Source organism: Callospermophilus lateralis, chromosome 7 (genome assembly GCF_048772815.1).
Source record: "Callospermophilus lateralis isolate mCalLat2 chromosome 7, mCalLat2.hap1, whole genome shotgun sequence".
Lineage (NCBI taxonomy): Eukaryota > Metazoa > Chordata > Mammalia > Rodentia > Sciuridae > Callospermophilus > Callospermophilus lateralis.
In genome coordinates, this window is record NC_135311.1 from 29,989,529 (window position 1) to 30,061,617 (window position 72,089).

General features: G+C 37.3%; 2 protein-coding genes across 2 annotated transcripts; one reads left to right on the top strand and one right to left on the bottom strand.

The window, feature by feature from the left end:
- Window positions 1–3,276: 3,276 nt before the first annotated feature.
- Window positions 3,277–4,224, bottom strand: LOC143404151 (vomeronasal type-1 receptor 90-like). The gene has a single exon (XM_076862464.1). The coding sequence runs from the start codon at window positions 4,222–4,224 to the stop codon at window positions 3,277–3,279; it is 948 nt and encodes a 315-aa protein (XP_076718579.1).
- Window positions 4,225–23,780: 19,556 nt separating this feature from the next.
- Window positions 23,781–38,327, top strand: LOC143404152 (vomeronasal type-1 receptor 90-like). The gene is made up of 2 exons (XM_076862465.1): window positions 23,781–24,692; window positions 37,860–38,327. Exons 1-2 carry the CDS (start codon window positions 23,781–23,783, stop codon window positions 38,325–38,327), a joined length of 1,380 nt encoding a protein of 459 aa, XP_076718580.1.
- The last annotated feature ends 33,762 nt before the right edge of the window (window positions 38,328–72,089 follow it).

The following is a 72,089-nucleotide window of genomic DNA, read 5'->3' on the forward strand; positions in this document are numbered from 1 at the left end:
TGTAATTTCTCTCTCATCTTCTATTTGTGTCTGTGTTGATCATCAATGTTGGCTTAAGTCAGGCCCAGATGTGCCTGGAGTCAGACAGAGACTTGTGCTGGGATAACCACCCACCCAGACTAGAGTTCCACTTCTAGGATCCTCTCTCCTCTGGATTCCCTTCTATAGTTTCTGGTGTCAAAGGTCCTAACACCTGTTTTGTCTGGTCAGAAGGATATGGTTTCTATTACCACTGTCAGGCCACTTCATGGGAAAGATAAAAGTGCATAGCAGGAAATAAATGGGAAATAAATCCACTCAGGATAACTCTCTCAGATTTTGACACCAGAGAGTCTTTAAAAAAGCCTAAATATTCATTATCAAACATTTAATATCTATGTTTACTACACATGTGGTTATAAAATATTTGAAATGGTATTGATTATGTTTTCTTCTCATCAACATCTACAGAACATAGGCTTTGAATGTTCTATAATGTAAAATTCTCCACCCATATATAGCTAATTAAAATCCAGGTAATTCTTGAGAGTAAATTTTCATTTCCTTTTTTCCTGCTTTTAATCAGTAACATCCGATATTTGAGTCATGTGTAAGTTAAACTTGAAATCCCAGTGAGCTTTAAGGAAAACTTTTATTGACACTGTATCCAAGCTATATCCTCTGTCACCTCTCACCCTCCCTACTCTCGTCTTTAATCTCCAGTTAAACTTGGCTGCCACTTCCCATGGACCATCTGCTGTTTATCTAATCAGCTGAAGAAAATTATGTGAACTGTCCCATTCCACCAGATATCTGTCCCAACCAAAATGTGAATATCTGGTATCTGGGCTATCATAGGGGAACACAGATTTCCATTTGCTTTATAATCTAGTTTTAAATAATTCTTTATATTTTGACTTTCAGATTATACCTATTCTTGTAAATATTTCTAAATGTTTAAATTAATATTTATCTTAACTTATCCAGAAGTTAGAACACGAGTCCTTCATACTAACTATCCTGCCCTACAATATGCAGAAAAAAATATTCACATCACTCATGTAAAGAAACAAGATTCTCAGACACATGTGACATAGATAATAGATTGTTAAAAAAGTGTTTTTGAGAAATTCTGATTTTTGTCTGTGTGCATTCTATGTTACTATTAATATTATGCTGTAAAAATAAGAATTCAAATATTATTTTATTATTTTTAGATGTAAATACCAATATTCAGCATTGAAATCTGTTAAAAAGATATAGCATGCTATTAAAAAGGTTTATGAATGATTGGAACTATAATATTCTGGTATCCAAAGCATATATAAAATAGTTAAAAAATGATTTGGGGGCATACTGGGAATTGAACACAGGCACTCAACCACTGAGCCACATCCCCAGACATTGTTATTTTTTATGTAGAGACAAGGTCTTGGTAAGTTTCTTAGCACCTTGCTTTTGCTGAGGCTGGCTTTGAACACACAATCCTCCTGCCTCAGGTTCCTGAGTCACTTGGATTGCAGGTATGCATCCCTACATCTGGATAGCTTAACTTTTTTCTTTAATATGATCTACCTGTAATTCCAGTAACTCATCAGGCTCAGGCATGAGGCTCACAAGTTGAAAGGCAGCTTCAACAAATTAATGAGGCCCTAAGGAACTCAGTAAGATCTTATCACTATAAAGAAAATAATTTTAAAAAGTTTTGGGGATGTGGCTCAATATTAAGCGCCCATTTGATCTATAGCTTTTTATAGCAGCTTATAGATTTTGCAAGAATATAGATAATTAAATTTCTTATTATGTATCATTTCATGCTACCATTATTATTAAATTATATCTAGAGTACAAAGATAGTCATAATTTTACTTTATGAAACTTTTAAGTTTTTTTTCAAAGTTTATACATTACCACAGTTTGAACATCAATTATTACAATGTTACTTACATTCTATGAACACATACAGACATACTGTATAAGTATTTAATTAGTTATTATATTCACCAAGTTATTTGTCAAGGTATTAGAATCTCTCCATTTCAATTTGTTTTGAATAGGTTTCTTGAAGTATAACTCAAATAAACTGTGCCTATTATGACATACAAATTAACAAATATATAAAACATGTAAAAGTATAATCACAATAATCCTCCAAATATTTTTGGTGAATCCTTCCAGTGCATTCTCCCTGCTCTTCTTGGCCTCTTGAGCTGTCCCCAGGACTGGTCCACATCCCAGTTATGCTAGGGTAGTAGGACAGGTTGCTGAGAAACTAAAGAAAATGTAAGACATGTGTCTATTGAAATATGCTCATGGGGATGTTCATGGGTGAAGGGCTGGATAAGCAGTGCTTCTATCCATCAGGGCACTTCACCTGCAAGTCAACTGGTGAGCACCTCATGAGCAGAATTTACCCTCCACACTAGAAAAAATAAGTATTTTATAGGTCGGTGCATTAGTCAGTGTTCTCTAGAGGAACAGAATCAACAGGAAGTATAATTATAAAAGGGGGGCTTATTAGGTTGGCTCATGCAACCAGAAACTAAGTAGTCCACAATGGCTGTCTGCAGGCTGGAGAGCTGGAGGAACCAGTAGGTGTGCAGTCTAAAAAACTGAAGCCTCAGAACAAGAGGGATCAATAGTGCTAGTATTGATCTGAGATAGTAGGGGACTTCTCTGAGACTGGAGGCTTCTGGAGAATTTGCTTTGAAAGAGTGAAGAAGGGAGAGTTTCATATCCTGTGATGATAACAGGAGCATTAAGAACCCACTCAAGAAGAATTGAGCTTGTATCTGCTACTTGTGCTGGGATCAGTTGGCCTGTTCCACTGGGACCAGTAATTCTGGTCATATGTACAAGAAAGTTGTTTCTGCAGGTAACACTAGTTTTCTCTGCCTTCCAGTATGCATGGGAGCCAGCCAGTGTCTTTCAAGATGATATTGATCTGAATATTTCACAACAGGTTCATTTTCATTATTCCCTTGACTTGGGGATGACCCTTTTTGGGGACATGGTGTTTTAATGTCTTCCTATTTTTTTCAATATGTCCATCCAAGAAAATACAGAGGTGTGCTTATTCTTTACAGTCTGATACTGGGTGAGAACATCAGTTCTTATGGGTATGATTCGAATTACAAGATTTTATTTTTTTCAGAGAGTGACAGTGTTTTAAACCTCTAATTCACTTGTCAGCTACTTACATAAAAATACATGCATAAGAGACATATGAGAACATCATAAATTTCAGTGACTTAACAGAAAGTGAAAATATTTACTAATATTGAAACAAAAAAGCCATTACTGAATAATTAAGCATCTGCCATCCTTACCCCACAGGGATGTTAAGAGCATCATCATTTGTTTCTTGGTGCTGAATAGCACCAAAGGACTCAGTGTGGCATAGCCGTTGCCCGCCAGCATCTGGACACAATAACAAACTGGATCATTGTTCCATGACATTGCAGAAGAGGAGGAGACAGCAAAGTCCAAAAAGTACATGACCACAAAAAGACCCATGAGCAGCAGGATGGTCCTGGTGGACCTCTGTTCTGGGGATGCTTTTGGAGACAGGCTGGTATTGTGAAGGTGCTGGCAATGCGTCTTGTGCCTGCACAAGAGGGTCACCATGTACCCACTGGAGAGGGCCATGAGTCCTATAAGGAAGACATCCTGGAAGGTCACAAGGGAGAAATACATATACCTGAACAAGTAATTTGTAGATAAAAGAGAGCAAGACTTAGTAACAAACATGAGACTGTGTGTGGTGACATTGGGAGTGGCAACAATAGAGACCAAGAAGCGACCACTGCTGAGCATATTAAAGACCCACAAGAAGGAAAAGCAGCAGAGGCTCTGACGTGAGGAGTTACACTTGAACTTTGTCAAGCAGCAGCTTCTGGGGCTGAGGGTGACAGCCTGGAAGACACCCAGCAGGCAGGTGGTATAAAAGGACAGGCCCCTCATCAGCCTGTACAAGAAAATAACTGACTTACATATTATGTCATCCCTTAAACCCTGAGACCCCAAAGTGTCTGCAGTTATGAACCCCACGGTCAGCATCATCACTAGGTGGACAAGAGCTAAGTGACCAATGGTCAGGTCAGTGGGCTTGGGCCTGTGCTGGAGAGGAAATGTGGGGATGTGGGAGAGAAGCAGAGCAGTGTTGGCTATGATCCCAACGCTGATTTCACAGAAAAACACGGTGCTCAGGTGAGGAAAGCTGGGAGCTTCACTGTTCCTAGTCATCCTCACGAAGAAGCAGCATTTGGTGAGAATCTGAGAGAAAAATATTTACCATGAGTGTCACCATCCTCATCAATCCTTCCTACACTATGGTCATCAGCAAAATGTGTGGGTTCATCCTGAGGCAGTCTCTCTCCCTTCAGAACCCAAGTCAATCCCACACCCTCCTGAGGCTTCAGAGCTCTCTCTCCCCTGCCCTCCAGGACAGACTCACAGCTGGATAGACACACACACTGCCGGACCCCACAGCATCTCCACACCACCATGTTAGACTTTTCAAACGTAAGCAGAATGACTCTTCCGCTCTACAAACCTGATAAAGTCCTCAGTTCAAAGTAATAGCTCTAAATATGGGATTGAATTTGAGTGACAAAATTGTATCAGCGAGGGGGCTGGGGATGTGGCTCAAGCGGTAGCAAGCTCGCCTGGCATTCCTGCGGCCCGGGTTCGATCCTCAGCACCACATGTTGTGTCTGCCAAAAACTAAAAATAAATAAATAAATATTAAAATTCTCTCTCTCTCTCTCTCTCTCTCTCTCTCTCTCTCTCTCTAAAAAAAAATTGTATTAGCATAGAAATAAGATCCTCTTGGGCAATGGCTGCCAAGAGGGTAGCCATTCAAACACTTGTATTATGTGAGGTTCTTCTTTGTTCTGGTTAATGGCTAGAATATGATTTATTGGTAGAGCACAAATGTGTCTAAGGAGCATTTGAAGTCACAAACTGTGACTTTACATAATCAATCTGATGCTATTAAATTCAGGACTTGAGGGGTCAACTAACACATCTGGACCATTAATATTATTTGAAAATATGGGTGATCACAATAATTGCTTCTTGTTGCTATTGTCTGTGTGATTGTATCAAATATCAAACAATGCCTAGGATACTAATACCAACCATTATTGTTATTATCAGATAGTCCTCCATATATGACTTGAGAGTTTTAAAATATTTCCAGCTCTTTTATAGCTTGAAAAATCAAAGAAAAATTAATATGAAAGTAGCATACTTTTAATAATCCCTAAATGTTGGACACATGCAAATTACAAAGTCATTTCTTGGAATTATCATAAGTAACTCTAAGTATTAAATATTTTAGAAACTCAAAACAGAAAAACCTAGTCTTATCAGAATGCATTTATCAATTATTGTCAGAAACACACTGTAGGCTTTTTTTCAGCAGGTCAGAGGCATATGCAATCATAGTGGTAAACACAGGCATATTTTAATGGACTGGGATGATTCTTTTCTAAGGATTTAGTTAGTGGTTTCCCATGGGAGTCCAAGCTTTCAAGTCTTTTAAAAGCAAGAAACAATATCTCTGCAGAGTTATGAAAATCTAGTGTAAAAGTTATACTAGTCATTTAGTGAGCTTTGTTCTACTGTGACTAAAAGACCTGCCTAGAACAATTTTAGAGAAGAAGATTATTTGGGGGTTCATGGGGTTTGGGGGAGTTTTTGGAGTTCTCAGTTCACAGATAGGCAGCTCCATTCTTCAAAGCCTGAGATGATACAGGAAATTATGGTGGAAGAGCGTGGCAGAGAGAAGTGGCTCACAAAATGATCAGGAAGCAAAGAGAGACTCCATTTGCCAGATACAAAATATACACCCCCAATCATGACCCACTTCCTCCAGCCACACCTCACCACCCTCAGTTTATACTCAACTAATCCCATAAAGGGATTCAAAGTGAATGCACTGATTGGATTTAGGCTCTCATAACCCAAATACTTTTTCTCTAAATTTTCTTGCCTTGCATCACACATGAGCTTTTGGAGGACACCTCAAATCCAAACTACACATTACAGAACTTGGGGGTGCCTAACATGTCGAATAATGTTCTGCACCATGCAGCTGTTTGCTTTAGCTGAAGCCTTTATTCATCCATAAGATGAGGGAGAGAACATGGGAAAATAGGTTCCTGTCATGTATTAGCACAGATTTATTTTCTGAAACTAAACATGTGAGTATACACTGTTTTCACAGCCAAACAGAGTTGCAGTTCTTCAATTACTGAGGGAAAGCTGCACTGTTCAGGCACTACAGATGTGGCTGCAAGTAAAACTTCAGAGCTGGGTGGACACTAGGTCTCAACAATTTGAAAATTTTGTTTTTTAAAATAGATACTTCATAATAACAATTAGAAAATTTTGGTTTCTAACATATTAATCAAGTAAATTTATCTATTTACACACTCAGATAATTAAGCTTCATACCTCTGATATGCCAAGTAGAGACATCAAAAATACTCATGTTATCATCCCATTCTGAGTTTTACAAGTCACAGGCTGTCATGAAGTTATAGACTGTCTTTAAGCACACAGCAGTAAATGGTCTCCTTAATCTTTCATTTATTTATAAACAATATACATCCACTCTCTACACATCTATTGCATTTAAGTTACAAAATATATCCAGATAATATTTCAAAGGAGTAGGATCAATGAATGAGCAAAACCTTTCACATCATATCCTAAAAGAATAATATGAGATAAATCCTGCTGTCAACTTGAATTCTCAAGTTATTCCCATGAAATTCAGGCTTCCCTTGAAAACTATTTTGAAAAATTGAGTCTTAAAACTATATAACCTTATAAACAGGTGAGGTGGCCTGTTTGAAAAATCCATAATCTGAGGAGATAGGACTACATAATTCTCAGATTTACTAAGGGACTGGAGTCCTACAAACATAAATGGATGAGCATAGACAGATGTATGCAGATGCTGCACAAGCTGTCATGAGGTAAGGATGTCACTGCCTGAAACCAGCAAATCTTCTTTGAGGCATAAAAGAAGATCTCCTTTCACCATGCCATGAATCCAGGAAAGTGATCCCGTCAGGTGCATCCACCAGCCACCCCTGATGTTATCTTGCAAGGAGCCTCCCCCCAAAAGACCATGAAAACTATCACCAAGCATTGCTCTCTCCAAATTTATATACCACACCTATATTAGTGAAGCCCATGCTCCAGGTATCATTGTTATACCTGTATGTAATTACTAAAATAAAGGTAGATAGATATTCTGAACATTGTATTAGACAATCTTTTTTTTCTGTAGAATATCAATATGTTATGACAACAAGCTAAAAGAAATCTGCCGTGTCTTTTCCTATCCATGCCTCTTCCCACTCACACTGGGGGAGACTGCAGAGTTCAGGGGGTCAGGGGACAGGACAGATACTCTCCACAAAGAGCAGGATAATATAGGGGCTCTTGCAAATGACAATTCCAAAATGGAGCTGACTCACCTAATGATCCAAGTACAAGAATGTTGTCTTGCACATGGGAGAAGTCCAGTTGCTTTCAGACAGACTGGAGGAAGATCAATAAGGAGATAAATCACAGGGAAAGTAACATGGAGAAAAATCTCTAAAATAGCTCACAGTTGTAAGCCCACAACAAAAAAGAAAAAGGAGAGGCCATATGAGCAGTGATGTGAAAAAACATTATGTAAATGGAATAACAAAATTCAGAGAAAAGTCTGCACATAAGCTGTCTATACTCAGGTTGAAGGACCTTGGCGTTCATGGTGAAAGCTGGCCAACCCATAGGAGAGAGAGAACACCATTCACATTCCTACTAATACCTGAATCCTTAAAGCATTCACTTCAGACATTGTTTGATTTTGCAATTACTAAGACCAGAGGCAATACTGAGGTATATGCTGTCATCAAATTGACCAGAGATAAGTGAAAAATGCTCATGTTGGTGCTCCTGAGCCAGCACTCAGGAGAAATTGGGAGTACAATGGAAGAAAGAAAGTCCTCAGCAAACCCCCCTGTGAGTGTGGGTATGTATGGTTATGTCAGTGACCTGATGACAGGATAAGGAAAGGAAGGGAGGAAGGAATTGTAATTTGGTCCATGACATGAGGATAATCTACATATTTCTCAAGATGAATGTGAGGCATGATGATTTATGACTGACCTTTAGCCAGGTGACTTAGGTACCTGAGAGAGCACAGCTTGGCTTGATATCACTACACCATAGTAGCTGACTTTACCATGATTGCCATTAATATTGTTCTTTTTTATAAACAAAGGTAAAATTAGGGGAAATTTTCCAGGAAATGAGAGTGACCACGCACACTGGAGTGAGTTAGATCTGGAGGTACACTGGTCAACACACCCCAACTTTTGGCAGAATTTGAGCTGGAAAAAAAAAACAAAGGGAACTGGGAGAGACTGATGAAACCGGGGGAAAGCAAAATCATCACCAACTCAACAGCTGGTGTTAAGGATGACACAGCCACAAGGTACCCACCAAAAAAATCCTTACCATAATTGAGGTTTCCAAAGTCCTCGTCATAATTATAACCTATAAGCTTCTCTTCTAGTCAACAAGAGCTTTACAGAGACTGTCACCAGCATCTCTGTAGAGAGCTTATTGTGGGTCAAAGATTCCTTTGTTGCAAAGGCCAGGTTTCTCCTTGTAATAACTAGGTCTGTAATCAAGCTTCTTATTGTGCAAAGGTTACTATTTTTGTTTTTCTTGGAAAAAAACATGTGAAACATCTGTCTGACCTAAAATATGAGACAAAGAGTTACTTTTTTATTGAAGTTAACTTTATTTCATTTATGTATTTTTGTGTGGTGCTCAGGATCAAAACCAGAACCTCACATGTGCTAGGCAACTGCTCTACCACTGAACTACAAGTCCAGCCCATGAAAGTAACAGTTAGGTACCCACCCACTGTCATGTATTTACCACCCTGATTAAAGAAAATTCTAAAGAATCTTCACATCATGGGTCCAGAGATTCTTAGCATTAGCTCCTCTGAACCATTGCTGCTTAACTAAAATTGCTTCCTAAAATTCCTCAGATGTCCAGACTCATGTGTTCTACATCAAGGGGACAGCATTTGTGAAATTCGTGAGGTCAGGGAGGATGAACTAGAAAATCTGAGGACTACGTGAAGGCAAGAATGGCATCCATTTTCCCCCAAACTCACTCCCCATACATGCACACACAAAAGTAAGAATTATATACTCTGTGTTGCAAATTAAAATATTTTTAAAGTATAGTTTAGATTGCTTGCTTACACATGGGTATCTACAGTGTCAATATTTTACACCTAATTTAAGAAAACTATCAAGAATGGGTAAATACTATTGCAAAGGAAAGAAGCACAAAAGACCCAGAGCTGCTTTCTCCACAACATGAACTGTCAGCACTCAGAAACACTAAGTGTCCTCTGTGGAAAGGCCTCTCTGCTCAACCCAATAATGCAACAAAGACAGCATCATGTTCTCACTAAATGACTTTCCTCTTCCTTTCCATCATATCCTTTGTGTTTTATTACCAAGAAAACTAGATTTATTCACATTTATCTTAAGTACTTATAAGTACTTATCAGGAGGTGGGCACCAACAAAAATCTAACACAAAAACATGAGTTCAGGGAAGAGGAGAACATTTTGTTGTAACTGGGCACATGTGTAATTCCAGCAACTCTGGAGGCTGAAACAGCTTAATCACAAGGTTTAGGGCAGCCTGGGCAACTTAGTGAGATTATGCCTAAAAAATAAAAAGGTCTGAGGATGTAGCACAGGTGAATAAAATTATCTTTATTTTATTTATTTTTATGCGGTACGGAGGATCAAACCCAGTGCCTTGAATGTGCTCAACAAGTGCTATATCTATGCCCAGTTCTGTCAAATACATTAATAATCAATGAATAAAATTAATACAAATTTTGTTATAAAAATTTACCCTCATGAATGGGTTTGTCATATCCACTATTAATAAAATTATAAGAGGTATTTTTAAATATATGGTCAAAAATATATGGACAGCCTTCATCCTCACCAAATTCTGATAAATTACATTCTCAGCCCTTTTCTACCAAGGCAAAGAAAATTTCTACCATCATTGGTTCTTTTATTTATGACGTAATTACAGTCCAACTTTCATTATCACTTGATAAGACATGGCCCAGTGGAGAGAGCTCATTTGATGTAGTGTCTCCACTAATGTAATGTTTGTTAAATTTTGTAGGAGTGCAAGAAAGGTTTTTGTGAGAAAATGCTGGTTCATATTTTGTATGAATGAGCATATTCAAACTCTTTCAAAGGTGATACTTTGAATGAAGAATCTCTCTTCAAACTAAATTTTTTTAAATTAACTTTATTTTATTTATTTATTTTTACGTGGTACTGATGATCAAACCCAGTTCCTTAAATGTGCTCTACCACTGAGCTACCACATGCATTTTAAAAATTCTTTTTAATAACTCAAATTACAGATCACTTATTTTTAAAAGCTTTAATAGATTACAAAGAAGCTAAAAGAAAAATTGAGTATATTTAGCAAAATCTCATAGCAAAATTCTGTAAAATGAAAGGAGAATAACATGTTCCTTGAGAAATGATATTAAGTGAACAAAAGTCATTATATTCTAGGAAAGGAATGTATAATTGAAATCAATTATAGGATTTCATATCTAAATTTATTAATAGCATTTTATATTAAAAACTACTAATTTTATGAGTCACTAAATTAAAACAATAAGAATGCTAGCAAGAAATTCTTCCATAGAGTGAAAGGAAAACAGCCCTTGAGATGCAGATGGTGATTGGAGGTGGCTGCTGATCCAAACCTAAAATCTGACTGGGAGACCCCTGGTTCAGGCCCTGCCTGCTCCCTGATATGTATCTGGAACAGAGAGGCACTTACCAGATGGTTTGCAGAGGATGCAATGACCTCGGCAAACCAGCATAGCTCATTTCTCTACAGGAAGATAATTTTAGTGCCTCTATAAGTGTGATAAGATCTCCCTGGGAGGAGAGAACCATGGTGTCCCATGTGGGACATTTACATGTTTCTTAATTTTCCTTTATTCTTTCCTGGATGCTGGTACTCAGGGGAGAGCTGTGCTCAAAACTTTCCCTAAGTTACCCTGACACAAAAGCATGTAACACCTGAAGGGTCAGATCATGTAGTCAACAGCAATTTTATTACTTGATACCAACTTTAAATTAGTGTGAACTTATTTCAGATTTTGTAATTCCTGTACTCTGGTGAGATTCCTGGCACCTGAGCCCTCCCAGTGGCTCTGAGGGTCCTCTCCCTGCAATGTATGACAGGCATTTTCTTCTTTAAGAACTGTCACATACAGCACCTGGTTTCTGAGTACTACAGGGTCCTGTGTTCCATGGTTTCCAAGTTCTCAACTTCAGGTTTCAAGATGCCAATCAAATTTCAATGATGAGCTGGGCATGGTGGTGCATACCTGTAATCCCAGCAGCTTGGATGGCTGAGACAGAAAGATTGTGAGTTCAAAGCCATCCTCAGCAAACTAAGGAGTCTGTGAACAACTCATTGAGATCCTGTCTCAAAACAGAAACAAAAACAAATACTAAAAATGGGGTGGGAATGTGGCTCAGTGGTTAAGAAGTGTCCCTTGGTTCAATCCTTGGAACCAAAAGCAAAGAAAGAAAGAAAAGAAAAGAGGATTTAATAAGAAATAAAACAGCATTATGAGTTTCTTGGTATAAACTCAACTAATCTGTATAGACATTATGCTCTCAATTTTAAAAGTTAATACAAGCTCCATACTAAAATGAATCAAACTATAGAAAATTTGAGGCAGAGCTAGTGCATGGTGGTTGAGGTAAGCCGAGGAAACATTCTTTCCTGGATAACAGTACTCAGGGGAGAGCAATGCAAACTTACCAAGCCTGATGAAGGAAATCTGAAGTCTATATAGAACAAAGAAAACCATGTCTCAGTGAAATTGGGGAAAACACTAAGGAATCAGTTTATCAGAGGCAGCATGCACTGTCCTTGGGCAAAACCAATATAAAATTCTGTTTTCAATGTAACTTATAAAATTTAAATGAAAATGAATAGATATGTGACCAAGGGAGACCCTTTGATCTCTAATCAAAATGAAGTACCATCATTATAAGGAGACCTACTGATATCCCTGATACTGGAATTAGAAGATGATCCTTTAAATTAGCTATTATCAATATGCATCAACATGCAAAACACCAAAGAATGAATATTCTCTCCCATATGTGGATGCTAACAAACAATTGGCGGGGGGCGGTATAGAAGTTCAGTGAGTTTGAAAAAGGGGAATGGAGGGGGAAAAATAAAATTGAAATAGGAAAGACAGTGGAATGAATAAGACATATGTTTTCTCTGTTTATACATGAACACATGACCAGTGAAACTCCACATCATGTACAGCCACAAGAGTGAGATCCTAATTACAATAAGATATACTCCGAGTTTGTATGAACATATAAAAATGAACTCTACTGCCATGTATAAATAAAAAGAACAAATTTTAAAAATTAAATTTCATACAGATATAATATGTAAAAAAAAATATCTTTTTTCCTGGAGAGAAATGGAACTTTCAACAGAATCTAATGAAAACATAATAACAGAAATATGTAACTTCTGCAATGTAAAAATTCATGATGGATCTGGGGGAAGACTAGACACTGCAGAATAAGTCTCCAAGATACCTCAAAACAAGTTAAAAGGTATCAAAACTCAGAGACAGTGATAATAAAATGTTTAAAAGTGAAAAGTACATAAGTGGCCTATTAATTATTCTAAAATATCTGTCATTAAAACCACAGGAAGGAACCAAAATCAGGGAATACTAGGAGAAAATAATGGACAAATTTACCAAACCTGATGATGTGAATCTGAAGAAGTCTATTTAGAACAAAGAAAACAATGTCTTAGTGCATTACTGTGAAATTGGGGGAAAACACTAAGGAATCAGTTTATCCAGAATAAAAATAAAATAGCCACAAGGTATTGATTGATGCAATGCTAACTGGGTAAGTAAGATGAATGATAGCAACACTGCAGATACTGGCAGTATTTGTAAAATAGGTGGTTATCTAAAAGTGAGCTAGGATTTGTTATAAATATATATTTCAAATTCCTGGGCAACTAGTAAAATAAGTTGAAAAAACTGTATTTGCACCAGGTGCAGTGGCACATGCCTGTAATCCCAATGACTCTGGAGGCTGAGGCAAAAGGATCACAATGTGGAGGCCAGCCTCAGCAACTTAGTGAGGGCCTAAGTAACTTGTTGAGATCCTGTGTCAAAATTTAAAAAAAAAAATCTTAAAACGGCTGGAGATGTGGTATAGTGATAAAGTGGCCCAGGGTTTAATCTCTAGTACAAAAAAATAATCCAAAAATATTTGATGAAAAATGACACATGCAATAGTGTAAATGGCTCATCTAGATTACATAAGGCAGGGAAAGTATGGAATACCAAACCAATAAAATCAAAATAGCATATGTAGAAAATATTAATTCAAGTGTTTATAAGAATTTTAGAGATATATGTTTATGTTTTCTTTGTGTGTATGTGTGTGTATGTGTGTGGTATTGGGGATTGATGACCCCTGATTTTATGCATGCTAGGTAAGTTCTTCAACACTTAGCTACATTCCCAAATCTACCAATGTTTCCCTAAAAATATTAAAATTTAGAGGCTTCCATAAGGTGTTGAAAAATGAGACCAAACTGACTATCTGTTGTTTATGATAAAATTACTTTAAATATAATAACACCTTGATCAAAAGTAAAGGGGTGGATAGGCCCATAAAATGTTCACATTAATCAAAAGAGTGGAAGTACCTATATTAATTTCAAGAAAACTTTTTTGAGCAAGGGAATTATCAGGGACCTAGGGCTCATCACATAATAACAAAGGGGTCATTCCTCAAAAGATATAAATATACAAGAGTGAAAAATGGATAAAACTGTAATGAGAAACAGTATGATGTATATCATAACTGGAGATTTCAAAACCCATTCATTGGGAATGAACAGATTCAGCAGGCAGAAAATAAGTAAAGACACAGTTACATTCACCAGTGCCACTAATCATCTGGATCTAAGTGACATTTACACACTACTTTTTCAAACAAGGTCAGGACACACATTCAAGTTTGCAAGAAACATCCAGCAAGACAGACCACATCCTAAAAGACTAGGTCATGAAACGTGCCTTACCCAAAACTTTAAACAAATCATAATGTGATACTCACTCTAGGACCCTAATTTACTTAAGATAGAAAGCAGGGAGATAATGGGCAACTCCCCCAAATACTTGGGGAGTTTATACTTCTGAATAAGTCATAAAGCAATACCAATCAAGAAAGAATGTTAACTGAAAGTAAATGGAAAAGTAATCTATCAAAATTGTGATATGCAGTAAAATCAGTAACTGAGTAAATTTTTGGAACTCAATGTATGTTTTGGAAAATGAAATCTAAACTCAATCATCTAAACCCCTACTTTAGGAAATCAGAAGATGAAAAGCAAATTAAATCCAAAGTAAGCAACAGAAAAAGAATGATACAAATTAAAACAAAATTGAACAACATTGCAATCAGAATATTAATGGAGAAAATCAAGGAGCCAAAACCTGGTTCTTGGACCACCTTCACTGACCTGTGTGGGAGCCCTGGCCCAGGTAGCCTGGATTCACCCAGCTGCCAATAGGCAGAACCACACCAGAGCTCAGTTCCAAGCTGAGGACCATCTCCTCCAACTTGTGGGGGAATCCAGGACCAGGTTAAGTACAGGTCCACACCTTGATCCACCTGGGATCCCAGGCCTAACCTACCTCCATCTGGGGACGTGGCCCTCAACACACAGTAGCCACCACCTTGTGACGAAAGACAGGGCCTAAGAGCAGCTGCATCAGAACAGGCATCCAAAGCCAGTGTAAAGCCTGCCCTTTGAGCCCCATCTCTGTAAGAGTTTGAATTCATCTTGGGACACCCCATTGCTCTCTTGAGTTATCTCCACTGTTGCCACCACCAACTTTAGTTGTAGTAGCATCCATCATGAGACACCACCAGGGTCTGGAAGCCCAACACCAAGGTGAGGTACAGATAATCTGCAAGGATCCTCATTGCAGGAAAGGAAGACACATAGACAACATGAAAAAAACAAGAAAACAAAGTGCACCAAACAAACCAGGATACTATGATAACAAAATCCAAGGACAGCACAGTCAATGAAATGTCAGAGAAGGAGTTCATAATATACATAATTAAAGTGATGGATGAATTTCAGAATGACCTAATTTTTAGAGCAAATACAGGAAAAAATTGATCACTCCAACAAAGAGATAAGGGAGCAAATACAGGTAGCAAAAGGTTACTTCAAGAAAGAGATAGCGATTCTGTAAAGAAAAAAGAAACTCAGAAATCCTTGAAATGAAGGAAACAGTAAACCAAATAAAAAAACTCCATAGAAAGCATCACCAACATACTAGATCATTTGGAAGACAGAACATCAGATAATAAAGACAAAGTATAAAATCTGGAAAATTATATACTTCACCACATAGTGAAGATCTTAATAAATCATGAACAGAACATCCAAGAATTATGGGATAGCATCAAAAGAACAAATATAAGAGTTATTGGGTTAGAGGAAGGAACAGAATTTCAAACCAGAAGAATGCACAATCTCTTCAATGAGATAATATCAGAAAATTTCTAAAACATGAAGGATGAATTGGAAAACCAAATACAAGAGGCTTACAGGATAACAAATGTAAAAAATTGAAACAGATCTATACCAAGGTACATTATAATAAAAATGCCTAGCATACAGAATAAGAATAAACTCTTAAAGGCCATGAGAGAGGAATCAGATTACATATAGAGGGAGATCAATATGGATCTCAACAGATTTTTCAACCCAGACCCTCAAAGCCAGGAGATTGTGGAACAACATATACAAAGCTCTGTAAAAAAGAAGGATTCCAACCAAGACTCATACATTCAGCAAAATTAAGCTTCAGATTTGATGATGAAATTAAAAAAAAAAAAAACCTTTCATGATGAACAAAAGTTAAAAGAATTCACAGTGAGAAAGCCCACACTAAAGAGCATGTTCAGTAAAATATTCCAGGTGGAGGAAATGAAAAACAACAATGTGGGCTGAGGATGTGGCTCAAGCGGTAGCGTGCTTGCCTGGCATGCGTGCGGCCCGGGTTCGATCCTCAGCACCACATACAAACAAAGATGTTGTGCCTGCCGATAACTAAAAAATAAATATTAAAATTCTCTCTCTCTCTCTCTCTCCTCTCTCTCTCTCTCTCCTCTCTCACTCTCTCTTAAAAAAAAAAAAAGAAAAACAACAATGAAAATTACCAAAGCAGAAACACATTAAAGTAAAGGTAAGCCAGAGAGAAACCAAGTCAAGTTAAAAAACAAAAATAAACCAAATGTCCAGGAATAAAAATCATATAATAATAATAACCCTAAATGTAAATGGTCTAAACTCATCAATTAAAATACATAGACTGTGCCTGGGGTTCTGGCTCAGTGCCTAGCATATGTGAAACTCTGGTTTGGATTCTCAGCATCACATATAAATAAATAAAATAAAGGTCTATTGACAACTAAAAAAAAAATTTAAAAAGACATAGACTGACAGATTGGATTTAAAAATCCCAACAATATGTTGCCTTCAAGATATTCATCACACAGGAAAAGAAATCCACAGATTTAAGCTGAAAGGGTTGATAAAAGCACACCACTCGCGTGCACCATGTAAATAAGCAGGGTTTTTCCATCCTCATATCAGAAAAGTGGACTTCAAACCAAAGCTAGTGAAGAGATAAAAAAGGAGATTTCATACTGCTTAAAGAATTCATACTTCAACCAGACATAACAATCATAAATATCTATGCTTCAAAAAATGGGGCATCTATGTCAAACAAACCCTTCTCAAATACAAGAACAAAAAAGACCACAACACAATAACCCTGGGTGACTTTTATACATCTCTCTTGCCACTGGATAGATCTTCCCAACAAAAACTAAACAAAGAAACTATAGAAGTCAATAATTCAATCAATATGTTGACTTACAGACATATACAGAATATCCCCTCTATCAACAAGCAAACACACACTTTCTTCTCAGCAGCACATGGATCCTTCCCCAAAATAGATCATGTGTTATGCCACAAAGCAAATAGTAGTAAATACAAAAAAAAGAAAGAAAAACAACAACAAAAAAAAAACCTAGAGATACTACCCTGCATTTTATCAGATCATAATAATGGAACAAAATTAGAAATCAAATGTAAAATAAAAATAGTACATACTCTAACACCTGGAGACTAAATAATTCACTATTGAATGACCAATGGATGACAAAAGAAATCAGAGATAAAATTTTTAAAAATACTTAGAAATGAGAATAGTGATATAACATATAAAAATTTCTCGGACACTATGAAGGCAGTTCTAAGAGAAAAGTTTATTGCATTGAACTCATTCATTAAAAGAATAGAAAATAGCCAAATAAAAAAATAAGATTGTATCTCAAAGCCCTAGAATAAATATAACAAATATACACCACTAGCAGTATGAGGCAAAATAATTAAAATCAGAGTTGAAATCAATAAAATTGAAACAAAAGAAAAATTCAACAAATTGAAAAACAAAATGTTTGTGAAAAAATTAACCAAATTGAGAAACCCTTAGCCAAGCTAACAAAAAGATAAAAAACTCAAATTACTAAAAGTTGTGATGAAAAAATATATATATATCATGACAGACTGATGGAACAAGGACTTAAGCATTAGAACAGAGACCCTGTGCCTAACAGAAAACGAAGGCACACAGAACCAACAGTACCCAGAAACAGGGGGCTCTATGTGGGAACACACAAGGGGGAAAGAGCCCATCATCACACATTGTAGAGCGAGGACCCTCAGAGCCACTGGGAAACCCTGATGGGTGCCAGGAATACCTCACCCCTAAATATAAGCATGGTCAATTGTGGAATGGTTTGAACTCATTTGACCTCAGGATCAGAATGAGTGTAACTGGGCTTGTCAATATGATGGGGACATGAACCCAATCAAGAACTCTCTCCTGAAGTGTCCAGGGAACTTAGAGAAAAGTTTGGGGCCCAGCTCTCCCAGGACTGTTGTTATCCACCAGAGAAGAAAGTAAAACTATGAGACAGGGGACATGTTCCACTGGGGAAGCCACAGTTCTGTGTTCTCCAGTGGGATCTTGTCACTTTTGCAGACATTAAAATTACATCCCCGAAGAGACAGGACTTAAAGACATCCTTTCCTAAAACCTCACATCTCTTTCGGTGCTTCTCAACTTCTCTGAGTCCTTCCCTGCCTCAGCCATCTGGGTAAGTGTCTCTGTGTCCTCAGATGCAGAATTAGTGTTTGGGTGGCCCTAGAAAAGCTATGGGATGAGGGAATCTGAGCCTTTTAGTGAAGTGCCTGGTAGCTGCAGGAGACATCAGCTCAACAGCCCTACTGAGCCCAGAGGACTGTGTTCTCATGGTGCAATGAGGATATTCTCTTCTAAGAATGTTTGCCTCTTCAATTTAGATATTCCTAAAGTTACTCAATTTCTCATAGAGAATATTAATTAATTTTAATTTTTCCATTTATTTTTGTAATTTAGTGATATCTAGTGACAACTTATCTATTCTAGAGTCTTTATATATTATTTACTGGTATATACATATTATCAGGAAAGCCATAAGTTTTAATTGGACACTTTATTATCTATACCTCTGCTTCTGTCATGTGCATAAACAAATAGAGCATCAGTAAGTGACTTACAAAGTTTGAATCATTTTACTTTTTAAAATCTTTAGAAGGAAATGAGGTATTATGCTCAAAACCTCATTTCGTCGAAGGAAAACTCACACTAATATTAAATATCTACTTAAACTTTTTCAGTATATCTTTGCATTCAATTTAATTTCACAAATTAAAAATTCCCCTATGCTGTACTCTATCAGTTAGGAAAGGGCAATGATGATAAGTTTTGAATATACATTAAATATTTTTTAAAAATCAAATGAACATGCTGGTCGTTTCCCATTACTGGCAAAAAAAAAAAAAAAAAAAAAAAAAAAAACAAAAAAAAACACCCAGGAATATAATTCAGAATAGTTTGGAGGAAGAATAATTGTGTTCATGAGTCCTTTATGATTTGGTCACTAAAGAGAAATATTCTTTGCAATTTCTGTTAGATTGGAAACATTTGAATCTAATTTTGTTTAGAGGAACATTTAGGTCAGTCAAATCCCACTCTACCATGATAACAGTACCTACATTTTAGATTTTTTTCCAAAACTCACTTTTTCATATCTGTAGCATGACTAGCTAAATGTCAGCCTATATCATGTGCTCTTCATAGATTTCCAGCACAAGAAGCGCCACAAGGTAGAAAGTGCTGCCTACATTGACCTCAGCTCCAAACCCAATTGCTTGAAGCAGGACTAATCTCACCTGCTTCATGCCCTTTTTTCCATTTTTACCTTAATGAATAGAAGGGAGGATGGGGAAGATTGCAACAATGAAGTGGAGCTGTGTGATCATGAAAATTCATGCAATCTTTAGAGGTGAGTAAGTAAAAGGATTCCTCTGTCATCTCACCCCTGAGAGAGAGGCAGGATGATGCTCACACTGCAGAGGAGAGAACAGATGTGTGCTCCCTTCACTCCTTCACCTGGAATTGGAATGTTCTAAGAAGGCAAACTTGCAGTGAGTTTTGCAGAGGGGTATTCTCCTCCTGTAATTCTCTCACTTCTGTCCTGACCTCCAGCTCATATCCACCGCCTAAGCATTTCTCACTAGTTTGAGGGAACATGTATGATGATGTATGTATCATGAGCCACCCATGGTATTGTTGACTGCACATTGTCTAACAGGACTGCTTTCATGATCTGGATGTTAAAGGGAGTCTTCACCATGAGGGTCCCCAAGTCTTTACTATAAGCACTAACCAATGAAAGTTCTGTAATTTGTAGGCATTTCTTTTTTTAAAATGTGTAATGTGCTCTACTCATCTACTTACTTAGATTTTCCTTCCTCTTACCAGATGTGGATTCATCAAGGGTGACCTATTTCAGAAATTCAAGTTATAGTCACTGTGATTTATACATCCTTCCCCAGAGAATGTTGAGTCTGGGGGCAGCTTGATTTCTCAAATGCATAAAGTACAATATTAGTGCTGATACAAGAGGGCATCAAGATACCAATTTGGCAGCATCAACCCTAAGTCCCTTATTGAGGAGGGGTTCTCCAATCACCCCAGTGATGGCAAAAAGCTTGTGTTCTGTCCCCTGATCACCTAAGGTGTGCTGTGCCAGGTGTGATTGAGATGGACCAGAGAAGGGAAGGTTGGTGCCACAGGATTTTCCTTAGCTCCCCTTTATGAATGGTTCTCATGCCCCAGGATGCTTTCCCACAACAATGGTTCATCAGCGTGGACAATACTATAGAACATTCGTTACATTACCACTTTGATATACTTACATCATTTCAATCATATAGACTTGATGTGCAGCATTTGCTGATATGATTGTGGTTCAAAACTGGAGACAGCAGGATGACTAGAAAAGCATTTTTCTGGGGTTTCTCTGGGCACTACATGGAGAGAGAATAATTGTGCTTAGGATTACAGCAAATTGTGTCCCTTGAATTCATGCAGACATCAGGAAAGAGTCTAAGCTTTCCTGTTACTAATACAGAAATTCACTTTCATAAAACAAGTTTCCACTGGCTTTAAGGCAATGAACAAAACAATCCATGCATTTTTGAGTATGATTGCAAACTCATGGCACTATACACTCCTGATTTTCATTATTTCTGTTTGGAGGACTGCAGATTTCTCAGTAACACTGAACTTAAAGTCAGTCAATGACATTGAGACACAGGTGATTAAAACATTTTATTCAATGAGTGTTTTCATGCTTGTTTTTTACAAGGTTCAAATGTTTAAATAATTTTAAAGCAGATCCTGTATGTCATATAATGCAATTTTTTTTGTTTGTTTCATAATACACTCTTTTATTGTTGTTGAAAGAGGGCAATTTTATTTTATTCTGTACCAGTAATTGAACTCACATTAATGTTAAACACTGAGCCACAACCCCAATCATTTTTTTTTTTTATCTTGAGGCAGGGTCTCACTAGTTGATTAAGGCTTTGCTAAGCCACTGTGGCTGGGTTTTAACTTGGAAATCTCCTGTCTCAGTCTACTCTTCCTGGCCTAAAACATTTTAAAAGTTATTTATCACATGCTAACATAAATATATTTAAACTTATACCATAAAAATACCCATAAATAGTTGACTTATATGAAATCAATTTATAAGAATGAGCATATGCCATTTGTATATCCATTGATGTCACAAAATAAAACAATGTAGGACTCATGATCAAATGTAATTCAGAAAAGCTTGGAAACATGTGGACATTTTATTTCTATATTCTAATCTTTCTTCTGGACTTATTATGAGAACAACCCCAAAACACTGAATGAGTGAATGCAGAAAATTTTGTCACTTTACCTGATCATTACTTGGGGAAAATATTGTTCTTCATTAATGATAGTACAGAGTTTTCATTTTCCATGAATATTGCATGCTGAAACTCATGCATTGAACCTGAAAAGGTTGATCACACAGAAGCTGTGAAGAGAAAAGCTTTCTAGATATATAATTAGAAAATTAGATAGAGGGTGATTGTGGAGTGCCAAAAAGACTTAAGAGAGAAAAGTGGCCCAGGACTTGTAGCACAATAGGGTGATTACCGTCTTTAATAGTTACTTGTAAAACTTAAAGTATCCAGAGAAGTGTTTGCAAGTTTCCAACATAAAAATAAGAACTTTGGGGAAGATGGAAATTGACACACTTTGATCCCAACATGCTATATACATATGTTGAATTCTAATACTGGGCCCCATATGCAAGTACAAAGGGTATATACCAATTAAAAATTAAAACAAACAAGAGCATGCCAGTTTTAACCAATTATATACATAACCTTGGATTTATACATGGCATCCTATGTTCATGAATGTTTTCCTTTTGTTGTTTCTTAGTATTTTTCTTTTCTTAGTACTGGGAATTGAACTCAGGTGAATTAAACCACTAAGCAACATCTCCAGCCATATTTTATATTTTATTTAGAGATAGGGTCTTACTGAGTTGCTTAGCACCTCACCACTGCTTAGGCTGGCTTTGAACTTAAAATTGTCCTTTCTCAGCCTCTCTAACTGCTGGATTTAGAGTTGTGCCCCACTGCACCCATGTTTAGTATACTGACTTATACATTAACATGTTCTAAAGAGTCATGAATCGATTTAGCCTCATATGCATAATTTTCTAATGATATTTACTTTTTAAAATATGACTGGAAATGATTTGAAATATATACCTACAATTTCAGACACTTGAAATAAAATACAAACATGCCTTGTATAGGAAATATTCCATTGGTAGATCAACATCAAATTTTCTGTCTCAAGTTTATGCTTGGACTCTGAACTGAAATTTCTTAATTCTAGGAGATGACAAATGGGACTCTTTTGAAGGTCCTTCTTTCAGACTAAGTTCAACTTCTTGTACTTTAATGAAACTTTACAATGAAATGACTCAGAATCACTTTCACTGTGACTTTAATTACCTCCCTGATTCCAGATGACTGAGTAGAAAAAATTAGAATATATTTCTAATAATAATTGATAACTGGACATGGAACACTTAGGACAATTATTCTGGTGATAATAATAATATGTATATAAGACATATAGGTACACTGGTGATTCAAAGACAGTCTTAAAATATCACCAAAGAATTTTCTACAGATAGTGATAAAATGTTCCAAAATTATGGAACTCTTTTGAGGCAGCAACAGAGGTAGTTATTATTTAAAAAAAAAAAAAACTGAAATGTCCGTTCAGTCACCTGTGAGGAATCACATAATTAAAAATAATGGTCAATATTTCTTAATGTCATTATATGTTAAAAACACTTCCACATTTGGTACTTCACCCTCTTGCACACACAATAGCTCTTGAGTTCAGGTAATATGCCTGCCCATATTTATAGGTGAGATGATAAGAATAAAGCATCAGAGACTGTTCAAGATCACACTTGAAATAAATGGTAGATTTTAAATGCATATTCAAACAACATGTCTTATAGTGTGTAGTTGTTAATGTTGGCTTGGTTGATGTATTAAAGATATTAGGTCTGGTAATAAATAAGACTAAAGATAAAACTCCAATAACATAACCAGGTAAACAACTACTCCATCAAGATTCATTTCTTGAGAGAGTTGAAATTCTCTATTGTTATGCAAACCTCCCATTTAAATGCATCAATAATTGTACAATTTTTAATATGTACTTGAGGCTGAATTGAGAAGATAAAGATAGAAACCAATTAAGGCACTATGCCAAAAACTTCAAGATGATATTATAAACTAGAAATATTTTCAGTAGCACATTATAATTCTGAATGCACAGGAAAGATGACAGCCCCCAAATCATTACACAATCCAGACATGATTTGGTAATAACAGGAAAATGGCACCTGGAGAGTGTCAGAGAGACTTGAATGCTGAAGTGAGAAAAGAGTGTGTTGGGGTGAATCCACACATGTCCTGATGGTAACAGGAGAGGCTGAGATTAATGGGTGTTATGCTATTCAAAATAAAGTCTTTTCTTCATTTTCTCCTAAGATATATACTATGTGATTCATTGCTCAAAAGATGAAAATCACCAACAAACTCTATGATTATATTGGCATAAGAAATGCATTTTTCTCCGAAGTTGGCCTTGGGATCTCAGCCAACTCCATCCTCCTTCTCTTCCACATCTTCACATTCCTCCTTCAGCACAGGCTCAAGCCCACTGACCTGATCATTGGTCTCTTGGCCCTAGTCCACATAGGGATGATGACAATTTTGGGGTACATAGCTACAGATGTTGCTCTTTCTCAGGATTTTTGGGATGACATCAAGTGTAAATCGGTCATCTACGTGCACAGGTTTCTGAGGGGCTTCTCCATTTGTGCCACCTGCCTGCTGAGTGTCCTCCAGGCCATCACCCTCAGCCCCAGAAGCTCCTGGTTGGCAAAGTTCAAACATAAATCCCCACAGCAGACCCTGTGTGTCCTTGTTTTCCTGTGGGCTTTCTACATGTCCTTCAGTGCTCACTTCTCCTTGTCCTCTAATGCCATTCCCAATGTGACCTCAAATGTCATTGTGTTTATTATTGAACCCTGCAAAATTGTTCAAATGAGTTACTTCTTCAGGCATTTATTTTCTGTATTAGGTGTATTCCGGGATGTCTTTCTCATAGGGTTAATGGCCCTCTCGAGTGGGTACATGGTGGCCCTCTTGTGCAGGCACAGGAGGCACATCCAGCACCTTCACAACACCAGGCTTTCTTCAAAGGCATCCCCCGTGCAGAGGGCCACCTGGACCATCCTGCTGCTCATGAGTTTATTTGTGTTCATGTACTGTTTGGACAACATCTTCTCCTCCTCAAGAACTACGGGGAACAATGACCCAGTTTATTATTATATCCATATGATGGTGGCCAATGGCTATGCCACAACCAGTCCTATGCTGCTGATCTGCACTGAAAAACAAATCATTAACTTTTTGAAATCTTTGTGGGTGAAGATAGCACATACTTAACTAGTGATGATAGATAAGTTTTCCTAATATGCCACTAAACTGACTTATAAAGAGTAAATTATAGCCTAGAATGTATGCCCTCTGGAGGAAGTTAATATGGAGATATGCATGTTTGGTTAAATCTGTTACTTTAAAACAAACGAATAACAAATTTATAGAAATGTCAATTCTTTACTTTTTGAGTTAACACAAGGGCCCAATATATCTGCTTGGTGTCAGCAAGTGATTGTTATGAAGTGGGACCTTCCTGGTCTGGGTGAGTCATTGAAAATACATTGACAGTGTACAGCAGGTCTTAATAAGTGCTTAAGTGAGCTGTATTCTTCCCAATAAATATTGACATATTTATTGTCACAAATTACCCCTGATTCATCAATTGTCCTCTTATTGATGTTTTAAAAAGAACTGAATGTAAGGACTCAAGTTACTGTATGTACACTAGTGCTCAAAGTAGCATTATTAATGGTGGTCCACATCAGAAATGCCTCAATGCCCAAAAGCATATGAATGTAAAAGCAAAACTTGTCCTTGGCATACCATGGAATATTATTCAGCTGGAAACAAAAATAAATAAATTCTTGAGGGAATAAATATGATCTGCACTCTTAGAAAGGATCAAAATATTCAACCAGAGAATGGGACCAAAATTGTTTTAGGTTGCAACCCAGGTATCTATAATATGTCAAAATACTACCAACTGTCATGTAAATACAAAACAAACAAATAAAACAAAGAAGTTGGAATAAAAAAAAAAGGATAAAGTGGTAAATTTTTTGTTATGTGCATCTTACCATAACAAAAAGTGGCCCTTGACTTTCTTTATGTTAAGAGAAACATGCCTGGTTCTGAAGGACAAGCAGCACATGTTCCCACTCTTTTGTAGAAAGCAGTAAGTAAATATAGTAGAACAGAATGGAATGGTGGTCAGCATGGAATGGGAAGAGCAAGCAAAGGACACGTGGAATGAGTTCAGTGAGGGGCACCAAAAACAGGATGGAGGAATCACTTTAGGTACTTCTCTGACCCAGTAGCAAAACTATTAGTTAAAACAACCTAAATTGTGTTTTAAAATGAAATTCCCAATATTAAAAACCATTATCAGCTGAAAAGATGAAAATCCTTATTAGTATGATCTGATTACTACAATTTATACACATGTACTGACTTACCATAAGGTACTCCATAAAAATACATATGTAAAAATATGATTTTAAAATGAGGTTTCCAGTAACCTTATAAACTACTGTGAAAAAATTCTCTAAAATAAAAAGAATTTTACATGCTGTGATTCTAAAGATGCCAAAATATAATTTTTAGAATATTCTAACACTTTTATGGCATTTTAGTGAATCAGATCCAAAACTTTACCTTTCTTAATATTTTTAGTTGTATATGGAGACATTTTCTTTATTTCATTTATTTACTTTAATTTTTTTAAATAGAGAGAGAGAGAGAATTTTTAATATTTATTTTTTAGTTTTCGGTGGACACAACATCTTTGTTTATATGTGGTGTTGAGGATTGAACCAGGGCCACACGCATGCCAGGTGAACATGCTACCGCATCCCCAGCCCCAAATTTATTTACTTTAATGTAGTGCTGAGGATCAAACTCAGTGCCTCACATGTGCTAGGCAAATGCTCTACCACTGAGGCATAACAACAATCCACAAATCATTTTTCATTTGTTTATTTGTTTTGGCCAAGGATTGAACCCAGCAGTGATTAACCACCTAGCCACATCCCCAGGCCTTTTTATTTTTTTATCTTGAACAAGTTGCTTAGTACCTTGCAAAACTAGACTGGCCTCAAACTTGTAGTTCTCTTGCCTCAACCTCCCAAGTAGCTGGGATTACAGGTGTGCACCACCTTGAAATTTATCTGAAGAAGGAGGAGGAGCTCTTGTTATGAATTCTTGTTATGAATTCTTGTTATGAATTCTTGTTATGAATTCTTGTTATGAGCTCTGTCCTCTCCAGTCTTTCAAGGGTATGCTGCCTTGGGTGGCAACAGTTTCTTTATTTTCTGGGTAACATGTTTTACATGAAGTCAAAATGTCAAATACAAATTGTAGAGAAATACAGGGAAAATTACTGGCCTTGGTAACGTGTCATAGAAATTATGGATTTGAAATATTGTTTTAATCAGAAAAAAGGAAAAAAAAATCAGAGTTGCTTTTCTAAATAGATGAATTTTATGCCACTGAATGTTTCAAAAGATGAACTGTAGGAAATGTTGCAGTGTTATATTTTACTGTCTCATATTATCATTACTCCTATCTGGTAATTTTGGCTTTAAAATTATGACCTAAGAAGCAACTGAAAATTGAGGACTGGTTCAGGTAACTTGTGAAAATGCTGCACATCTATATCTCCTAAATAATAAAATATTCAAAATGCACAATAACTAATGCCTTAGTTAACAAACACATCCAACAAATTAAAATGATGGTCTCCTGTGCCACAGGAGTTACAGAAAATGACAAATGGAGAAGAAAGGAAACATAAAAAAGCCCTTCACAAAATAAGCTCTAGAGACAGCAGGAAGGTGTCTGAAAAGATGCTCAACAACACATGTCACTGGGAAAATAAAATAAAACTACAAGATCCCAATAAGCACTCAGAATGGCACACACTCACACAAAACAATAGTAACAAACACTGCTTGGTGGCAGAGCACAGGAAGGACCCTTGATTGTTGCTGGGATGCCACATACAGTCTCTGGGCAGGAGTGCTGTGGTTTTCTTTTTCCATAATAAAGTTGCCATATGATCCATGAATCACACTTCCAAATTTTACCCACATTATTTGTAAACTGATGCCCACAGGAATGGTGTATGTTGCTGAAGGCTGCACCTTGTCCCTCATGGCAATTGAACAAGAATGACTTGGTTTTAACAAAAAGAAAAAGCAGGTACATTATTGCTTTGCTGTCAATGAAGAAGCACAGGGGGCTCCAGTCCCAGAGGATGTGATTCTGCTCATCACAGGGAACAGAGTTTGTTTTTGTTGTTGTTGTCTTGTTTTTTGGGGGTATTGGGAATTGGACTCAGGGGCCCTTGACCACTGAGCCCCATCTCTAGCCTTGTTTTATATTTTATTTAGAGACATGGTCTCACTGAGTTGCTTAGGGCCTCACTTTGGCTGAGGCTGACTTTGAACTCTTGATCCTCCTGCTTCAGCCTCCTGAGACAAGGGGATTACAGGCATGAGCCACTGTATCCAGCAGGGCAAGGTTTTTTTAAAAGCCATTCAAAGGCTGCCTGTCAAGAAGTCCCTTTAGAGGAATTTAATTCACTTTTTAATTTGGGAGACAGCCGTTCCTTAGGTCTTTTGGTGCCATCCCTGAAGTCTAATTCCTTGGTTCCTGTGGTGGGTATGTGCTCAAAGGTGTCTGGTCTAGGATAGGTAAAGATGATCTTGTTCCCCCTTGACAGGTTGTGGAGGAGGAAAGGAAAAAGAGGAAAAGAAAACATGTCTATTTTAAAAGAAGCCTCATTGGCAAAGCAGCAAACCATGAGGTGGACAACTTGTGTACATATGCAAGTGTGCACAGCAGCTTTCTTCACTATCACTGTACACTGGAAGGAATACAACATTCTTTTGCAAATTTATAGAGAAGGAAATATACTTTTATAAAATTTCCATTAAACAAAAATAGTAGCCTTTTCCTCAGCTCAACAATGGAAATGAAACTTGAATGAATTTTACTAAATAAAAGAAACCAAGATGCAAAGGATACTTCTTTCATTCCATCTAAATCCCTTCCTGAGGAGACAAAAGAGACCAGACCTCAGAGGACTGATTGTCAGGATTACACAAAAGAGCAGCCCTTGGGTAACAAGTGGAGGTGGCCTGGCACACTGTGCCTGCTGTCCCAACTGCTCAGGAGGCTGAGGCACGACAATAAGCCCACAAGTGTGAGACCAGGGTGGGCATCACAGCAAGATGGTCTCATAAACAAATGAACAAAAAAACCAAGAAACAACAACAGCAAACAAAACAATACCAAGTTCACTTTTAAGGTGAAGAGACTTTACTGTACGCATAAAATGGATGCCTGCCATTATTCAAAACCATGGAATTCATTTTAAAAAGACTGAACTCTAATGTGGGTAAATTAAAAGAAAGGCTTTAAGAAGGAAGTGAACTGAGAAATTTTGATAAATGCATTCTATCCTCAGCACCACATAAAAATAAATAAATAAAAATAAAGGGATTGTGTTCATTTTTTTAAAAAAAATGGTTATACCAATTTTACTTACCATTTAACTTCTGCTGGATCTCTAACTTGCCTAGCCTTATATTTAAAATGTGAATTAAAAAACCTACAAGATTCACTAGACTTATGAAAAACCAGTTAAAACACAAGGAAAAAAAAAAAACATCTCTTTTCAATTCAAGCTGCTTAGATGGCTATCTCACCTGTTTTCAGCCAGGTTTTTTACCCAGTTTCTCCCTAATATTCCAACACAGGAGAAAAAAAAAAGAGAAAAATTTTAAATGTACAAGCTTTCTTTTCTAACAGAAAAAAAAAAAAAGATTTTCCTAAAAATTTCACAAACTTTCACTGACTCTTATCTGAGCTAAAACTACACCCTGGTCTAATTTTTTTAAAAAAAGTTAATACTACACCAGTGTAAGTTTTAAAATATTTTGTATAAGTTGATATATTTTTCTGATCAGTCTTGTTTTATCTAACTATAAAAGTTTTTACATTCTGAATTTATCCAAAGGCTAATTTTCCCAGAGTTAACTCTCAAATACATCCAAAAATTTCTTTAACACATCCTCAAGAGGATATAAATATGGTTATGTTGGAAATAAGTGTGATAAGTATCAAGGACAAAAAGGTCAGCTAACCTGAAACTTTTGATTCAGTTTCCAGGATATCTACTGGATTTCTGTACCTGTACAGGCATGCTTTATATCTCTATATTATGTAGTTGATATCAAAATTTACATTTAGACAATGAGTGCTCATAAATAAAAAAAAAAATTAAAAAAATTAAATGGATTCAAATAATTTAATTCAAATCAAATAATTAAATAATATATAAATGTCTTTAAGGTTAAGGCTCTTGGGGTTTTCTAGGTGGCCAAACAATAGTCTTAATTTCTAAAAATTATCAAAGATACAATATCTATAATTTCCAAAATTTTTCTTCAACTAAAAATTGATGATTAATGATATTGATCATGTTTCTCTTATGTTTTTATGTTACAAGTAAAAGCTAATCTTCATGAGTATAGTTTCTTAAATACATAAATTAAAAATTACAGCTGATGCCAAACTGATCTCTCATTTTTTTCAGCTATTCAAGAAACAGGATGCTGCCTCCTTCTTTTACTTGACTCCTTCTTTAAAACAGGATTTACAAAAAAATAATAAAAGGTTGTCAACAATAATTGTGAATCAACTTTCCACATTTATTATGTCATTGTTATTAATAATTTTTGTTAAAACACCTTATACTTTTACAACAATAGTTGTTAATTGTAGTAAAAATATATGTATTAAAATAATTATATTTTCCTCATTTTTTTAGCCTATGATATATTGCCTTTTGCTGACATGTATGCTCAGTTAATTACTAATGATTATAACAAAATTTTATCTTTGACAGACATGGACATTCATGTTTTATATCTTACTTATAAAAAAAGTCTCCACATCTTCAACATTTACAGTTTTCATCCTACTATCAAACTGTATTAACTAAATTTATACCACCAATTAATTTTCACATACCTCATAATGGATGACTATCTTTGTTATCTTAGGTAACACATTCTCCTTCTTCCTTGATTTCTACTGTTCCTTCTATAGATGAAATAACAATGTATACAGAGGGAGGTAAACAAACAAAAATAATATCTGTGTTTACTGATAATAAATGGACTATTATACTCGACCCCAAGTTTCTCCACAACAAGCTGAGTTCACTACCATTGTTCTGGCACTAATACTGTTATTTACTACTTTAAACATGATTACAGATTCTCAATACGTAACTAAACTTCTTCATCATATGTTTATATCTGTGTTATGGCCTTATTTGGATTCCAATTTATTATCTCTTTTTTTAACCCTTTCAACTCTTTTGCAGCATTATGTGTCTCCTATCTTTCTCTCTCATATATTCAGCCACACCAAAACTGCTGAACCTTTGATGAAAGGTAACGCTCATGCAGATAAAGCTATAAAATTCCTTTATTTTCAGAGGCTATAAAATCCCATGGATTTTTTCATCAAAATGCTCAATCATTAATAAAGAAGTTTTCTCTCTTCACAACAGGCTCATGCTCTACTTAACAACTGTTCTTATTGCATAGGCTTTTGGGCCCCTATGTGGGAGTCTGTAAGTCCATGAGGCCTACATTCTAATATGCTTTAAAAATTAATGTTACCCATCTTCCTCCTTTTTAGCCTTACTCCTTTCTTCATGTTTCCATTGATACTCATTCTGAGTTCACCTGGGCTGGTGCCCATAGGTCTAAAGAGCTATCTACTTGCATTTCTCACTTATTGCTTTGTTTTGCCACCATGAGAAAACCTGCTCATTTAAAACTGGACAATGCCCCCCACATATACACCTCATGCTTTTGCACAATTTTATAATCAAAGTAATATAATTTTGAATCATAATATTCCTAATAATCTTACTGGACAGACTTTGGTTAAATGAGCACATTGTACTCTTAAAACTTACCTTTTTATTTTTTTTTAATTTATTGGTTGTTCAAAACATTATAAAGCTCTTGACATATCATATTTCATACATTAGATTCAAGATGGTTATGAACTCCCAATTTTACCCCAAATACAGATTGCAGAATCACATAGGTTACACATCCACATTTTTACATAATGCCCTATTAGTGATTGTTGTATTCTGCCTCCTTTCCTATCCTCTACTATCCCCCCTCCCCTCCCCTCCCATCTTCTCTCCCTACCCCATCTACTATAATTCATTTCACTCCTTGTTAATTTTCCCATTCCCCTCACAACCTCTTATATGTAATTTTGTATAACAATGAGGGTCTCCCTCCTTTACCATGCAATTTCCTTTTCTTCTCCCTTTCCCTCCCACCTCATGTATCTGTTTAATGTTAATCTTTTCTTCCTGCTCTTCCTCCCTGCTCTGTTCTTAGTTGATCTCATTATATCAAAGAAGACATTTGGTATTTGTTTTTTAGGGATTGGCTAGCTTCACTAAGCATAATCTGCTCTAGTGCCATCCATTTCCCTGCAAATTCTATGATTTTGTCATTTTTTAGTGCTGTGTAATACTCCATGGTGTATAAATGCCACATTTTTTTTATCCATTCATCTATTGAAGGGCAACTAGGTTGGTTCCACAGTCTAGCAATTGTGAATTGTGCTGCTATGAACATCGATGTAGCAGTATCCCTGTAGTACGCTCTTTTAAGGTCTTCAGGGAATAGTCCGAGAAGGGCAATATCTGGGTCAAATGGTGGTTCCATTCCCAGCTTTCCCAGGAATCTCAATACTGCTTTCCAGATTGGTCGTACCAGTTTGCAGTCCCTCCAGCAATGTACAAGAGTACCCTTTTCCCCACATCCTCTCCAGCACTTGTTCTTGTTGGACTTCATAATGGCTGCCAATCTTACTGGAGTGAGATGGTATCTTAGGGTGGTTTTGATTTGCATTTCTCTGACTGCCAGAGATGGTGAGCATTTTTTCATATACTTGTTGATTGATTGTATGTCCTCCTCTGAGAAGTGTCTGTTCAGGTCTTTGACCAATTTGTTGATTGGGTTATTTGTTTTCTTATTGTTTAATTTTTTGAGTTCTTTGTATACTCTGGATATTAGGGCTCTATCTGAAGTGTGAGGAGTAAATACTTGTTCCCAAGATGTAGGCTCCCTATTTTCCTCTTTTATTGTTTCTCTTGCTGAGAGAAAACTTTTCAGTTTAAATAAGTCCCATTTGTTGATTCTTGTTATTAACTTTTGTGCTATTGGTGTCCTATTAAGGAATTTGGAGCCCGACCCCACAATATGTAGGTCAGAGCCAACTTTTTCTTCTATCAGATGCAGAGTCTCTGATTTGATATCTAGCTCCTTGATCCACTTTGAGTTAACTTTTGTGCATGGCGAGAGGAGGAGATTCAATTTCATTTTGTTGCATATGGATCTCCAGTTTTCCCAACACCATTTGTTGAAGATGCTATCCTCCCTCCATTGCATGCTTTTAGCTCCTTTAGCAAATATAAGATAGTTGTAGCTTTGTGGATTAGTCTCTGTGTCCTCTATTCTGTACCATTGGTCCACCCGCCTGTTTTGGTACCAGTACCATGCTATTTTCATTACTATTGCTCTGTAATATAGTTTAAATCTGGGATCGCTATACCGCCTGATTCACACTTCCTGCTTAGAATTGCTTTTGCTATTTTGGGTCTTTTATTTTTCCATATGAATTTCATGATTGCTTTCTCTATTTCTACAAGAAATGCCGTTGGGATTTTGATTGGCATTGCATTAAACCTATAGAGAACTTTTGGTAATATCGCCATTTTGATGATGTTAGTTCTGCCTATCCATGAACAGGGTATATTTTTCCATCTTCTAAGATCTTCTTCTACTTCTCTCTTTAGGGTTTTGTAGTTTTCATTGTATAAATCTTTCACCTCTTTTGTTAGGTTGATTCCCAAATTTTTTTTTTTTTGAGGATATTGTGAATGGAGTGTTTTTCCTCATTTCCGTTTTAGCAGTTTTGTCGCTGATATACAGAAATGCCTTTGATTTATGCATGTTGATTTTATATTCTGCTACTTTGCTGAATTCATTTATTAGTTCTCATAGTTTTTTTGTAGACCCTTTTGGGTCTTCTAGGTATAAAATCATGTCATCTACAAATAGTGATAATTTAAGTTCTTCCTTTCCTATTTTTATGCCTTTAATTTCTTTCGTCTGTCTAATTGCTCTGGCCAGTGTTTCGAGAACTATATTGAATAGAAGTGGTGATAGAGGGCATCCCTGTCTTGTTCCAGATTTTAGGGGGAATGCCTTCAATTTTTCTCCATTGAGAATGATGCTAGCCTGAGGCTTAGCATAGATAGCTTTTACAATGTCGAGGAAAGTTCCTGTTATCCCTAATTTTTCTAATGTTTTGAACATAAAGGGATGCTGTACTTTGTCGAATGCTTTTTCTGCATCTATTGAAATGATCATATGGTTCTTATCTTTAAGTCTATTGATGTGGTGAATAACATTTAAAGATTTCTGTATATTGAACCATCCTTGCATCCCAGGGATGAATCCTACTTGATCATGGTGCACAATTTTTTTGATGTGCCTTCGTATCCGATTCGCCAGAATTTTATTGAGGATTTTTGCATCTAGGTTTATCAGAGATATTGGTCTGTAGTTTTCTTTTTTTGAGGTGTCTTTGTCTGGTTTCGGAATCAGGGTGATGTTGGCATCATAAAATGAATTTGGCAGAGCTCCCTCTTTTTCTATTTCCTGAAATAACTTGAAAAGTATTGGTATTAATTCTTCCTTAGAGGTTTTGTAAAACTCCGCTGTATACCTATCCAGTCCTGGGCTTTTCTTGGTTGGAAGTCTTTTGATTGCTTCTTCTATTTCATCTATTGATATTGGTCTGTTTAAGTTGTGAGTATCCTCCTGACTCAGTCTGGGCAAATCATATGACTTAAGGAATTTATCGATGTCTTCACTATCTTCTATTTTATTGGAATATAGGTTTTCAAACTAATTTCTAATTGTCTTCTGTATTTCTGTAGCGTCTGTTGTGATATTGCCTTTTTCATCCCGTAAGTTAGTAATTTGAGTTCTCTCTCTTCTTCTCTTCGTTAGCATGGCTAAGGGTCTGTCGATCTTATTTATTTTTTCAAAGAACCAACTTTTAGTTTTGTTAATTTTTTCAATAGTCTCTTTTGTTTCAATTTCATTGATTTCCGCTCTGATTTTAATTATTTCTTGCCTTTTGCTACTTTTGCTGTTGTTTTGTTCTTCCTTTTCTAGGGATTTGAGATGAAGTGTGAGCTCACTTATTTGTTGTTGTTTCCTTTTTTTGAGGAATGACCTCTAAGCAATGCATTTCCCTCTTAAAACTGCTTTCATTGTGTCCCATAAATTCTGATATGTTGTGTCTGTATTTTCATTTATCTCTAAGAATTTTTTTATTTCCTCCTTTATGTCTTCTGTAACCCATTGATCATTCAGTAACATATTGTTCATTTTCCATGTGATGTAGGATTTTTCCTTCCTTCTTTTATCATTGATTTCCAGTTTCATTCCATTATAATCAGATCAAATGCATGGTATTATCTCCACCCCTGTATATTTACTGAGTGTTTCCCTATGGCATAGTATATGGTCTATTTTTGAGAAGGATCCATGTGCTGCTGAGAAAAAAGTATATCCACTTGATGATGGTTGATATATTCTATATATGTCAGTTAGGTCTAGGTTGTTGATTGTGATATTGAGTTCTATAGTTTCTTTATTTAACTTTTTTTTGGAGGATCTGTCCAATGGTGAGAGAGGTGTGTTGAAGTCACCCATAATTATTGTGTTGTGGTCTATTTGATTCTTGAACTTGAGGAGAATTTGTTTTATGAATGTCGCAGCACCATTATTTGGTGCATAGATATTGATAATTGTTATGTCTTGTTGGTGAATGGTTCCTTTTAACAGTATATAATATCCTTCCTTATTATTGTTGGATTTGTTTTTTTAATCCATGTTACCAGCCTATGTTGCTTTATTGGAGAGTTTAAGCCATTAACGTTTAGAGTTACTATTGATATATGGTTTGTACTATCACCCATGTTTGTTTATTTATCATCTTTTTTTTTTAAATTTAGTTTGTTTCCCCATGGTTAGATTTCCTCCCGCCCTCTGTCTTTATAGAGTCACTTCCCACTGATGGTTTTGGTTATTGTTTTTCATTTCTTCCTCCTGTAGTGTTTTGCTCAAGATGCTTTGCAATGCTGGTTTTCTGGCTGCAAATTCTTTTAGCTTTTGTTTATCATGAAAGATTTTTATTTCGTTGTCATACCTGAAGCTTACTTTTGCTCGATACAGAATTCTTGGTTGGCATCCATTGTCTTTCAGTGTTTGAAATACGTTGTTCCAGGATCTTCTTGCTTTCAGTGTCTGTGATCAAAAATCCGTTGTTAACCTTATTGGTTTCCCCTGAATGTAATCTGCCTCCTTTCTCTTGAAGCTTTTAATATTTTCTCCTTGTTCTGTATATTGGATATCTTCATAACAATGTGTCTTGGCGTTGGTCTACTGTGATTTTGTGTGCTTGGTGTCCTGTATGCATCTACAATTTGTATATCCGTTTCCTTTTTTATTTCTGGAAAGTTTTCTGTAATTATTTTATTCAGCAGGTTACTCATTCCCTTGGTGTGAATCTCTGTACCTTCTTCTATCCTGATGACTCTTAGGTTTGGTTTTTTTATGTTATCCCATATCTCTTGGATGTTTTTCTCATGATTTTTAACCAGCCTTTCTGAATTGACTAGGCTCTTTTGAAGATGATATATTTTGTCTTCATTATCTGACATTCTGGCTTCTACTTGCTCCACTCTGTTAGTGATACTCTTAATTGAGTTTTTAATTTGGTTTATCGTTTCCTTCATTTCTAGAATTATTGTTTGATTTTTTTTTATAATCTCTATCTCCTGATAAAGATGCTTATTTTCTTCTTTTATCTGTTTATGTAATTGATTTTCAAAGTGTTCTTTCACTGTTTGGATTTGCTGTCTCATATCCTCTTTAAGGTTCCATTCCATCTGTCTAAGGTATTCCTTGAGTTCTTTATATGACCATTTTTCTGCTGACTCTAGGTCCTCCTGAATATTTAGGCTGTCCTTCATTGTTTGTACTCCTTTTCTTCCTTGCTTTTTTATGCTGCTCATATTACTTCTTGATCTATTTAATTGCTGAGTTACTGTTTACTCTTATAAATTTATTTGATGCTTGGGAGGAAAGATATTAGAAGGGAAGGGAAGAAGTCACTAAAGAGAATGAGAGTAGGCAGGTAGAATTCAAGGAAGGGGGAATAAGAAAATTGAAAAGAAATGAAAAGACAAAAGAAACAAAAACAAAAAAATTAGAAAATAAAGAAAGAAAAGAAGAGAGAAAGAATATTTTTTTAAAATAATAATGTTAATAATAAAAAATTATAATTAAAATTTAAAAAAATTAAAAATAAATTTTAAAATAATAATAATAATAATTAATTAATTTAAAAAATTAAAAAGAAATTAAAAACATTGAAAAAAAGTTAAAGAACAACAACATTTAAAAATTGAAAATGAAAGAAAAAAAAGAAAAAGAAAAACAAAATGAATAATAATAATAAATGCAGTCTTAGAGTTCGATTGACTTCTCTTCCAGTAGGTGGATCTGTGCCCACTGGGCCAAGCTTCTCCTCTGAATAGGTGGGAACCATTCACAGTGCAGCAGCTCTTTCTCCCAGACTGGGCGGGTCTCCAATCCTGAGTGTCTAGGGCCTTCTCTTTTGTTTCCTCAAGCCAGGCCGGTGCACCTGTGATGCTCACCACAATACTGGCTACCCGCCAGGCCTGCTGCTCCTGGGAGCCCTGTCGCTCTGGTTTCAATGCAGTTATCTCCTCCACCCGTGACCTCAGTTTTCTGCCAAGGTGGTATCCCATGCAAATGGTGACCATTCGTTCCCTTTGTCGGGTGACCAATGCAACGGGTGGGTCCTGACTGTCTCTCCCAATCCCCGTTTCAAACCTGTGGCCACTGCTTATGAAGGCTCAGTTGGCTTTTACCTCTGTAAGTTTATAAGGGCCGATCAGTTATTTCAGCGGAATAGTTAGTGCTGAGTCACTAGAAGTGGGCGAACCGGAGCTTGAATGCAGCTGATCCGGGCTCAGTGTGTGTGTTCTGTGGGGCCCTGACTGTACACCCCAGATCCACGTCAGCTCAGCATTGCCTAGTGATCCTGAGCAAACAGCATTTAGACAATTAATGGCTCCCGCAGTTGAAGATGTCAGAGACTTGATCTCTCCGCACCCGCCACCATGTTAGATTTCCTCAATGATATTCATGTTACCCTTACAGCTTCCTGGCCTAAGCAAGTTCTTGGGATTATACAAACTGCTGCTTCTGTTTCCAGTCCAGATTTCTAGAAATAAAACCCTGCCACCATCGCCTCCGCCTCTTGGTTGCACTCACGGGAGCCGCGCTTGTCTGTGACCGTATCAGAGCCCCCGCGACCAGGGCCTCCGCAGCTCTCAGCCTGGTGCCGGCCCCCGGGACCCAAGTGGCTGCTGCCGTGGCTCTCCACCCTCCTCCTCCGGAGCACTGGGCCCCTCGCAGGGGGGTGCAGAACGATCCCAGTGCAGGTTCTGCCCTAAGGTGCAGTGGCGAACAGGCGACCGAGGCGCACGCTGTGGCCCAGCCTTTGGAGAACAGGACTTGGCAGGCAGCCCAGCTCCAACCTCTAGATGCGGCTGCCGGACAATGTATACAGAGCCATCAAGACCGAGATCCGAAAGCAAATGGCGGCTCCCGCAGAGTGAATTTTCAGCACCGAAACCACAGCCCAGCCCACAATCCCAATCCACAAACTCTCCCTGTATAAAAATTATTCAAAAAAAAAAAAAAAGGGCGGGGCGCACTAAGCTTTCTTTGCCTCAGGTACTTACAATCCACTGCTGATTACACATTCAGCTTCTCTGCCTGGGGCAAAGCGAAAGCGCCCGCAGCTCTGAGCCGCCATGTGTCCAGGAGCCAAGTGGCTCTTTTTCGATCTCTTTGTTCTTCCTGCTGCTTAGCAAAGTGGTCCACTACAGATTAACGGTGAAAGGAGCTCTAACAAGCTGCGCGAAATCTCGATTAAAGCTGCTGCTCTGAGCACCACGCTCAGCACTTCAGCAACCTCTGTATGCAGCGGCCATCTTCCCAGAATAAAACTTACCTTTTTAAACAAAAACAAAAACATAAAAGAAATCTAGCCTGTTTCATATTGATAATGCTTTAGATATTGTTTTATAGTTGGTGCAGTCTATATGCAATAAAAATAGTCACAATTTTTCATCTGCTTTGGATAGATATTTTATTCTCAAACAGCCATTATAAAAATTTTATGTAAAATACAGGGTTCTACCAAAACCAGGAAGACAAGCCTCTATGCCTCTGATCACAAGGGAAATTATTGACTGTTATACTTACACCAACAGGTACAGTTTATATTCCAGCTGAGTATGTGAGTCCTTCCAATTATGAGTGGACACCAGGGACTTCACAACCTGATCCCCAAGTTTCATTGATTGTGGATGAGGAGAATTTCACCAAACAAAAGGAAAAGGATCACTCTTCTCAAAAGAGAAGGCACTCTGAAAGAGAATTCCAAGGTTCTAGACTTCCAGTGACTTGGGGAGATACAAAATCATTAATAACCTCAGCTCAACAGCTGTTGGCTCAAATAGGGTTAAAATATACTCCAGAAAACTTAGTTACTGCTTTGAGTGCTACTCTCACACAAACTCTGTAAATTTTTCAGTCTTAACAATGTTGCTGTTCTGTTGTTGGACCCCAGCTGTGGAAGTTCAGTACAGTCTGACTCCTTCACTTCTAAAACCCATTACAATATCTGGGTTCGCTTGGCTGAAATTGTTATATACCTGAAAAAATGTTTCATGGTACCCGTTGTCCTCTTAGCAGGCTGTGTTCTTACCATCCCCACAGGATTTGATAGGCCACCATCCTGCATAATGCATCCATAAAAGGTCTCTTCCCCTTGATGAAAACTGATGATTCAGTAAACTTTTCTCTGAGGCAGAATTGAAAGTCTTGTGATTTTCCTTAGTGAGTATCCCTGGACTAGGTGTCAGGGCTTACAAAACAACTATGAAACGGGCGTGTACTGTAGTAAAAAAAAATAATAATCTTACCTCTATGGCAATCCAAATGCTTAATGAAGAACAAAAACAACATTATTGAGTTATTCTAAACAATTGGGCCACAATTGATTATTTATGATTACATAATAAAGGATCTCAGGAGCTTAATAATATGTGATGCTTTAACTTAAGTGATAACAGTAATTCTATTTCAAAGAAGTTAGATTACTTTAAAGACATCATTGATAAGGTCTGACAAGATGATGGAGGTTTAGACTTAATGGATTGGCGAACTTCATGGTTACCCAATAATTGTTTGACCCATGTTACTTTATGTGGGTCAAACAGTTATTCCTAGGTGGATGTTTACTGATACTTGGATTGTTTTGTGTTGGTTTCTGTTGTCAATGCCTACCCTAATTTTGCCTCCACCAGCATTAAGAAGGAAACAAATGTTATTTATCCAAAAGGCCTTAAAAAACTAGAAAGGGGAGCTGTAGTGGTTCTGTGCTTATGATGAAGTTTTCTGATGAATTTTGTGATTGTGGCATTGCTGGCTAGGAAGTTTCTGTGCAAAGGTACAGAATGTCTGGCTGCTGGGGAACTTCCATGTAAAAGACACAGGATGCCTGGCTGCTGTAGTATTATTCTTTAAGAGGGTTTTGACCTTGATCTTAGGCACATAACTTCTGGAAAAAAGAAACTTGCTTATTTGGTAATTACAATGTCTCACCAAGGTCTGGAGCTCCTGGATCTGCCTGCCTAACAGTAACTTCAGACAATGAACTTTCTTGAGAACTGCATAAATCTAACATTGCATAGTATAACTGTGAAATGTAGCTGTCAAATAAGCAACCTTATTGATATCCTAAACAATAATGTAGTTAAGGTACTAATGACCTAATGTAACCTGTTGATATAAATAAAGCTTAGCATCTGGCCTCTCAGCCAATCTGCCACTTTCATGCCTTTACTCATTGTCTCTGTGTCACCCTTTATTATTATTATTATTATTATTATTATTATTATTATTATTTCTTACACTACTCTAAGATTTTGTTTCACTCCAGTCAGAATGGCAACTATTATAAAGCAAACAACAATAAGTGTTGATGAGGAAGTGGGGGAAAAGGCAAACTTATACATTGCCGGTGGGACTGAAAATTGGTGCAGTCAATCTAGAAAGCAGTATGAAGATACCATGGATAACTGGGAATGGAAACTTTATCTGATCCAGCTATCCCACTCTTTGGTGTATACCCAAAAGAATTAAAAACAGCATACTACAGGGACACAGCCACATCAATGTTTATAGCAGCACAATTCATAAAAGCTAAACTGTGTACTAATTCAGATGTCCTTCAGTAGATGAATGCATAAAGAAAAGGTGGTATATATACACAATGAACTATTACTAAGCATTGAAAGAGAATAAACTCATAGCATTTTCAAGTAAATGGATGGAGTTGGATAATATGATGATAAGTGAAGTTAGCCAATCCACCCCCCAAAAATGCTGAATGTCTTCTCTGATATAAGGATGCTGACTCATAATGGGAATGGTGGGGAAGCATGGGAGGATTAGCTAAGCTTTAGATAGGGCAAAGGGTTGGGAGAAGAAGAGAGTGGGCACATGGGTAGGAAAGATGATGAAATGAGATGGACATCATCACCCTAAGTATATGTAAGAAAAGACACACACATACACACACACACACACACACAATAAAACAATGGTCCATTCTTCTTTGTAACTCCAGGTTTTCTCCAAGAAACTCCTAGAAAAATGGTCCACTCACACAATTCTTCTGCTCATCAGCTGCTTTGCCTTCCTGTGCTGTGCAGACTCAGTCATGTCATTCTTCATAACTATGACATGGAGAAATGACCTCATCCTAGTGTGCAGCCACATGCTGTGGGCAATGGCTATGGCACAATCTGTCCTTTGGTGCTGATCAGTGCAGACACTCAAATAATAAAAGTTTTGCAATTTAAATGGAGAAACAAAATTAGCTTTTGACAAAACCCTAACCCTAACCCTAAGACAATTTTGCCCCTCTCATTAAGACAATTTTCTCTACTTTATAGAATTATCCTACTGAATGAAAAACAATTAATGTAATATATTCAATTTTATTTTATTTATTTTTTTAACATCTTAACCTTTTTATTCTTTCTTGTTGAAAATAAATTCTTAAAAGTCTCCTTAATTAACATTAGCACAATTGATATTGTGAAATAAATACCCTGACAATTGAACACATACCTCCTAAAACACAGGTGAATCAAATGGACACGTTAATTAAGTCCACTCCTTTAAGAGTAATATTGTAGTGACCAGAGAATACTCTCCCACCCACACAGAGAATGACAAAAGGTGCCAATGGCTTTCAACTTCAATGTCTAAATACCAGATCTCTTAAGCAATCACAAGATAGCAGCTTGTCAGTTTTGGTTGCTTCCACATATTGACTTCCTGGAGAATACATGCGAAGTTTCATTTGGTCTGACTGAATGCTGTGTGTTCATAACAGTCGTCGCATAGGAGATTGAAATAGACTGTGACTATGTAGGGTTTTAAACAAATTACAAAACCACATGCTTTGTCTTTCAACAGGAAAGCTTAAATCAAGAGGCAACTGGATCTTAAGCACAGCTAAATGTCCCTCCAAAGGCCATGCAACATGCTCATGGAGGGTAGGTTTTATGGAACCTTCTGACACCTTCTGTGAAGTGCCTTGTCAACACTCTGTAGCTCCAACTGATGCTTAAATGTTTGTTTATTCTGTTATTAGGGAAGTTTAATTTTGTTTTTAAACTGACTTTTTACATTTCCCCAAGGAACCATTTCAAAAGGATCTTCCAGATGCTAAATAATGAAGCACATCTTCATGACTGTCCACAGAGTTCAGCCTGTTTACTGGCATTTGACTGTGTAGAACAGGAAGTTTGTGTTGCATCTTGTGTTCTTTTTTTTTTAATTAATTTTTATTGTTGGTTGTTCAAAACATTGCATAGTTCTTGATATATCATATTTCACACTTTGATTCAAGTGGGATATGAACTCCCATTTTTACCCTGTATACAGATTGCAGAATCACATCAGTTGCACAACCATTGATTTACATATTGCCATTCTGGTGTCTGTTGTATTCTGCTGTCTTTCCTATCCTCTACTATCCCCCCTCCCCCCTCCCCTCCCCTCTTCTCTCTCTACCCCCTCTACTGTAATTCATTTCTCCCCCTTATATTTTCCCCCTTTCCCCTCACTTCCTCTTGTATGTAATTTTGTATACCCCTGAGGGTCTCCTTCCATTTACATGCAATTTCCCTTCTCTCTCCCTTTCCCTCCCACCTCTCATCCCTGTTTAATGTTAATCTTATTCTCATGCTCTTCGTCCCTACTCTGTTCTTAGTTACTCTCCTTATATCAAAGAAGACATTTGGCATTTGTTTTTAAGGGATTGGCTAGCTTCACTTAGCATAATCTGCTCTAATGCCATCCATTTCCCTGAAAATTCTATGATTTTGTCATTTTTTAATGCAGAGTAATACTCCATTGTGTATAAATGCCACATTTTTTTTTATCCATTCATCTATTGAAGGGCATCTAGGTTGGTTCCACAGTCTTGCTATTGTGAATTGTGCTGCTATGAACATGGATGTAGCAGTGTCCCTAGAGTGTGCTCTTTTTAGGTCTTTAGGGAATAGACCAAGTAGGGGAATAGCTGGATCAAATGGTGGTTCCATTCCAAGCTTTCCAAGAAATCTCCATACTGCTTTCCAAATTGGCCGTACCAGTTTGCAGTCCCACCAGCAATGTACAAGAGTACCCTTTTCCCCACATCCTCGCCGGCACTTGTTGTTGTTTGACTTCCTAATGGCTGCCAATCTTACTGGAGTGAGATGGTATCTTAGGGTGGTTTTGATTTGCATTTCTCTGACTGCTAGAGATGGTGAGCATTTTTTCATGTACTTGTTGATTGACTGTATTTCCTCCTCTGAGAAATGTCTGTTCAGGTCCTTGGCCCATTTGTTGATTGGGTTATTTGTTATCTTATTGTCTAATTTTTTTAGTTCTTTGTATATTCTGAATATTAGGGCTCTGTCTGAAGTGTGAGGAGTAAAGATTTGTTCCCAGGACGTAGGCTCCCTATTTACCTCTCTTATTGTTTCTTTTGCTGAGAAAAAACTTTTTAGTTTGAGTAAGTCCCATTTGTTGATTCTAGTTATTAACTCTTGTGCTATGGGTGTCCTATTGAGGAATTTGGAGCCCGACCCCACAGTATGTAGATCATAGCCAACTTTTTCTTCTATCAGACGCCATGTCTCTGATTTGATATCAAGTTCCTTGATCCACTTTGAATTAACTTTTGTGCATGGTGAGAGAAAGGGATTCAGTTTCATTTTGTTGCATATGGATTTCCAATTTTCCCAAGACCAATTGTTGAAGATGCTATCCTTCCTCCATTGCATGCTTTTAGCCCCTTTATCAAATATAAGATAGTTGTAATTTTGTGGATTGGTTTCTGTGTCCTCTATTCTGCTGGTAGTATTCTCAATTGAGTTTTTAAGTTGGTTTATTGCTTCCTGCATTTCCAGGATTTCTGTTTGTTTGTTTTTTATAACCTCTATCTCCCTGTATAATTAATCTTTTGCTTCTTGGATTTGTTTATGTAATTCATTGTCGAAGTGGTCGAAGTGGTCTTTCATTGTCTGATTTTGCTGTCTAATGTCTTCCTTGAGACTCCAGATCATCTGAAGCATGTATATGCTGAATTCTTTATCTGACATTCCATCTGCTGCAGATATTACCTCTTCTAAAGTTGAGTTGACCTGCATTGCTTTTGGTCCTTTCTTTCCTTGTCTTTTCTTACTGATCGCGTTTCTTTCTGCTTGGTGAAACTGTTGTGTTATTGATTTTTCCCCCTATATATTTATATTGCTCTTGTATAGTTGCAAAGTCTCCCTCGCAGGCTTTGGCGGTGGTTCTGCCCCTCCTCCAATTGAGGCAATGTGCCTACCACACCGGCAGGCTACTGGGCCTGTACTTTTGGTGGGCCTATTCTTTCGGTGGTCACAGGTCTGCCTACCTTGCAGGCATGAGCAGCGGCTCTGCCCCTCCGCTGGCCGCTAGGCCTGTTCTGTCTGTCAGTTGCAGGTCTGTCTACCTAGCAGGCGCTGGTGGCGGCTCTGCCCCTCCCCCAACCGGGGCGATGTGTCTGGCGGGTCACTGGGCCTGTTTTGTCAGTGGTCACGGTTCCGCCTACCTTGCAGGTGCATGGGGCAGCTGTGCCCCTCTGCAGGTTGCTAGGCCTGACCTGCCGGTGGGTCGCAGGTCTGCCTACCTTGCAGGCTCGGGGGGTGGCTCTGCCACTCTGCGGATTGCTGTGCCTGTTCTGATGGTGGGTCGCGGGTCCGCCTACCTTGCAGGCGCCCAGCAGCTCTGCCCCTCCCCCAACCGGGGCGATGTGTCTGGCGAGCCACTGGGCCTGTTTTGTCGGTGGTCACGGTTCCGCCTACCTTGCATGCGCGTGGAGCAGCTGTGTCCCTCCGAGAGTTGCTGGGCCTGACCTGCCGGTGGGTGGCAGGTGCACCTACCTTGCAGGCACGGGGGTGGCTCTGCCGCTCCACGGGTCGCTGGGCCTGATCTGCTGGTGAGTCGCAGGTCTGCCTAACTTGCAGGCACCCGGCGGCTCTGCCCCTCCCCCCAACCGGGGCAGGGCGATGTGTCTGGCCTGCCACTGGGCCTGTTCTGTTGGTGATCACGATTCTGCCTACCTAGCAGGCTCATGGGGCAGCTGTGCCCCTCCACAGGTTGCTGGGCCTGACCTGCCGGTGGGTCGCAGGTGCGCCTACCTTGCAGGCGCGCGGGTGGCTCTGCCGCTCTGCGAATTGCTGTGCCTGTTCTGCTGGTGGGTCGCTGGTCCGCCAACCTTGCAGGCGCCCGGTGGCTCTGCCCCTCCCCCAACCGGGGCGATGTGTCTGGCGGGCCACTGGGCTTGTTTTGTTGGTGGTCACGGTTCCACCTACCTTGCAGGCGTGTGGAGCAGCTGTGCCCCTCCTCGGGTTGCTGGGCCTGACCTGCTGGTGGGTGTCAGGTGCGCCTACCTTGCAGGCGTGGGGGGTGGCTCTGCCTGTCCGCGGGTCGCTGGGCCTGATCTGCTGGTGAGTCGCAGGTCTGCCTACCTTGCAGGCGCCCGGCGGCTCTGCCCCTCCCCCAACCAGGGCGATGTGTCTGGCCAGCCGCTGGGCCTGTTCTGTTGGTGGTCATGGTTCCGCCTACCTAGCAGGCGCGTGGGGCAGCTGTGCCCCTCCGCAGGTTGCTGGGCCTGACCTGCTGGTGGGTGTCAGGTGTGCCTACCTTGCAGGCCTGGGGGGCGGCTCTGCCGCTCTGCAGGTCACTTGGCCTGATCTGCTGATGAGTCGCAGGTCTGCCTAATATATTCAATTTTAGATCAGTAAAAGTAATCTATATCACTACTAAGCCCTTGTGTATAATTCTACCCTATGTCTGCATGACAGTCTTGATTTACACCCGGGGATTTTTACATTTTCTTGTTGTTTTGTATCTCAGACTCTTATAATATGTATACTTTCTTTGTCCTACATTTTATTTCTTAAAGATTCTCTTAATGAAGCTCCACTTGAGATATATGGTTCATTTTTCTCTTAAGTAGCTGTACTGTAATTGCTCCACAATCACAAGCAGCATGTGGAGGACAGCTGTGAGCCAAGCCACTCAGCAGGTGAGGCAGCAGTATTCAGGTCTGAGGCCACTCTGGGTACCTTGGTAAAACCCTGTCCCAAGGCAAAAACAAAAGGATCAAAAAAGCCTGGTGATGCACTTGAGTGTTCAATCCTCTCTAGATTCATTTTCCTGTGCAGATAATAATGATAATGATAATAATAATAATAATAATAATAATAATAATAATAAGGCATCAACATCTTTTTTTCTGAACAAGATAACCTCTATGGCTAGTGAGAAGCTTGTGTGTTCTTTCTCCCTATCCCCTCATCATTATCTTCAATGCATGCTCATGAATTTCTTCAATTTCCATTTATTTTTTATCTCAGACCCTTATTCTGGTGTTGTTTTATTTCTTCCTGCATTATATTTCTTGAGAATTTTTTATATCTTGAGAATTAGTTTTTATGTGTGCCATAAAAACCAAGCAATGCTGATATATCCTATAACATAGATCAATCTCAAAAATATTAAACTAAGTAAACAAAACCAGAAAGAGCAAATCATATATGGTACAATTCCATTCATGTGAAGTATCATCAGTTAATTAGAAAATTCACAGATGGAAAGGGAAGTGGTGGTCACAAGGGCTAAAAGGGTGGTGGGGAGTGTTTTCTTAATGGATTCATGGTTTTCTTTTGTAGTCAATAAAAGATTAGAAAGAAAATAAAGGTGGTGATTACACAGCAATATTAGGATTGTCACTAAATTTTAAAGGTAAAATTATCACTATTAGCAGAATTTCACCTTGAAAAAAACACACAATACAAAAAAAAAAAAATACAAAAGACACTAGAAGTCTACCTAGTTTCTAGAGATACCATCACTTGAAGAAAACAGCCACTGGGAAGCTAAGGACTCCCCCATGTCCTCTGGATCCCTCACTCAATCCTTCAATGGTAATTCTGGCTTTCAGGATTTTGGACCCTAGTATGTGTCAGGGCCTATTCCAGGTTCTTTATATACTTTAATCCTTACCTTTCTCCAAGGTCTTACAGCATGCTTGAAGGAATCTTTATTTTATTTTACTTTTATTTTGTTACTGGGGATTTACCCAGGGGTGGTTAGCCACTGTGCCATATCCGCAGACCTTTTAATTTTTTTTATTTTTGAGATAGGGTCTTTATAAGTTGTTTTAGCCTCAGTAAGTTGTTGAGGCTCACTTTGAACTTGTGATCCTCCTGCCTCAACCTCCCAGGCCACTGTGATTGCAGGTCTGAGCTACCACACCATGCAGAATCCTAATTTTACATATGACTTAATTAAGGATGAGAGACAAACTACATGTTCCATTGTCACCCAACATGCAGACTAGGGATATGACAACTCGTATGAATTCTAAATTAATCAATTAGATATGAGAATAAAAGGCCTATTAGTGGTTTTTTCCTTATAAATGAAGTAGGCAAAAATGAAGGTATTTCACAGGGGCACCAGGAACCTGTTGAGTGTCATGTCAGTGTTCACTGTCATGATTGTGGTGATGTTTCATATAGACACTAATATATCAAAACTCAATGCATTGTTCACTCAATGTGTGTAGTTCATTGTGTATCAGTTTTACCTGAATATTTTTTTAATCAATGAAAGATCTGAGCATACAACTGAATAATGGGGATTTATAGATGCAGGGATAAAAAGACAGGAAAAGATGCACAATATTATGGGTCATAGTAAATTGCAATTAACGCACTCATAAACATGGCTAAAATTCAAAATTCTGACAACTCCAACTGCTGGTAAAGGCAGAAGACAAGAGGAGCACTCATCCATGGCTAGTGGGGTCACAACATTTTGCAGCCCACCTGGCGAGAGAGTCTGGAATTTATTCTTAAGCTGTAGTCTAACCATATCTTTTTTGTGGGGAGGGGGGACTGGAGAATGAACTCAGGGGCACTCATCCAGTGAGGCACACCCCTAGCCCTCATCTTACTATATATCTAATGACCACATCCTAGGTGTTTGTCTAATCGAGTTGAAAGTGGATGTCCATACAAAATTGCTGAGAGCCAGCGGAGTCTGTATGGCCCCTGGCATTTTGCCAACAGTATTGATTGACAGGCGAGGCATTACTATCCGCCTCTGCTGCTACTTTTGAGTTCTCGCACTACTTTGGAGCTCTCGTGGGGATTTCCAGGGATTCCCCGAGAGTTCCCATTGGTTGAGGAAGTGCAGGAGGAGGGTTTTCCGGAGGAGATATTTCCTGCTGCCAGGTTCCTGGACGAGCCGCGTGGCATTCGGGAGATTTCCCCAGGAGCGTGTGTGAGGTTTTTTCTTGCAGTTAAAAAATAAAGTTTGTTCCTGCTTCAGTGGCTCGTGATTTGTGCCCAGCCAGACTGCGGCACAAAATCCTGCATGCAAATGTGTGCAACTTCTTGGACTGGAGATGTGGCTCTCTGGTAAAGCACTTGTAGAGAGAGAATAAGGAATCAGATTCCATCCCCAGCATCACACACACACACACACACACACATACAAAAAAAGAATCTAATTTCTTTATTGATAATTGAAAGAAAAGGAAGCAACCAAGGTATACTTTAGCAAATTTACATATTATTAATCAAAAAATGGACACATCCATTAAGTGGATTGTGCTTCAGCCATGAGAGAGTAATGGGCTAACCAACATAGAAAGACCAGAAGGGGACTTAATAGGCTAAACCACAGAAAACAACAAGGTTAGTGGTTCCCTGAGATTTGTGGAGAAATAGGAGAGAATGAAGAGAAAAATACTGGGGCCTTTGGATGTGGAATGCATAGTGTAAGATATCAAAGTGATGCCTATTCATGACTGTGCTTCTCCCAATAGTTAAAACAACTGCACATTCAGGCATGGTGAGCATGCCTGTAATCGCAGAGACATTGGAAACAAACAACAACAAAAGAAACTAAAAGATCAGTGACAGCCTCAGCAATTCCTGAGGCTCTAATTAACTTAGCCAGACTCTGTCTTTAAAGAAAATATAAGAAGGGCTGGGGATGTCATGCAGTGGTTAAGCACCCCTGGGTTCAATCCCCAGAATGAAGGAAATAAAGGAAGGGAAGGGAAGGATGGAAGGAAAGGAGGAAGGGAGGGAGGTTGGGAGGGAGGGAAAAGAAACAACTGCACAAGTAGGTTAATAAATACAAATACATCTATGCTGATATAATTATACAGTTTTGGTAATTATATCAAATGCATCAAAGAAATGCAAGATGTAAAAAGTAGGAGAAACCATGTGTGGGGAGCAGGCACCCAGGCACATGGTCCAGGCTCATGAGTTTCATTATTCTGAGAACCTAAAACTGTTCTAAAAAACAAAGTTTATTAATTACAACCAACTGAACAGTTTAGGGTTTTTCCATCTCAGCCAATCCCTAGTCCACAACTCCCTCTTGATGATCTGAAAATGTGTATTTGTACTTAGAATTAAGGAGTCATAGCAGCCCTGTCTTCTTTGGACTCTGTTTCCCTGGGAGGTTTTGCTGGTTCTTTCCTCTTAGTTGCTCAACCAAGTCCATGTTCACAACTTTTATTTTCTTTACAAAGAAAAGTGAACAAAAAAACTTCAGAAGGACACTACAACAGCAGATGTACAGAGTGTTCATATTTCTTTCCATCAGACAACAGTGACTCTGTGTCCCTCTGTTCCATAATGTGTGATTCCTAAGGAACATTTGCTCCTAAGTGACCTTCTTATGCTAATGATTGAAAAGAAAATTATCTGAGAAACTTTTTTTTTTAAATCTGCCTCATTTCCACCAGGTGACCTTTAAACTGAGAGTACTGTCCATTTTACTAATGATCAAGGTTTGACAGAAATTCAAGGTAATGGAGGGAAAGAGTTGTGCTGAAACACATGAAAGGACAAATAAACAGTGGCTCCTGTATTAGAGCTGCTAGAAGCAGGGATCAGGGCCTGTGAATCAGTTCTGACCAGCTCAAGGTCCTCACTGTCCTCACAACTGTGTTTAGTAGAGGTGGACACAATCAGGGACAGTCAGGAGCTTCCCTGACATTTCTTAGCCAGAGTTAGCAGGAAAATGTTCTCATTTTGAGTGCTAGAATGACAAGGAAAGAGTTACAAGTGACTGACCTTCAAGGTCCTCATGCTCTGACTAATCTGAAATCTGCCAAAGCTGAAGAAATTACCTCCAGACACAAGTGTGGCTCATGGGCCTCTCGGACGGGTTTTGTCTTTAATGAAGAAACATACTGCTGCATATTTTGCATGGCACAGGTGAGAGAGGTGGAGACATGGACTACAATAGGGAACAATTTAAGGATCTATTAATGGCAGTAAAAATCACCACAATGAAGAGAAAACTTTCTTCTTCATGGAGAAGGCCCTTAACCTGTCTTCATTCCCAAACAGAGAAACTCCTCAGTCATGAATTCTCCCTTCCCTCATTTCCCTTCCTTCTTCCTAATTACCTCCCACCATGGCTCCCTTCCTGGATTTCTTGCTAGGAGAAGATGTCCCACATCACTCTCCATATTTTCTTCTCAAGTTTAAGGCATTTAGAAATCAAAACTGCCTCTGAGGCATATTCATTGATATAGGGGTGTCATTACTCTGAGCTGACATATCTGAGAATGTAAATATGACATTAGTTATTTTTGTTTGGTCACTTTATTTTATTCCAGGCCAGAACTCTTTGGCATCAGTATAAGAGACCCTCAACTTGTTTGCTATGAATTTTAGGCAAATAATAATCAAGTGTACTCTGACCTTGGAAAGTGAGAGCTACATGTAAAAAGTTTTCATCCAGATGATGCTTGTTTACATTTACCAAGAATGTATTTTTCTTTTTCTCTGGGGACTCCCTCCCTGCATACTGCAAGAAGGTGCTGTCAGACTTCAGATGCAACACCAAGATTATCAGTCCACCGAGAGATGAGCTAAAGCTGTCTGTCCCATAAAACCTCATCTTGGAAGCCTCAGCTCTGTGGAAAGAAGAGGCAGAGGAGACTGCATATCAGCATTGGAGGGATGCATTTTGAAGTCTGCCTTTTACTACTTCAAATACAGGCACAGGTATTTATTTCTAATGTGCTAATTTATTTATTTCTTTGAATTTGTAGTATGATTTATCTGAATTTTTATTCTATCATTTTAAAATTCATAATATTGTTATTATTTATAATATTACAAATATTATTACCTTACATGAGTGATTTTTTCACCATAAAGACTCAGAATTTATAATAATTTAAAAGGCCAGCACTTTCTAGTTTTACGTTATTTTCCAGAACTTAAAATGTCTCTAAACCTCATTTGATAATGTATAAGCTCACAGACTCACCTGCTAAAAAGTATTTCTAATATATCTTATTTTGAGTAGCAACTTCCAACAAAATGTGTAGTGTATATTTACATGAAAAAAAAGGACACTGCATTCTTTCAAATGGCCCTTGGTACACTACATCAGAATTACTTTATCTTCCTTTTTTGCACATAGATATTCAGTGGAGGTGCATTTATGCTTTTTAAATTGTCCTAAAGATGCAGGGAGACAGGAAAATAATAGAATAAACAAGTTTGTAATAAAATAAAACATACCATACTATACACTACATATAGTAATACTATACTATGGGTTGGCATATTGAAAAATTTCTAGAATTTTTCTCTTCTCCCAGCTGTTCTATGAACTGTAGTTATTCTTTACTAATGAAAATCATTTAAAAAGTGAGTAGAATTTGAGAAGATTTTCAATTAGCAGAATGAACTGTGCATAACTTTCCTATGCATATATACAGGAAAAAACCAGTGAATCTTAACATCAAGTACATCCACAAGAATGGGTTTCTAATAGAATAAGCTATATTCCATGCTTTTATAATTATATCAAAATGGAATCTACTGTCATGTATATAAATAAAATAAACCAATAATAGAAATTTTTACTTATATTAAATATATTAATGCTTCTAGAATTAAAATGACAAATACCTTTGTTATAATTGTGCTGAACTTCTTGCAGTAAAGAGAGCAGTTTACAATAATTTACAGAAAATGTCTTTTATCTTTTCAAGAGAATTTTTGCTCTTCTAAAATATTTTCCACCATTCCTTCCACCCAAATATTGACTAATGATATTCTGAATTAAAAAATTCCTTCACAAAACACTTTCTAATTAGTTTTGCTCCAGTCACTGAATTACCACAGACTTCACATTTGCATGTTCATTAAAGTAAATTAAGCAAAATCTTCAGCAATTCATGATTTAGAAGAAGGAAATGGTGACTGGATCATAATAGTGGAGACTGTTTACATCCTGGTTTGCACATATCTAAATCTGGCCACTGATAGGAACATGACTTAAATTTGGAAACTTGTTGATATTTCATGAAGGAGACAAAAGGCCTGGTATTTCAGGGCCTGAGTGAATATGCTGTAAGAGGAGCCACATTAGGAATGCTCTATAAGGAATATTCCAGAAGACTTGTAGCTGTTCTTAACCTTGTTCATGGGGGCAGTCCTTTATTCTTTTTGATGATGGGTGTTCGAACTGCAGTGTGACAGGCTGAATTGACAGGTCCTGATACATAAGCATCGGCTATAGGTTTACCTTGAAGTTGAATCTTTCACTGCATTTAATATGAGTGCATATGTAATCTATTCCCTTGCGTACCTCCTGAAAGGTAAAAAAAAAAACTAGTTATTTTTCTAGGTTAAAGTCCTGACTGAATAATTTGTACAGGACATTCCTAGTAAGGCATCCCCCATTACTATTGAGATAGCAGGGCTATTTTCTCTAATACAAAAGACTTAAGAGAATGAAGATATACTGTGGTATTACTTACAGGGATAAGAACTGTGAAGGAGATCCCACCAGCTGTGTCCCTTTTTTTCTGGAATAGATATGGAATGTGAAAGCATCTATATTTATTGCATGTAGTAATTTGAAAGTTTGAAGTAATAACTGTACAATACTAACAGAATCCAAGGATCAAAATTTGTCAAAGAAAACCAATCATGCATAGGCATTTTTTAAATATAGTAGGAAATCCTTAATATACCACATTTACACTCCACACTAAGATTAGAGGCAAAAAGTTATGAACAGTATTACAGGGCTTCATATGTGTCAGACACCTATCTAATTACTCACTCCAAAAATGCTACAAGGAAAGTATAAGCTGATTGCCATTTGCCCATGAAATTAATTGAAACCTAGGTGAAGTGAAAGTGTTCCCCCAGCTAAAAAATTCTGGGACTTGAGATGAATAAAGGTCATGGGAGAAGAGGACAGAAATTACTAAATCCTTTAAAATTCTGCACTTGAATAAAGAAACCATGGGAACAGGCTTGTTGGTATTATTTTCCTGAAGGATTCTGATTTCTGTTTATCCAAACTTTACATCCACAGTTTATGGTAAATAAATTTTATGTAAGCCACGGTGTTTCAGATATGGCACATGCAAGCCAGAGAAGGCAGTATCTTCACATAGAGAAAGCTGCAGGGAAAATTGAAAAGCAAACAAAAGCTCATCATTAAATAACATGATTTATGCTACATCAGAAAACATGGTGTGTAGAGATTCAAAGAGAGGGGTGAAATCTCAGCACTTCCAAGAGATGAATAGGAGGTATGCAAAATCATTTTTCAGAAGAATGCATGATGCTTAAGGTGAAATGTATTCTTTACTTATTTTTTACTTATTTTTTCTTTTCTCTTTCAGTAATTTGCATGGAACTAGGGTTTTATTTATGCTAAGGCAGCACTCTACCACGGAGCCACCACCAACCATTGATTTGAAATTAACATTAAGACTAACAGCCTACCCTACTCACAAAGATTTTTGTTGTTTTGTTAGATGATAATTCTAGAGATTGTAAGGGAAGGTAGAACTGGATGCATGGCAATGAAAAAGGTGTTGCTCCCGACTGCCCCTATTTTTCTCCCCAGATTCCCCATGAAGATGGGCCAACATTTCAGTCATGTTGCCCTAAGGAAAGCCTTCTATCCCCAGGCTGGCACTGGGATCACAGCTAACACATTTCTGCTTTGCCTTCACATTGCCACAGTCTTTATGGGCCACAAGCCCAGGCTCACTGACCTCCCTGTCACACACTTGGCCCTAACACACATCCTCATGCTCCTCACCATGGGCCTTTTGGTGTCTACAGACATTTGGGAAACACGGGACATTCCAGATGACTTCAAATGCAAAGTACTTGTCTTCCTGCACAAGGTCATGAGGGGGCTGTGCATCTGCACCACCTGTGTCCTGAGTGTGCTTCAGGCCATCACCATCAGTCCCAGTGGCTCCTTGTTGGCAAAATTCAAACTGAAATCCACAAATCCCATTATGGGCCTATTTGTCTTCTTATGGGCCCTCACCATGTTCCTCTCCAGCAACCTGCTCCTCTGCACTGTGGCCACACCCAATAAGACCCAGCCTGGTCTTCTGTTTCTTACTGACCACTGTTCCTTTCTGCTCAGGAGCTACAGACACAGGAGCCTCTTTCTTGCCTTGATGGCATTGAGAGATCTCTTATTTCTGGGTCTTATTTTTTCTTTCAAGTACATACATGATAAATCTTTTGCATAGACATAAAAAACGAGCCATGTCTCTTCATACCTCCAGGTTTTCTCCACGAAGATCCCCAGAAGAAAGAGCCACTTACACTATTCTGTTGCTCATCAACTGCTTTGAGGTCTTGTACTGTGTGGACTCCATCTTTTCACTGTTTATAGGCATGACATGGACTGGTGACCCCATCCTGTTGTGTCTTCAAATGCTTGTGGCCAATGGCTATGGCACCATCAGTCCTTTGGTGCTGATAAGTGCCGACACACACATAATAAAAGTTATGCAAACCAAATGGAGAGAGAAAGTTCAGCTTCTGGCTAAACTGATGTAAAGCTACTTTGCCACTCTCATTAAAACAGTTTTCTTTAGTTCATAAAATTTTCCCTCTGAAGAAAAATTATTAACATAGGAATAATTTTTTTGTTAGAACAAAGTAATCTAAATATTTAGAAAATATCTTGGGAATAATATTCTCTTATATGTATATCTTGTTTTAAGTTATTTACATTAATTGTCACTATACCTGGCCTCCTTAGCATATTATAAACTATTATAGTTTTCTTTTACTTTGGAACTCAGACGTTTACACTGGGTCTATTTCCTTTCTTCCTACATTGCTGTTCTTTAAAGTGTCTTTCAGTGAAATTCTATTAGAGGTACACTGATGCTTTTCCCTTTTTCTTGTCTAATAATATGTGCATGCTTATATCCAAGCTATTCAGGAGACTAAAGCAGGAGAAATACAATTTCAAGGGCACCCAGGGTGACTTAGTGAGATTCTGTCTCTAAGTAAAAATTAAAAAGGCAGGAGATGGAGCTCAGAGACAAATCACCCAGGTGTTCATTCTCCATACCAAAACCACAACAACAATTAAAAAAAAAAACACAAAACACCATGAGACTGCACTTCTTGACCAACAGAAAAGCTCCACTAAAAAAAATAGAATAATTGTTGGAAACCATGTGAAGAATTTGAAAGCTCTATACACTTACAGTAAGGATATAAAGTGATTCAGTGAGTATTGAAAAGAATATCATGATTGCTAAAATTGTGAAAATAAAATTATCATATGACCTACCAATTCCATTCTTAGCTACTTTCCCCAAAGAATTGAAACCAGATGTTCAAACACTTGTGCATATATGTTAATAGCAGCACATCTACACTAGGAAATAGATGAAAATCCAAATTTTCATCAAGAAAAGAATGGATAAACATTCAAGAGACAATGGATAAACACATTTGTCTGTATGTGTGTGTGTGTGTATATATATATATATATATATATATATATATATATATATATATATCCATATCTGAATAAGCACATGTACATATATATGAACAAATATATAACAATATATAACAATCATATACATGTTTGAATATTACTGTCATAACAAATGAAATACTGATACAGAGTACAATGTGAATATATATCTCAAAAATATTAAGAAAAGTAACCAAAATCAGATATGAAAAGTCATATATGCTATAACTACATTTACATAAATACCCAAAGATTGGAAATCACAGAATCAGAAAAGAGAAAGGTGGTTGCCAGTGGCTGAGAGAGCATGAGATGGTGAGCATTTGCTTACCAGATACATGGTTTTCCTCCTGTGATTGAAATGTTTAGAACAAGGTAATCTGGTAATTCTACCAGAGCGTCCTATGAGAATTTAATCTCAAAAAAATGTAAGAAAAATTACTGAAGACACAAAAGTCTATTCAACTAAATCTCAAGGAACTATGGAGTTACTGGCTCCAACAAGAACTCTGCATCTCCAACCTGAACTTAGAAGGAAATACTGGGTTCTAGAAATCGAGACCCAACTATGTGTCAGGCACTCTCTTTGCTCATTAGTTACTTTGTCCTTATCTTTCCAGTATCTTGAGTTCTGTTTGGAAGAATCCTGATCTTACAGATGAGTGAACTGAGTCTGAGAGATGAGTGATTGTTCCAAGGTCACCTGCCATGTGGACCAAGGCTCTGATGATTAATATGTGTGACTTCCCATCTACTATATATGACAATATAAAGCCAGTCAGTGGTTGTTTCTGGAAGAAAGAGGAAAAAAGAGGAAGAAATTACACAGGGCTGCCAGAAACCTTCTGGGTGTATATCAATGTTAACTATCTTGAATGTGGTGATTGTTACATTGGTAAGTAGTTGTGTCAAAACTTAACAAAATATGCATTAAATGTGTATAGTTTATTGTATTTTAGTATAACCTAAATAAAGTTGTTAAAAAGTAGAATGAAAAAATAAATAAATAAGCTCTTTAACAAATAAAAAATAGGGGATATACATTTGGTGAGTAAGCATAGGAAAAGATGCTCAATATTGTATGTCATTAAGGAATTACAAATTAAACACACTTCTAAGAATTTACAATATTTAAATCCTGACAATATCAAGAGCTCTCAAGGTTGAAAAACAAGAGGAACTCTCATATGTTGCTGATGGAGTCACAGAAATGGACCACCACTCTGGTAGACACTTTGATGGCTTCTTAAAAATCAAAACATACAGTTCATATGGTCCAGGATTCATATTCCTAGCTGTTAAACCAGTGGAGTTGAAAGCTTCTATCCACAGAAGAACCTATATGTAGATACCCATAGCTTCTCCATTCATGATTGCCAAGAACTGGAAGCAACTAAGATCACCTACAGTAGCTACTTGCCTAATATTAATGAAAACACTGACACATCCATACATTGGAGTGTCATTCAGAAATTCAAATTAGAGGGCTGCAGTTGTGTCTCACCTAGCATGTGTGAGGCCCTGGGTTCAATCCTCAGCACCACATAAAAATAAATAAATAAAATAAAGGTATAAAAAAATCAAAATAGAAGAAAAAAAGAAATGCACTACTAAACATGAAAAGATGTGGAATCACCAGGAGAAACACACTACCTAAAATCCTACATCTGTCTGTTTCCAACTCTATAACATTCTGGAATGTCAAAAGAATAGACAATAAAAACATTAAATGTTGCCAGGAATACAGAGGGAGTAGAAGAGGATGAAAGGGGAAGTACAGGGACATTTGGGGTGGTAAATCTATTCTGTAAGATGCCATTATGGTGAAAACTAACATTATACTTTGTAGTGTTCACAGAACAGTAAAACAAATATTTTAATACATAATTAAATATTAAAATTAATAATTACTTTATACTATCAATATTTGTAAAATGTTTTGATTCTGTGATTACATCAAATATTTTTCAGTAATGCAAGATGTAAATCTTAGGAGAAACTCTGAATGGGGTGGGGCAACAAAATGTGAACAGAGTTCTTTATGCTTTGTTTTTCTGTAAATCTGTAACTCTTCCTAAAAATAAAGACTATTGATCAAAACAATCAGGACAGCTGTGGGGTTTTCCTAAAGCCTACTATGCCTTCCCCTAGAATTGCTCCTCCACAATGAACAAAGGGGCCTTTGTACTGAGAATTAATGAGTTACAACAACCTTGCCTTTTTAGTATATTTCCCTGTGAGGTTTTGCTTGTCCCTTTTTGTCACTAAGTCAAGAAAATCTATTTTTGCAATTTTTATTCTCTTTATTATATAACAGTGAACCAGTACTTTACATCTATAAGATACTCATCCATCAACCAATAAGGGTTATATATCCCTCTGCTCCATAAGTTATTCTTTCACTACTAAGGTAAAGATGCTCTAAAGAAATTTTGATACACTCATGCTTGAAAAAAAAATGATCTGAGATAGTTTTGTTTAAAAAATTAACCTCACTTTTCTTTCAGAGAAAAAAATCTAGTAAACTCAAATCAGAAAGTTGAACATCAATTTAAATTAAAAACAATAAAATTCAAAGAGATAAAACCACATGATAGTGTCAATCAGAAGTATTCACTTGAAAGGGTTTAAAGTACATTCATCTTCTCTGTACCATTATCAAATTGATATACTTCTAGGAAGTTTAGTGCATGTGATAGTCTTGAACACATTCCCCTCTGAAAAAGGAACTTTCAGTAGAAAATCTGCTGTCAAAGATGCTGATTGTAATTATATCTTTATGATAACTTTCCATTGCTCAACATGATGTAGTTAGAAAATTGTTTTATGTTATATAAAGAAGTCAAACCATTAATCATGACACTCTCTTACTAGATTAAGGTAAATAGGTCAATCATGGCCAGTACTCAATTGTGATAAAAGGGTCTTAAAAAGTGGAACAATTAAGAAATAAGTTTCCTCTGAATCATTAAAGATTTTGTGATTGCACTCTCTCTACACTATCAGGAATTGTACAGTAAAAACAGACACAACTCTGTAGAACTGAATGCTGTCTGCATCATTATTTGTCAAAAAATCATGAACCATGAGACACCATTACCTTGGTTTGTGACTGTCAACAACATCCAGTAAGAATGAAAACCTGTTGGAAATCCCCTTCCTGTGCTGGGAATAGGCAGTCAATAGAAGTGGGGAAGAAGTAATCAGTGGTATATTCATTCTTTGTTCATATCATATTTTTAAAATGCCTGTTGTAGAAAATGCTTGAAATTGTTCTAAGTAGAAGATTATGAATTTTAAAAGACTGCTTATAAATCATTAAAACTATCTTTAAAAAGTTGTACAACAATTTTATTTAATAACCAGAGAGAACTAATTTTATCTGCCATTGAGCTAGGGGATTATTAAATATTCATTTGCTGACACTAGTTCCTCCTTCCCACTTATTTCCCCTGGAATTTGGAGTACTTCTTGGAAAGTGTGCCGAGTTAATTAAGGAAGTTATTCATCATTAATAACTCACAAGAACTACACACTGAGCAACTTTGTGGCCACCATAACTAATGTTACCTTGAGTAGAATAGCCACAAACAGCTAGGACACACTTTATAATTTATATTGAAAACAAATATCTATACAGTATTTGCAGAATGCCCACAGATTGTTTTTCTAATTTTTCCTAATAAACTATAAGATTCAAACAGTAGACTCCTGAAATAATTTAAAATAATATAGAAATTTCTTAAGATTGTATTCAACTTCTTCTGACTTACCTGATAATAAATAGTATGACCATAGTTCACCTTAATGAAGTTCAATAAGACAAATATGGAGAATAAAGACAGAAACATGATATTCATTTCTAAATGCACATTATGATAAGAGGATTACCCTTGTGTACACACCTGGAAAAAAACTGCTTTATTCACTATAATTGTTCACTACATAAAACATCTTTCTCTTCCATGAAACTTGAAGGTTGCTTAAAACTAAGTTTCAGGAGGTAAACATTGCTAAGTCCACAGAAGAAGTATACTCTTTTTTAACAGTTCCATTCCATTCTTGTTCTGTTTTTCAAACTGGAATTAAATTTAGACCACTAAATAATTTCACGTAGGCTGCTAAATGGCCCTCAGGGATGAATAACTGTCAATCGTATTGATGTGGCTTTGGAAGACTGGTCCCTGAGTGAAAGGTCTTAATCCCACAACCACAGTGCTGAAATTTCAAGCAGTGTCTGGAAAGTATGAATTGACCAAAGGTCATGCTAGAATCTGTTTGCATTCATGAGAACACAAAGAAAATGGCATGAGATTGGCACCAAAATGGATATGAAGACCAATGGTGCACAAGAGAGGACACAGAGACAATCTCACATAAATACAGTTATCTCACACTAGACAAAGGCACCCAAAACATTCACTGGGGAAAAGAGAGCCTCTTCCAACAAACAGTGAAGGGAAACCTGGAAATCCATACCTACCAAGAAGAAATGAAAAGCCTCTTTCTCACCATACACAAAAATCAACTCAAAGTAGATCAAAGATGCAGGCACTAGGACAGAGACAATGAGCCTAACGCTGGTCAATGTAGGCCCAAATCTCCACTGTGTCAGGTTAGGAATGCACTTCCTTAATGAGCCTGCTAAAACACCTGAAGTAAAATCAAGAATCAATAGATGGGATGGATTCAAACCACAAAGCTTTTTCTTGGCAAATGATACAATCAAGAAGGTGAAGAGACAGCATTCAGAAAGGGAAACCATCCTTACCACACACACACACCTCAGATTGTGCTTTACTCTCCAGGATACATTAAAAATGCACAATTCTTAACATTTTATCTACATATCTGTTGTGGTGACAGTACTGTTTCTGATTCATTCTACTATGCTCTCAACAACTTGTCCCTTCCCCTCCCTTAGCTCACTTCTGTCTAATCCAAAATACTTCTATTCTCCCCCACCCCAATTTTGAGTAGTTAGCCAACTGTGTTCGTTTTTATCTGATATTACTTGAATATCAGATAACATTCAGCCTTTTGATCTTTGGAATTGGCTTAGTTTCCTTAGCCTAATATTCTTAAGTTCCATTCATATAATGGCAAGTGTCATAACTTGACTATTCTTTAAGGGTCAATAATTCTCCTTCTGCTTATATTTATCTATTCAAGGGCACCTACTTTGGCTCATGGATTGGAACTTGAAAACTGAGCTGCTATAAACATTAATGAGGCTGTGTCACTGTAGTATATTGATTTTATGACATATAAACCAAGAAGTACGCTGACTGGGTCAAATGGTGGTTCTTTTCAAAGTTTTCTTTGGAATCTCTATACTGTATTCCATAGTGCTTGCACCAATTTGCAATCCCACCAGCAACATATGTGTGTACCCTTTCCCCATCCTCAACAACATTTACTGTTGCTTTTATCCTGATGATTGCCATTCTGACCAAAGTGAGATGGAATTTCAGGGTCATTTTAATTTGCATTTCTGTAATGGATATTTTTTCATATACCTGTTAATCAATTTTATTTCTTCTTCTGTCAAGTGTCTGTTCATCTTTTCCTATTTATTGATTCAGTTATTTGTTTTGGGTGTGACTGGATTTCAAGTGCAGAATAAACTGTTACTAAAAACAAATTAACAGGTTTTTCACCTCATATCTAAGATTGATTTTGCTAAAGGCAAAGGGATTTGCTAAGGGGATCCATTGTAGATCCAAATAAGATTATTGTCAGTAGAATTAGTTCCTAAAATGGAGCCCAAATACAATATTTCTGTTGAACTACAAAATGTCATAATGCCACTTTTGAGTAGTTGGCCAACTGTGTTAGTTTTTATGATGTGAGGCCCCTAAATTCCATTTACCAGCTCAAAAAGTGAGCTTAAAAACAAAACCAAATTACACATCAATGAAGGTGGCTGACTTTTTTTGTCACCTAAAAGTATAAATGTTATAGATAATATTTTAAATGGTTACTAACATGTTGCAGGGTTAGATGTTCATGTTAAAACAATTTAACTTTAAAACTAAATATATGGAAGAACAAGAAAACCCAGGTGCATGTGCCCTCTACCCTGTTTTGGTAGACAAAGGACTTTGAAATTCTCAATGCAAGAAATCTGAAATAAACAACTATCACAGTTGGCCAACTACTCAGATTTCATATTTTTTTCAAGCACTAGAATTATCAGAGAAATACCTGGATATTTTTACTAGAAAAAATAAGGATGAAGATTGAATGGGGGGATGTTCCTGGAAAGAGTTGTTACCAGGTTATTCTACCTCATTTACCTTGAGGATATCAGAAGCAATCACTGTACATTTTCTCACCTTATGTGCTTTTCTAATGAATGTTGTTTTGTTACTCATCCTCCCTTCCTCTCCAGATTGTTTCCCCACTTCTGAAACACAGCAAAACTAATTGAATGAAATGTTCTCTGTGGTTTTCATAGACAGTATAAATACAATCAATCTCATATCTGTGTGGCATTTTGCAACCAACAGAAGGAAAGTCAAACCCTCATAAAAGGTGGGGTGGGGGCTCTTAAGAAGTCTACAGGCAGAATTCTATCAGGTTTATTCACTGATATCAATATCAAACTCTCATATTAACTGACACGAGATAAAATATTGAATGCACCCAGTTGCAGGGAGGGATTCAATTATTTAAGGGACAAGGAGACATACCTAATACCTCCAGAGCTCCCCAATGTCATCAGTTCTTTTGAAGCAAACAGGTTCCAAGTCTTCATCCAGGCAGCCATTGACAGAACAGAGTCCACAGGCTCCACCTAATCACAAAGATATTTTTTTTGTTCATGGTCTTCAGGAATTGTCACCCGGCTAGAAAATGTCACATGTGCTAAGGGAAGAGCAAGAGACAGAAAGCACAAATCTGTCAACAGTTCTTAAGAATGACAGCTGCCATGACACTCAAATAAATTCTGTAACAAGAGCTGACTTTGGGGAAGCCACATTTTGTTGCCCTCTTTAGAAGGAATCTCCTATACAGAATGGGGCAGCACTGTGCCTGCAAGACCCAGAGCTGAGGAGCACCCTGCTGTCATCTTCCTCTCTTTCCAGAAGCACCTGTCTGATCCTTCAACTGCAATATAGAAGTTAATCTGACTTTCTGCTGTAATAAAAGAAATATAAATTATGAAACTACAAGCAACACAACAGCCCATAGGCAGACACTGTTTGTCCCCACCTCTTTTTATTCAACACCCCGACCAACTCATTGGCACCAATTCTCCCTCTTTTAACTGGAAGAAAATGTGGGTTGAATGTGCTTTGGGCAGAAAAGAAAAATCATCTAAAACTTCTGTGCTTAACAGGTGCTATTGTGGGCAGTGTCCTTTTACTCCCTCTGGAGACAGAATAGTCTTCTGATCTCCTGTGCTCCTCTACTCTCTGCATTCAATTTTAACTTCCTGCTTTTCTGTTAAACAAAAAATCTTCTACTACTGATGCAAAACTGTCAACAACTCCCAAGCAAGCTTGTTACAAATGCCTAAATGCAATGCCTACCTTTCAGGGATCTGTTCAAACAGCTGATCCTATGCCCTTCTCTACCTCCTTCCCACCTCATGTACTAGATACTTGGATCTGCACTACTGACAAAAATTTACTTTAAAATCCCCATGCATGCTTTAAACTGCTTTTTAGCTAAAGCAAAGCTGGCTTTACTTTAACTACCTTTAAATACAGTTAAAAATATAGCTTTGTTTTAGAAAATTGCTTTACTCTATCAGGTACCTGTACAATATAGGGTCTGAATTATACAAAAATATAGTAAGCACACAATGGAGAACATATGTCATTCTTAACACATCTCCTAATTGAAGAATGAAAGAAAAGAGAATAAAAGGTGAAATCCTATGTGTATATGTTTGTGTGTGTGTGTGTGTGTGTGTGTGTGTGTGTGTGTGTGTGTTCCCATTCCGTAATAAAAAGGAATTTTTGGAGGGATTGGTACCAGGGATTGAACTCAGGGCACTTAATCACTGAGAGACATCTCATTATTATTTACTTTTTTATCTTCATAAAGGACCGCATTAAGTTTCTTAGGGCTTCACTAAGTTCCTGAAGCTGGCTTTCAACTTGTGATTCTTCTGCCTCAACATCCTGAGCCACTGGGATTATAGGTGAGGGCCACATCACTGAGAAGAATGTTTTTACTTTTTGATGTGGTTCTGTCAAAGTTATTCATCAAAATATTACTAATCTTTCAACAAACACATCAAGATGACCTACTCAGGTAGTTCTTATTTTAATGAGTTGCTATTTAATTTTGCTCTGAATTCTCTTCTCACTTTCCTCTTGCAACACTTCACAAAAACCTTTATTAAACTAGTGTCTGTACTCACAGATTACCACCCAAAAGAAGTCCTTTTGTCTAATCTTATCTTCTCCTAGAGAGAGAAAGCAGTGTTCTTTTTTCAGTTACCTAAATGTATCTTCTTTCATATTTCAAAGGAATTAGTTTCCCATTCTATCCCTCCAAAAACTTTGATAATAGAAGGACCCCTTGGCCCTTGATGCTTATGAACAGGACATCTCATATACAATCATCCAGTTTCTATTACACTATTGTTTAATTGGTGTTGGAGAAGGCAGGCAGGTGTTTTCCAGTTAATGAATCACTGAAGCACAAGGAGCTACATCTGAATCTGAGAGACAACTTCATTTCACCCAGACATACAATTTAGGTTGGGTGCAGTAGCTATATGGGTCTGTGGTCATCTTCATTGGGGTAGAAATAAGCATAGCAATTCAAGAGAAGAATTAACATGGAATTTAAATGGCTAGACAAGTAACAAACACTACTAGATACTCATTAAAATGTTTTCTCCTCCTCCTATAATACCATAAATATATCTTTTGGAATGGGGCTTCCTAAAGAGGAACTGTATTTTTCTGGTTGTTCTTGAAGATATGTGTAAATTGATGATTAAGTTTTCATAAGAAGAGTGAATATGAGCAACAACTATCTAACTTTTTAAAATAAAATGGTTTGATCTGGTCTTCCACTCTTTCTCCTTTTTTTGTTTGGAATGTTGATAACCAGATAGAATTCCAGAAGCCCACATATTGAAGTTGGCAAGTTTTACATAGTCAGAGACCTCCATGAAAAACAGGACCCTTTGGACCTACCGATAAACACCTCTCAAGTAAAATAAGACAACTAGCTCTTAGTCTTATGGGGTTAACAGTTGTACTAAAAAATTAGGAGTTAAAAGTACACCAGTCCTCAAGTCTATGGGAGTGAATAATACCAGGAGATCAAAAGCTAGGAAAGTCAGCTCAGCCTCCTGAGACTATGGAGTCAGCATAATAGTCCAGCTCAGGCCAGACAGAATAGGTCTGCATTATTTTAAAAATATTAAGATCAGATTAAAAGTCATGAAAAAAATGTTCAACATCTCTAGCAATTAGAGAAATGCAAATTAAAGCTACACTGAGAGTTCATCTTACTCCAGTCATAATATTAATTATCACAAATACAAGTAACAGTAAATGTTGGCAAGGATGTGGAACAAAAAGGTGCACTCATGCATTGCTGGTGGGACTTCAAATGGGTGCAACCACTCTGGAAAGCAGTAATCTGGAGATTCCTAAGAGAAGTTGGAATGGAACCACCATTGGACCCTGTCATTCCACTACTCAGTTTATACCCAAAGGACTTAAATTAAGCACACTACAGTGACACAGCCACATCAATGTTTATAGCAGCTCAATTCTTGTTAGCTCAGCTATGGAAGCAATTAGGTGCCCTTCACCAGATGAATGGATAAAGAAACTGTGGTGTATATACACAATGGAATATTACTCAGCCATAAAAAGAATGAAATTATGGCATTTGCTAGTAAATGGATAGATACTATCATGCTGTGTGAAATAGGCCAATCCCCCCAAATGAAAGGCAGAATGTTCTCTCTGATATAAAGGTACTAAGACAAAATAAGGCATGGGGAGGGAAGAACAGAAGTAATTTAGATTCAACAAAGGGAAATGAAGCAAAAGGAGGGTAATGAGAATAGGTAAGACAGTAAATGAAATGGACATGACCTTCCTATGTTCATATATAAATACATGACTTGTGTAACTCAACATCATGTACAACCACAAGAATGGGAATTATACTCCATGTATGTATAATATGCCAAGATACGTTCTACTGTCATTTATAACTGAAAAGAATAAATAAAAATTAAATTAAAAAATATTTATAGCAGTGACTTTCCCAGATAATAAGTGCAACTCTAGGTGGTGAGGGGCAAACACTTGTGCAGAATAGTCATTTAATTAATCGACAGTTATATTTACCTTAGTTGCATAGTAAAATGCACACCACAGCAGAAGACCTGAGGTAGAGACTTAAGCTGGAAATGAGATGTGAGATATATGGACACATGAAGAGACATGATGAAGAAGAATGCAGAGACATTGAAGTTCCACCTCTACAGGTGATGGCATTAAGAGACATGCACATATATCTATATGCATGCAGATATCTTTTGAAAATGATATGAATTAATACTTACATGGAGGTTTAGGGAAGATTTTAATCACCATGAAACTTAATTGGTTTGTACAGGTTTCATGGAAGGGGGTAGGAACAGTGTAAGCAGGCACATTTAAAGCTTCAACTCATACATCATATCTATTCGCATTCCAAAACAAAGCACATGGGCACTGCCCATCCAGAGACACAGAAAGTCACATGACTAAGGGCCTGGATGCACAGTAATCCCATAGGGGAGAAAGTGGATAGCTGGGAATAGAAATACAATCTACCAAAGTCGGCTATCCATGACCTATAATAGAGAAGATATAGCACACTCTGTTTCTGTTTTCCTTCAAATAGCATATCTATGGGCCATGCAAATGCAGAAATCAGTTTGCCTGTGGACTTCTCAAGCTAATGAGATTACTATGCAACCTCAACTATGAAGGATGACTCTTGGTCTCTGGAATCATTACTGGTGAGACCCAGACAGTTGGGTGATTTCCATGTTCATTTCCATCTAATGTGTTTTGATCCTCCGCAATATCCTGGAAACTCAAATTTGTGTTTAGTTTCTTGTTTTAAAAAACGTGGTTTAATTTAGTGTTCATAAGCCAGCTACCACTGTCCTCACTATGAATTCCAATGCATCATGGGCCTTTCAGAAGAACTCTCAGATTGTTTAAGCCTTCTGATGTTGAAGAGTATTTATTCATGCCATCTTTGAACATTTGGGGGTATCAAAATAGGGAACATCCTTGGCTTAATGTTGTAACTGTACTTCAGCAATGGAGATATATGTGCAATAGGCATATTCATTTTTAAAACCTAATCCCAGACTTTGCCAAGTTAGGGTATAAGATGGCTTTGAATTTTTATCAACCCAGAAGAAGCTGAAGGTCACAGAGAGTTCTTCAGATTTCAGTGTAGGCTGAATCATGAGGATCACTGAGGCTTCATGTAATTATAGTATTGGGATAACATGCTCCCTATGTGAAAATTTGTCAGAAAAGTTAAGCACTAGTAATCTCAAAAGTTTCAGGGACTAGCTAGATGGATTGCATAAAGGTTTTTGGGAAGGACAGAGAATAAAAAGTAAAATTGCTTGTGACTAATTTACAAAAGTATTCAATTATAAAGGAAAAAAAACTGGGCATGATGGCACATTCTTGTTATCATAGCTACTCAGGAGGCTAATGCAGGAGAATCATGAATTTAAGGTCAGCTTTGGCAACTTAGCCAGATTCCCCCACTGCCAAGTAAAATAAAATAAAAAGAGATGGGGGTGTAGCTCAGTAGGAGAGTACTTGCCTAACATCTCTCAGTAGGAGAGTACTCTCAGTAGGAGAGACTTTGGGTTCAATCCCAGTACCAAAAACAAACAAAAAAAGGAAAATAAGATCTGTTCTGTCAGACAAGATACATAGGAAAATTTCAGGGAAGAGCTATCTATAATCTCTGACCTGTGTCCTCAAAGATTTATTTGATAATATTTCATTGTGTGACCTTTCCTTTGGAATTGAAAGAGAATAAAAATTCTCAGAGGTGACTGGGCAAGAATTCTGTGAAGCACTTCTTGGTACAACTGGAAGAAAAAGAACATACGTTATGCATCTTAACTGGTTGTCTGTTTTAACTTCTCGGTGCCTCAATATCTTTATATGACTCAAGGAGGAAACAATTTAAATCACGATCTCTGAAGTACCACATTTTATGTATAAAAATCTAAAATATGGCAAAAAGAAATAATTAAAATCTAGTAAATGAGAAAAGGAAGTAATGAAGAATGAGCAGACAGATCAATGAATAAAAAACAGAAAAAAATAGAGAAAAATAAACTTATTAAATGCTGGTTCTTGGGCTGGGGTATAGCTCAGTATTACAGTGTGTGTTTAGCATGTGTAAGGCCCTGGCTTGTTCCCAAGCACAAAAAAAAAATAAATAAATAAATAAAAACTGGTTCTTGAAGGAGACAGACAAAAGTGGTAAAATTCCAGTTGGGCTGATGAGGAAAAAAGAGAGAATATACATATTACCAATATCAGTAGAGAAAAGATGATATCCCCATAGTTTGTAGAGATATGAAAAGGACATATGGTGAAATATAATTTTGACTATTTTGTAGATGAATTGAAACCAGAAAAATGTAATAACATCTAATGAAATGTAATGTCTATGTTAGACAGTTGAATATCTCTTCAATCTAAATCAAGGTACTATATTTAGGGATTTAAAAAATATATATAACAGCTGTTTGCTGAGAAGCACTCCTGTGGCCAGTGGTCAACTGTAGGCAAGAAACTAAAGGAAAAATAAAAATGTTATTTTCCCTGGCCATGAGAGCCATGAGTTGTGTGTATTATGCTACATTTTAATTATATATATATATATATATATATATATATATATATATATATATATATAGAAAAAGAAGCTACTCCTTCGAAAGCTTAATTCTCAATATTAAGAAGATCCAATCCTTGAATTTGTAGAGAAAAAAAGAACGATGTGGAATGACAAGCAAATAGTTTGTGGTCAAGGCAGGGCAAGGACCCAGACTCCAGTTAGAAAACTGATTCTGACAACCTGCTCAACCATGGGCTTGCCCTTGCATCATTCACCTGTAAAAAGAAAGGGTAATGGTACTTTTCTTATGATTGTAGGTTAAATGAGAATCTATGAGTTATTATTCAGTATATTTTTGATAATATTTTGCACACGGATTCATTTTCTCCATTTGAAGAACTCAAGGAAATGATTAAGGTTCATATGCAGATAAGAAGCTACTTAAAGCTTTTGCATTTCTAAAGTGAGTCTAACTTGCCCACTCCATCTTCTTTGAGAATTACAAATATTTTTTTTTCTCATTAGACAAATTCAAGTGAATTTCCCTGCATTCATAATTCTTTTAAAGCTGTTAGCTTTTCAGTGCTAAAGGTTGGCTCTTCCGTTTTGTTCAGTCTTAAACTTTCTAATGATGTGTTGGGTAAACAATGTATGAATAAATAATATTAACTCATGTTAAATGCCTTGAAATTTGCACAGTGTTTTCAAGGTGTGTGCACACTGTTTTCCCTGTTATGACAGGTATTGTGGAATGTGCAGTTTGCTCTTGTTGGAGGCTTCCTGTTGCTTTAGCTTTAAGGTTATAGGAGGATAATGAGGTGGAGAATGTTGAGTGATATGAAGTTCTGTAATAGAGACCACTGGTATATCAGCTTCCTCTTCCTGGAGTACCCTCTCCTCCCAGCCTCTCCATCCATTATCCATCTTATTCATTAGGACTTAGCTCCAGCACTTATGTCCTCTGGAATCCAGCATTGTTGTCCTTGCCCAATGTAACACTCATCCCTATACCCCCTGCTTTCACAGCATTTTGCTCCACTAATATGCTTTACATGCTATGTCATGGTTGTCTGTCTTCTGTCTTTCTAACAAATTATAGAATGAGAAAACACGTCTTACTCATCTCCATACCAAGTCACCAGCAAAACTCCCAGATGAAGGTGCTTGGGGAAATTGTGTTTGATAGGAAGGCTTTGAGTTCAATGCATTGAGTTTAGAGAATAAGAATATATGGTTTATCCTAACAAAGGTATTTTTATTTCACATTCCAGCTTCTTCCAGGTGTGTGTGTGTGTGTGTGTGTGTGTGTGTGTGTATGTGTGTGTGTGTGTGTGTGTTTTCACTACAGAAACATTTGAAACACAAGAATGAGTTCAGGGGATTCCTTAGTGCTCTTGACATCTTTTGCAGCATGGCTTGGTGCTGATTAGATCCAGAAGTTCTGTGGAACCTTGGAATACACCAGAGATTTCCATTTCCACTGCCCAAATCAGGAAAAGTAAAAGCTTGCACTTCTATGTTACACATACTGGCCAAGTGGCTACACACACAGTTCAATTTGGATGTCTTCAAAAAGCCAATCCAGGGCTGAGGATGTGGCTCAAGGGGTAGCGCGCTCGCCTGGCATGCGTGTGGCCCAGGTTCGATCCTCAACACCACATACAAACAAAGATGTTGTGTCCGCCGAAAACTAAAAAATAAATATTAAAAATTCTCTCTCTCTCTCTCTCTCTCTCTCTCTCTCTCTCTCTCTCTCCCTCTCTCACTCTCTCTTAAAAAAATAGCCAATCCAGCAAAGCCACAATAAATTAGGTGTTGAAGATGAAATAGCAGTTTTTTAAAATTAAGAGTAGAATTTTTAAAGGAGCAATGGTCTCCTTCCCTTATCTTTACTGTAGAACAGCATGGAAAATTTAGGCTCTGCTGCAGTGTGTTAGGCACCTCTGTGATTTCCTGCTTTCTAGCTACTGGGCTTAGACATCATGAGTTGGTATTGGCTCATATTGAGGAAAAAATAAGAAAATCACATAATGAGACATATATATCAAAGTATAACCTACCTGATCAATAGATGACAATTTCTTTTCAAGAAGTACTCTTGAACCTGAATGTAAAATCTTATAGAAGACAAATCATGAATGTATTTTGATGTCCTGTAAATGGTATTGAGTAGAGAGCACATTTAAGTATGAGACCCAGAGCTGAAGCTTATCTGTAAAGACCAGATTCTGTGTATTTATTCAGATAGAAAAGACCTACAAAGGCCTGGATTGTTTGAAGTTCTGGGTTGGGCATGTTTGTTTATTCTCCCTTTCCACATCTCTTAGTCTATGATAGAGCCATTAGAAGCAAGGTAACATAGCCTGTCTCCTCACTAATTCCTGAAATTCAAGTGCATCAGATGCTGCTGCAAAGTGTCAGAAGTGCTGATGTGTAAACTTGATAAGGGAAGCTCTTAAAGTAGATTGATGTTTGCAGAATTTGTAAATGAGCAGGAAAACAGTGAAATCATTTCTCTATTTATCTAGCTGAATCTCAGCTTTAAAATGCATTGTCTGTCTCATTATTTAACCCTCATTATCTAAATTGTTATGCTTTTGCTTTTACCTTGTAAACCAAAGGGAATCCCATTCATCATAAATAATCAGAAGCTTTGTCACTGTTGTGACTAAAATATCTGACAAGCACAATTTTAGAGGAGAAATAGTTTATTTATGGACTCATTGTTTCAGAGGTCTCAGTCCACAGGCAGCTGGCTCCATTCCTTGGGGTTCAAGGTAAGGCTGAACATCCTGGTGGAAGAGTGTGGCAGAGGGGAACAGAGATAGACTTGCTAATTTAATAATTAAATTAATATTTTCATATCATCACATGATAATCAGAAAGCAGAGAGAGACTTCATTCACCAGATGCAAAATATATACCCAAAAGTCACACCCCAAATAACTCAGCTCCTCCATGCACACCTACCCACCTTCAGTTGCCTCTAAGTTAATTTCCATCAGAGGATTAATTCCCCTCTTGGGTTTATGCTTTCATAACCCACTCATTTCTCTTGTAAATCTTCTTGCATTGTCTCACATATGTGCTT

Coding starts and splice junctions, on each gene's coding strand:
- LOC143404151 (XM_076862464.1), bottom strand. CDS start 4,224: ATGACTAGGAACAGTGAAGCTCCCAGCTTTCCTCACCTGAGCACCGTG.
- LOC143404152 (XM_076862465.1), top strand. CDS start 23,781: ATGAAAATCACCAACAAACTCTATGATTATATTGGCATAAGAAATGCA. Junction 24,693..37,859: donor ACTTTTTGAAATCTTTGTGG/GTGAAGATAGCA, acceptor TTCTGTTTCCAG/TCCAGATTTCTAGAAATAAA.